We start from the raw sequence: 72,089 nt of genomic DNA on the forward strand, positions 1-72,089 counted from the left end.
TAGGGAATGGCACAGCTCTCCCACCAGTTGCTCACAATAGGAAGGAAGAAGCACAAGTACCATGTCCTATGTGATGATGTTGGTATCACTGTTGCACCACTCAGGGAAATTACAACTCCATCTGCTTACTTTCGCATTGGCTAGGGGGCCATTTTCTTTCTCCATGCCTCTATCCTCATCACATCATCCAGCATCCCTCTCTCTTCTCAGTCAGTTCACACTGACTGGGACTAACCATGCCCAGTAATGTTGAAGGGCAAGCTGTTCATCAGGTGAAATATCCCTCCTCAAGGAGAATTTGTTCTATATTCCTGTCATTATTCCCCTCTTGGGTCCCAAAGAAAATTGTTCTTTCTGTCTTTCAGAAAAGGAGTTCTTATCTAGTTCCTCCCATGTATCTGTCTGCTATCTAAATCACTGCTTTCTCTTTTCACTTTTCTTCCCCCATGTCTGAGAATTATCTAATCTCAGAGACTCTGTATGCATGCATGCAAAAACTTGAGACTCTACCTCAACCACAGGATTAGAAAAATTCTCCAAATCTGTATTTCGCTTTGTTTTTGGACTGGGAGAAAGAGATGGTCCTGAGGACAAGTGAGAACAGAAGGTGAGGGAAACACCCAAGAAAAAATGAGGTCAATGCTAGCAAGATAGATCCATGACATCCTTGTGATAATTAATATGAGAGTGGTAAACTCAGAGAGCTAGGAACCATGGCCCCTCCCAAGAAATTGTGCTTGGCAATGTGACCATCAGTTTGTAACCATGTATGCTTTATCCAACAGCAAAACATTATCTCCAACTGATGGGGATGGATAAATGGAAGATCATCAACAAAAGCTTCAAGTTAGGTTTTTATTTTCCCTTTCAGGGCCACAAAATCTTCCAGTATAAAAATCAAAACTTTATTAGGGAATCTCTTAGGTCTGGTAGAGCATTAATATTCTATTATTCAGTGTGACCTGGATGCCTTTCCCACCAATATCTCTGCTGTACCTCTCTCTCTTAAGAAGCTGGTTAATCCAGGTGTGGAGGCTGCAGGATTAGTTGGAAAGAAAAAGACAGACTCTCCAAGGAAGAAATTCAGTAACACATGGATAATATCAAGATTTAGGGACCTCTCATATCTTGCATAATTTTTTAATAACATTCTTCAAAATGTAGACTCATTTCCTTGGGTGATGAGTTCCTTTAATTGAACTTTGGAAACAAATGAGTAGGGATCATGGTGATAAATAAAAATTTCCAATTTTTAATCCGCTGTAAAGGTCCACTTAAACTTTCATCCTCGGAGAAGGCAATGGCAACCCACTCCAGTACTCTTGCCTGGAAAATCCCATGGGTAGAGGAGCCTGGTGGGCTGCAGTCCATGGGGTCGCTAGGAGTCAGACATGACTGAGCGTCTTCACTTTGACTTTTCACTTTCATGCATTGGAGAAGGAAATGGCAACCCACTCCAGTATTCTTGCCTGGAGAATCCCAGGGACGGATGAGCCTGGTGGGCTGCCGTCTATGGGGTCGCACAGAGTTGGACATGACTGAAGTGACTTAGCAGCAGCAGCAGCAAACTTTCATCCTCTGGGTAGGAATTCTCAAAGGGAGAATCTACCCACTTTCAAAGGGTTCCCCCGAGAGTCTAAGGCACTATTAAGTAAGCAAGGCTACCTTTTGTGACTTTATAGCATGGACTTCAAGTCAGACTTAAGTGGATATCCTAGCACCTCCACTTAATAGCTGCTGTGACATTGGGTAAAAGAACTGAGCCTCAGTTTGCCTGTGAAATTAAGAAACTAAATACACCTTCCAGAGTATTATCAGAGCAGTACGTACCTCTTGGTAGGTGCTTCTTCTTTTGTCCATACATTCTAACATCCAACCTATGTGTGCTGTGTTAACTTGTTTCAGTCATGTCTGATTCTTTGCGACCGGATGGACTATAGCCCGCCAGGCTGTTCTGTCCATGGGATTCTCTAGGCAAGAATACTGGAGTGGTTTGCCATCCCCATCTCCTTCTTCCCGACCCAGGGATCAAACCCGTGTGTCTTACATCTCCTGCATTGGCAGGTGGGTTCTTTACCATCAGCATCAGTCCATAGTAGGCATTTATTAAATGTTAACTTCATTCACCTCCTCACTTCTTATATTCCTTTTTTAAAAGGGGCTTTAATAGGCTCTTGTATCAGGCCACAGAGATATCTTCTTCCTACCATAATTAAGCAACTTGAGAAATCCTGTGAGGTCGATAAATTTGGAAAATGCTTACATAAAACAGAATTTAAAATGGCAAGTCCTGCCATCAGAAGCCAGTAAAAGTCAATTGCTTTATGCGACACCTCTACAAATGGCATTATGTCATTGCATAATATTAGTAAGAAATTGTAAGATTTTGTTCAGGCCTATAAAATGTAATGAGTCTCACATCATCTACCAATATAAAAATAAATTGAAAAAATACTAATATTTAAAAATAAAATAAAAAAACAAGCTTCTAACATCTTGGCTTTTTCTGTATTTGAGGAAATTTAGCCTATAAAGAAATGGATTTAAATGTTTCTCAGTGTAGTTGGTTGGCTTTCTCTCTCTCTCTCTCTTTTTTCCCCCTTTCTTTTTATTATTTTTTCATCTTTGCCTTTTCTACTTAACTGGGAACATACAAAAACTGTTTCAGAAATCAGATGGCCTTGGCTGAAAAATTATCCTAATGCATAAAAAAGAAATTTAAATGTTCAAAAAAAAAAAAAAAGGAAAGTCTACATGGTGCCAATAAAAGACGGATTTCTTCATCTGGGCTAAGGTACAGGACATTAACTTTCACAGATGCCGTTCTTCACCAGCAGTTCACACTAAACCAACCTGAAAAGTCTTTGTAAACCCAAAGAAATGAGGCTGTGTTGACCTGGCCCTAGAGCAGTATTGCTTTTGGTAAAAAATAATGATAGGTGAATCCAAAAGTATCCAGTAAGTACATCTGTTAGGCAAGGCTGAATGCCTATTGGTTCTGGAGTGGAAGGAAGTGATCATTCTGACACTCTGCCACACTACCAAAAATCTGGTTTACATCTGTATTAAATATGATCTGGAAAAATGGAAGAAATCATCTCATAGCTCCCCCACAGTGCAGTTGCAGGGATGTGAGCAAACATGTCTATTAGGAATAATATATAACAAGAGCTGAGCCATTTGGTTCTCTAAATAAACTGTCTGCATATTTGGGGAAGGGAAAAACAAATGTGGTGTGTTTGGCTCAGAGAATGAGCTCTGTTTTTCTTTCTTGTCAGAATTAACATTCAGTGATGCAGATGAACTGGACACCCTTGGGGATGGGGTAGATTCGCTGGCTCAAAATGGAAACAGCATGGAGTGGTTTCAGCCCAGAAGGAAGGCTTGGGTCCACATAGACCAAGTCAAGTCAACAGTAGTCTGGGAGAAATCCAGAGTTAAATAGAAGCCTATAGGTCCTCTCTTCAACCTTTGACCCAGTGCTGGAATCGCCTTGTCAGATGGTTGGGAAATGGCCATCCAGCCGTCAGTTGAAACTTCTCCAAGCACAGGGAACACATATTCATGTGTAGCTCTATGTATAATCCTCCATGTATATTATCACTATCATTACCATGTGGATCAGGACTATTTTTAGCAAATTTACAGGAATTGTTGTAACTCCCAAGGAGAGACAAATCTGGAATGGGTATGAAGGCTCATTTCCTTACTCTTGTCTGTTGTTTTGCTGAAAGACAAATCTGGGGTGGTTATGAAGGCTCATTTCCTTATGCTTGTCAGTAGTTTTACAGAAAGATAACTCACCATTGCTGACCTCTATGGAAGCAGACTGATAACAGAGGCTGCATCTAGAAGCTCTTACTCTTATAAGCAGAAGTCAGTCAGCTCCTCCATTTGCATAGGAAGAGGGTTATGGGGTAGATCCTGTATATCGGAAGACCTTTTTTGGATGCATCCAGTAGTACTATCTGCCTGAGCCAACTCTGTGTAGAATGAGAACCCAGAGCATTGTGTGTATATACTCAGGGCTAAGCATATTAGGTTTATTATAACCTTTGCATGCGTGCTAAGACACTTTAGTCATGTCTGACTCTGTATGACCCCATGGACTGCAGCTTGTCAGGCTCCCCTGTCCATGGGATTCTCCAGGCAAGAATACTGAAATGGGTTGCTGTGCCCTCCTCCAGAGGATCTTCCTAATCCAGGGATCAAGCTGGCATTTCTTACATATAATCTGCACTGGCAGGCAGATTCTTTACCACTATCCCGACCTGGTCCTCTGAGGATAGACACTATACTTATGTCTCTTTTGAACAGGAGGAACCAAAACCTAAGAAGGGATGACTAGTCATGGTAAAAACTGGGCCTTCTAGACAAAAGCCACATCCACAACTCTGTATGTAGATGGCCATCACTGGTGGAGTAGACAAAGGAAAATCTTAAAATCAACCAGGACTGGGTTCAAACCCTGACTCTTTCCCTTATGGGGAGCAACAGCAGGTACTTTCTTAGCCTCTTGGAATCTCAAGTACTTGTTAATAAAATGGTAATAGTATTTTTTCATAGTTTTTAATGATCACTGTGGACAGTGACTGCAGCCAGGAAATTAAAAGACGCTTGCTTCTTGGAAGGAAAGCTATGACAAACTTAGACAGCATATTAAAAAGCAGAGTCATCACTTTGCTAATAAAGTTCTGTGTATTGAAAGTTATGGTTTTTCTATTAGACATGTACAGATCTGAGAGTTGGACCATAAAGAAGGCTGAGCACCGAAAAATTGATGCTTTTGAATTGTGGTGCTGGAGAAGACTCTTGAGAGTCCCTTGGATTGCAAGTAGATCAAACCAGCCAATCCTAAAGGAAATCAACCCTAAATATTGGAAGGATTCATGCAGAAGCTGAAACTTCAATACTTGGGCCACCTGAGCCAAAGAGCCGATCCATTGGAAAAGAATGGTGCTGGGACAAATTGAAGGAAAAAGGAGAAGGAGGCAGCAGAGGATGAGATGGTTAGATAGCATCATCTACTCAATGAACATGAATCTGAGCAAACTCCAGGAGATAGTGAAGGACAGGAAGCCTGGCATGCTGCAGTCCATGGAGTCGCAAAGAGTCAGACATGACTTAGCAACTGAACAAAATGTTATCAGGTATATATCAAAGAAGACAAGCAGGAATTTTTCTATTCTCTTAGAGTTGGAAGGGGAAGTAGGACTCCAAACAGAGCGGGGAAAAGTATCCAATATTATAGGGCAACAGCCAAAAAGCTGCCAACACCTGGGCCTTTCTCAGTGCTCAGTGAAAAGTAGGCTAATACCTCTGATATCACATACAATCATCCCGTTCTCTCTTTCCTCAAATTTAATAAGGTAAATGATGGGGTGAAGCGGGGGAAGTGAGCATCATGAGAGTTCTGAGTAGCTGATTTAGTAGGGGGAATACTGCTGCTTTTTCTTTTTCATCCCAAAGCTGATGAGAGAGGTGCCAAGAGAATCAGTGCCAAGGAACAGGATTGCCTTCAAGGAGGAGAGACTTGCACCCCTTCCCTGCTTAGACAACTGCTTATGTGATGGAGTTTTGATCCACCCAGGGCCTCTTTGAGAAAGGAGTAAGAGGGTTGTAGGAAGATGGTAGGGTGCAGAATGGAGACTTCAAACAGGTTTACACCCACTACTTGATGTGATAAAAGTGGCTAACTTTCCTGAAGGTCCATAGACTCCAGAGAAGGTGATTTGGAGTCACCATGCCAGTGCCACCCCAGGGAGCAACTCCACGCCAGCATAAGAAACATGGGCAACCTGGCTGTAAGAGGGTGAAGTCTATTTCCAATTGTGTTGATGTAGTTGTATTGCATGGCACAAAAACAGAGTAGGTATAGAATATACAAACTATAAAACTGTGCAAGAACATACATAGAAGTCCTACAAGAAAGCCTTTATTTAGACACCTGCCACACAGAGCAATCTGCTGAGGAGGAATAACTACATGTGACAGAAGACACAACTGCAGACCTAGTTAAATATGAGTACTTTCCCCCACTTCCTCTAAACCCTTCCTCCTGTGGAGGCAGAACAAGATGGAGAGGAGGGAGAAGGGTGAAGAATGACAATGTGCCACATGGATCCGCATGGATCACACCCCCAACACATATACATATACCACCTAGCTGTAGTTCTCTAGAGCCATAGGTCAAACTTGAACCAGAAGGTGAGGAGGGGATGGTTAATCAGTTTGAAATGTAATGTTATACTGGACCAAATTTTTAATAATTTAAAGTGATTGGAAAATCATAGCACTCATCACAAGAGTTAATAGAGGATAATAAAAGTGGCACATCTGGGAGCAGTGACTGGGAAAAAAAATCTTTCATGTCTATACCCAACTAAATTTAGACTATTACTGCTTTATCTAGTAGTTCAGTTCAGTTCAGTTCAGTCGCTCACTCGTGTCCGACTCTTTGCGGCCCCATGAATCATAGCACGCCAGGCCTCCCTGTCCATCACCATCTCCTGGAGTTCACTCAAACTCATGTCCATCGAGTCGGTGATGCCATCCAGCCATCTCATCCTCTGTCATCCCCTTTTGCTCCTGCCCCCAATCCCTCTGATCATCATAGTCTTCTCCAATGAGTCAACTCTTCGCATGAGGTGGCCAAAGTACTGGAGTTTCAGCTTTACCATCATTCCTTCCAAAGAACACCCAGAGCTGATCTCCTTTAGAATGGACTGGTTGGATCTCCTTGCAGTCCAAGGGACTCTCAAGAGTCTTCTCCAACACCACAGTTCAAAAGCATCAATTCTTCGGTGCTCAGCTTTCTTCACAGTCCAACTCTCACATCCATACATGACCACAGGGAAAACCATAGCCTTGACTAGATGGACCTTAGTAGGCAAAGTAATGTCTCTGCTTTTTAATATACTCTCTAGGTTGGTCATAACTTTCCTTCCAAGGAGTAAGCATCTTTTAATTTCATGGCTGCAATCACCATCTGCAGTGATTTTGGAGCCCAAAAAAATAAAGTCTGACACTGTTTCCACCGTTTCCCCATCTATTTCCCATGAAGTGACGGGACCAGATGCCATGATCTTCGTTTTCTGAATGTTGAGCTTTAAGCCAACTTTTTCACTCTCCTCTTTCACTTTCATCAAGAGGCTTTCAAGTTCCTCTTCACTTTCTGCCATAAGGGTGGTGTCATCTGCATATCTGAGGTTATTGATATTTCTCCTGGCAATCTTGATTCCAGCTGTGCTTCTTCCAGCCCAGTGTTTCTCATGATGTACTCTGCATATAAGTGAAATAAGCAGCGTGACAATATACAGCCTTGACATACTCCTTTTTCTATTTGGAACCAGTCTGTTGTTCCATGTCCAGTTCTAACTGTTGCTTCCTGACCTGCATATAGGTTTCTCAAGAGGCAGGTCAGGTGGTCTGGTATTCCCATCTCTTTCAGAATTTTCCACAGTTTATTGTGAGCTTTATCCAGTAACATATGTCAAATACTGGGCAAATAATATCTCCTCAAAAAATGTTAGTTCTCTCTTCTCTTTACATTATTAATACAATATGTATTTTTTTTATTCCCTGGTTATAATATGAATTACAATTCTTCAAAGAAAAATACTGGAAAATGCAGAAAAATCTTGAGAGCACAATGGACATTAAGCAGAGCCCTCCTCCTACCTTTGGAAGCACTGTTGAGCAGCTCATTTAGGAAACTGTTCTTTATCAACCCACATCTGTTCCCTGACATTTCCATGCACTGGTCCTAAATGTACTTTCTGAAGACACATGATCTTAGTCCCCATCTCCCTCTATGTGACTCTCTTAAATATGTAAAAAGAGAGAGCTTTATTTTTTGCCCCTGCCCCTTTGTAACAAAAGAAATATTGTTTCGTTTTTTCCACCATTCGAAATGTCTCCTGGTTTACAGTCCTTTCCTATTGCAGTCAATCAACCTCTGAAGATGTCTTGATACGCCAATGTCACTTTTTAAAGATGATGCAGAAAGAAGCCAAACCCCAAACTTGAGGCAGGCAGATTATTACCTCCTTCATCTGAACACTGTTCTTAAATTTCTGTCAATGAGTACAGCCAAAGAACACAAAGAGACCAGTTTGTCAAGATGAATATATTGCCTTCATTAATGCTGACCTATTTTCTTCCTCAAAACTTCTCAAAGCAAAAGGAAGCATCTGACTGCTTAATTTTGAGATTTTCCCATTTCAACAGAGAAATTTTTGTCAGCCTCTTTAAAGTAATAGAGATTCTTGACATCTAGGGGTAGAAATAAATTGTTTTGGAAAATATATGCCAAGACAGTTGAAAGTTTTTTTTTTTCTTCATTCATTCATTCATTCATAAGTTGTGAATAAGAAGTGTAAATTCTAGAGGTCAGAGTTTGGTAAGAAGCATAGTTAATATTCTTTCAAATCTTCATCCACTACAGTGCCCAATTGATAGTCAAACTATGCACTAACTCAATTTTTATTTTTTAATTTACTGTCCTATTTTTTTATCCTAAGGTAGAAAAGCAAAGAGACACAGCAGTGGGGAAAACCTCAACCTCCTACACAGGTCATGTGAACTGAACACAAAATTTATATGTGTTCCCCAAAATTTATATGTTGAAGATCTAAGCACTAGTGTCCATTTAAAGAGGTATGTGTGTGCAAAGTCACTTCAGTTGTGTCTGACTCTTTGTGACCCAATGGACTGTAACCCACCAGGCTTCTCTGTCCATGGGATTCTCTAGGTAGGAATCCTGGAGTGAGCTCTCAGACCCTCTTTCAGGGGATCTTCAAGAGCCAGGAATCAAAAAAAAAAAAAAAAAACATTTCTTAGTCTTCTGCATGGGCAGGTAGGTTCTTTACCACTAGCACCACCAGGGAAGCCTATTTAAAGAGGTAATTAAATTGAAATGATGTCACTGGAGTGGCCTCTAATCCAATATGACTGGTGTTCTTATAAGAAGAGATCAGGGCACAGACACACACATAGAGGAAAGACCACATGAAGACACAGGGAGAAGACAGTCAGCTGCTAGCTGAGGAGCGAGACCTCAGAAGAAACCAAGCCGCCCAACACTTCGCTCATGGACTTCTAGTCTCTAGAACTGTGAGAAATAAGTTTCTGATTTTTAAGCCAGCCAGTCTGCAGTACTTACAGCAGCCCTAGCAGATTGATACAGTGAGGAAATGAATGCCACTGAGGATATGAAGAGAAAAGGCCACTTACACATCCTCTGCCCTTTTACCTTCCCCCTAGAGATCATGACACATCCCTGGGTTCGATCTAGATCCCATTTCTTTAAGAAGTGTGCATTTCCTTCTGTAGTCAATCTTTTTAACTTCCCTTATAGGATTGTAAGAGCAAGCTCAAGCCACGGGACTCTGCCCCTGCTGTGACTCCTAAGAAAGAAGGTCTCCATCAAGAAAGACAGTAGGCATAGACACCATTATATATAAAGTAGACAACTAATAAGGACCTACTATATTGAACAGGGAACCCTTCTCTTTACTCTGTAATGACCTCTATGAGAAAAGAATCTAAAAAGAGTGGATATATGTATATGTATAACTGGTTCACTTTGCTGTATACCTGAGGTTGTTGCTATATACTGCTCACCACTGAATTTTTAAGAAAGCATAATACATAATTATTAGTTATTAGATATAAATATTAGTTATTATTATTCATTATTAGTAGTAGTTGTGATGTTAATTAAATATTTTTAAAATTCTGCTTTTTAAAACTTAAATGCTTGTTTTATTTATGTGCATTACCTTGCTCTAAATGATGTAAAAGTAGTCCAGCAGGTTTGAACTATATGTAAACACAGTGTTGGGAAAAAAGTTCTATATCATTCATTTTGGATGATGTAGTCTTTTTCTTGTTTTTTTTCTTTTGGAGTATCACTCTGTTAAAATGCCTGGGCTGTATGGAAATTCTGTGAGGTGAGGGAACTAAATTTACTTGGATTCATCTAAGAATCCAAACACTTAAATCCTATCCAAATGCACTTACTGGTTTCACATTTAATTTATTCCTCAGATAATTATCAAGAACCTACCACAGTAGAAACAAAAACAAGATAAAAGTGTTCCCTACCTTGATGCAACTTAGGTTCCAGACTAGGTGGGAAAACAAGTATGGGGGAACAGGGCCCCCAGATGAGCCTTCCTTGAAGAGAAAGAACTTGGAATTTCTAGACTACCATACACTTGATATGTAACTTAATTCTCATAAAACTGCTGACACAGATACTTAGCATCTCATCTAAGACAGAAATAGTAAAAGTCAAAAAGATTAAGTAGTGTGTTCAAAGAGCTTCCTTAGTAGTTCAGCTGGTAAAGAATGTGCCGGCAATGCAGAAGACCCCAGTTCAGTTCCTGGGTCAGAAAGATCTCCTGGAGAAGGGATAGGCTACCCACTCCAGTACTCTTGGGCTTCAGATGGTAACGAATTATCCTGCAAGGAGGGAGACCTGAGTTTGATCCCTGGGTTGGGAAGATCCCATGGAGGAAGACATGGCAACCCACTCCAGTATTTCTGCCTGGAGAATCCCCATGGATAGAGGATCGTGGTGGGCTAGAGTCCATGGGGTTGCAAAGAGTCAGATACAACTGAGCAACTAAGAATATAGCACAGTTGGTTCAACATCACACATCTGGTAAGAGGCAGGGTGGTTTAGTGCTCACTGGCAATGTTCTTTGCAATTCACCTGCTTCTCTTCTTTGAGGGTAAAATCTTTGTCTTATATATTTTGAATTTCCTATTAGACCAAAGAAAATGGCCTACCAAAAGATAGGTTGAATTATTTAGGGTTGAATAATAATTCAACCTAGGGATCAGTTCTTTTTCTCTAAGATTTTTCTTCTTTACCTGAATTTAATTCTTAGATTATGTCATCCAATTCCATCACTTTAAATACATAATGTTAACTATAAATTTTTATTTCTAGCCCCAACTGAATTCAGGACTTAAATACGTAACTGCTTACTTAACATTTCCCTGGGCTGGTTAATAGATATCTTCAATCTAACATGTTGAAAGAGAGCTCTTGATTTTCCACTTCAAACCAGATTCACACCGTTCCTACCCTATTCCCCACCTTCATGTACAAAATTCAAGCCCAAATCTTGTCATCAGTAGCTTCTTGTCATCAGTAGCTTCTCTTTTTCCATCCCATTCATTATCCAGTATATTAGCAAATCCTTCAGGGTCTACATTCAATGTGTTTCCTGAATCCTGCGGCTTCTTGCCATCCACTTCTACCTCTACTCCCTAAGACAGCACTGGTCTCTCCTGGGTTGTAGTGATGTGATAGCTTCTTCACCTGTCCATGAGCTTCTGTTCTCACCTTCCCCAAGGTTAATTTTCCACACCCCACTAGAGTGCTCCTTTTAGCACAAAAGTCAAGTCATGCCCCTTTCCTGATCAGAATCTTCCCATGGATTTTCCATTATATGGATGAAAACAGTCTAAGAGGTAAGCACAAAGGTTCTCTAACCCCTGATTTCTGGTTGGACCTCATCTCCTACCACCATTCCCTTCATTCTCTCATCTCTGGACACACTAGACTGCTGGCTATCCTTGGAACACACAGAGATGCTCTCACCTCAGAGCCTTGACATCTGGCCCTGCCTGGTAACTACTCTCCAAATTTTCACATGGCTCATTCCATGTAAGTTTCTGTTACATACATGTTCTCAGAGACTATACACTATATTTCCTTGTGTGTACATGCATACAGTAGAGATGAAGCATGATAAATGAACAGATAAATGCATTCAAATCAGATAATGTATGTAGTGATCAAGAGTGGGTAAAATTGGAGTTCCTTTCTTTGCTTCAAGAGCTCTTCTCCCTTTGTACACTCTTGTGTGAACATTCACAACCATTCATCTGTAAGTTCCCTTGCCACTAACCAGGCTCAAGGCTGCCAAGGAAACAACATATAACCTTACACCATCCACTGTCTATGGCCAAAAAAGTGACAGGACACATCACCCAGGATCCAGTTGCCTTTCACATTTGCCTTTGGTTACGGTCAGCAGCCATGGGAGCATGGAGAAACTTGTTATTTCTCTGGAACAAAACCGATTCTGGATGTGAGGTCTGAAGGAGGATGTGTTATTTGGAAAGAAAAAAGTTTCTTGCACAAAATGCCAAAGTCAGACAGAGGCTGGGCCATGTGCTGCATGGCATGGCCCTCCCCTACTCCCTTAGAAGCCAAACCACTAAGAATCAAAGTCACCTTCAAGCCTTTGGACAAGTTCCCAGCCTAGCCAGCTGCATAAGAAAGGCTGCTTTGCTGTCAGTCCTCCAGAAATGAAGCGGAGAAAGATTGGGCTCAGTGTGGACACATTTCTCCTCCCCTGTCGTCTCCAAGTTGTTGTGAGAGCTATCCATGCCTGGGCTGGAACCATGCTCTGGTCACAATTAATCTACCCTATTTCACAAGTTTGCAGTTCACAGTTTACAAGGCAATATAATTTATTTTTGGTTCACAGCTTTCTTTTCTTTAAAAACAGAGGTGGGATTAATTAAGAAATGTACCCAAGGGCAATTTTTTAAATGTAAGGATAATTTGGCTTCACTTTTAATGTAGACTTTGGAGCCAGAGAGTCCTGGGTTTGAGTGCCTGCCTCAGCACTTAAGAGCTAGGGGACTTTGGGCTTGTCACTTCACTTCCCCAACCTCAGCTGACTCATTAGCAACACAAGGATATTGCGAATATTGAACGATGAAGTATATGCAGGATGCCAGACAAACTATTTGCACATATCAAGTCTTAAATAAGTATTATTTATCATTTAACATAATTTTAACCTGTCACCTACTATAAGCCATTATTGGGAGCTAAGACATGGTAGTAAAATAAGACAAGGCCTTTTCTACAGTGTACTTTAAATTATACAAATGGAGACAGGCAGTAAGGAAGCAAAACTAATACAGATTATGTACATTATTAACCCTTACCTTAGTCATACACTAAGATGAAGGCACCCCATGTTTACATATGTACATATAAACGTACACACAGAGAACTTTCTCTCCAACATGTAGAAATAAGCAATAAGAATTGATCCCTTGTATGTGAAATTAGATGTTAGAGCTACCTTATAGGTTATGACAGTAGTGTTCATTCTTTTATTCCTCCAGTCAAATCATCATTTTTGAGGACATATTAAGTGCTAGGTACAAACTGAGTATTAGGAAAAAAATACAAAATGTAAGAAATGTTTGTTCCATCAATTTGCTCATGATTTTGTTGTAGGAATAGACCAGTAAACACATAATTACAATATTACTAATTACTTATTCTGTAGAATATTCAAATACTCTGGCCATCTGCAAAGTCTGGAAAGAAAGCAAAGAGCACCACTTACTGTGGCCTAAAGGAGCCTTCCCTAAGAAGGTTAAATAGTGTGGAGTAACTCAGCTTCAAGCAGATGAGTAAATAGGAAAGAACTTTCCATGTACAGACAATATTTTGTACAATAACAAAGAAAATAGCTTGATATGACTGAATACTAGGGAGCTTGCATTCAATTTAACATATACTCGAAGAAATGTGCTGCCAATGAGAAACAAGACTAGTGCCAAAAGTCAATATATGCACAGAAATGTTTGACATAGGGAGTAAGTACCATAACATAAGTAGCACAGAGAAGTGGGTTTCTACAAGAATCTTAGATGAGAATGAGAATTTATATGAAAGAGTGGGTGTGGGGGTTGGAGAAAGCTTTCAAAACAGAAGGACCAACGCAGACATGTGTACTGGGAACTTCCAGTAGTAATTTCTTATGGCTAGGAATGGGGCTTCCCTGGTAGCTCAGATGGTAAAGAATTTGGCTGCAATGCAGGAGACCCAGGTTTGATCCCTGGGTTAGGAAGATCCCCTGGAGAAGGAAATGGCAACCCACTCCAGTATTCTTGCCTGGAGAATTCTATGGGCAGAGGAGCCTGGCAGGCTACAGTCCATGGGGGCTAGAAAGAACTTATCCCTCTGAACTCAACCACTTTCTTAAGAAGCCTTTCCCTGGACCCCAAGGCAAGATCAGCCTTTCTCCCCGAAGCCTCAAAGTAAACTCCATAGGGATTCTGCTACTCTTCTTCAGTAATGTTCTCCATCGCCACTCACTGTGCCTGGCATACAATAAGCCTTCAGTAAATACTGATTGAGCAGAGTTCCCTGTGCCAAATGGGAAAATAATTTGAAAAATAATAGATAAACACACACACACACACATATATATAACTGAATCACTTTGCTTTGCACTGAAACTCTTACAACACTGTCAATCAACTATAATATAAAATAAATTTTAAAAATAAATTTTATTAAAAGAACAATTTCAAAGAAAAGAGGATTGGAAATAAATGAGGCCAAAGTGTCAAACTGATAGCAGAAAAGCTATTTCACATGAAGAATTTGAAACACAAGAGTGGAGGTTCCCAAACTTTTGGGTGATCAGTTACCCTTATGAGTCAATGCTTTGGGCTTTCATTCCTAATATATGCATATTCAATATATAAACTTAACATGAATTGCTCTGATAGATTACATATGTTATAAAATATATAAAAAAGGGTTTCCCTGGTGGCTCACTGGTGGGGAGTTTGCTGCCAATGCAGGAGACACTGGTTCATTCCCTGATCCAGGAGGATCCCACATGTTACAGAGTAACTTTAACTGAGCCTGTGTATCACAACTCTTGTGCCTATGCTCTAGAGCCCATGTGCCATGACAACTGAAGCCAGTGTACCCTAGAGCTCATGCTCCACAGCAAGAGAAGCCCACACAGCACAACTAGAAAGTAGCCCCTGCTCATTAGGAGAAACAGTCTGTGCAGCAACAAAGACTGCTGCTACTGCTGCTGCTGCTAAGTCGCTTCTGTCGCGTCCGACTCTGTGCAACCCCATAGACGGCAGCCCACCAGGCTCCCCTGTCCCTGGGATTCTCCAGGCAAGAACACTGGAGTGGGTTGCCACTTCCTTCTCCAATGCATGAAAGTGAAAAATGAAAGTGAAGTTGCTCAGCCATGCCTGACTCTTAGTGACCCCATGGACTGCAGACTACCAGGCTCCTCCGTCCATGGGATTTTCCAGGCAAGAGTACTGGAGTGGGGTGCCATTGTCTTCTCCAGCAACAAAGACTAAGTACAGCCAAAAACAAATAAATAAATAAATAAAAATTGAAAGAAAGAAAATCTTTTAAATAAATAAAAAATGCAAAAGGAAACTAGGAAGCTTATAAAAATAAACAGAAATAGATATTCTAATAGCATTCTTATCTCTCGGTACAATATCATACAGCCCCAGGGCATTCAAATCCATTTGTAAAACACTCTGGCGTGGAAATCTGTAGAATCACTTTAAGTAGATTAATATATCTAAATTTTCATTTTAGACTGCTGTTGTAATTAACCAGATAATTCAGCTATTGTGGTGCTCAAAACACTTCCCCTCTTTGATAGCCAGCCCTAAAATCCATGTATAACCTGATGCCTAGGTGCTCAAAACAAAGAAACAAATAGAAGCTACTAGAGAAAGCTTAATACATCACTTCTCCTCCTCGTCAAGGTTTTAGTCTTTCATGAACAGATACAAATAATAAAATAAGGATTGGAGTATACTTAGTTTTATTACTAATAAAGTTAAATGGAAGAATTATGATAAGGTCTCCTATCTCCATTCTAAAGACACAAGTCAGGACCCACAGGAAGCTGACTACAACGTATTTTAGCTGGCAGTGGTAAAATAGAGCCCAGTCTCTTTTCAATCCTTTGATATTATGGCGAGCAGAAGCATGGCAGCTCACTAGGTATATAACCAGATAGTTGAAAAGAATGAGAAAGAGGTGTGCCAAAACTGCTGAAATGCCACTTCAAAGACTCAGCTCCTACTCAGCAGAGTTGTCAGGTTTTTGCCATTTCTCCAATTAGATAAATCATTCTTGTGTACTGGGAAAAGCAAGTGAGAGGATGGAAAAAGAAACTGGGATTGTTATCTATGAGCCTATCTCCTCCTGATAGTGAAAAAGAGTAATTCCTAAATGGTAATAGGGAAAAAAAAAGGAAGTAGGGTGGCCTTTAGCAGGGAAGAAAACACAAACAACTAGAAATTAATATGAAAATCAAGAAAGTTCTAAGGTTTTATCTTTAGCACCTTCACTAACGAGATGTTCATCAATGGGCAGATCATTCCCTTCTCTGAGCTGCAGTTACTCCATCTGTAAATTAAGAGGCAATAGCAGATGATCTCTAAGGGCCCTTGTAACTCTGACATTTTATGGTTTCTATAAGATATTCAGAAATTATTCTTGAATTGCCTTTGTCAAAAAGCAATAAAACTTAATATAATATTTTAAAATCCACTATTCAAATACTAATGGACTTAAATGACAAGGGTGTTAAGAAGAACTAAATGAAAACTTGGGCTTTCTGACCTAATCAATCAACATAAATGGGTGGCAGGAAGGAATGCAGAGGATGGAATCCTGAACATTATCAGGAAAATTGACTTTTGAGTTAAGGAGTCAATCAGCAAGAATTTACCAATTGTGAAAGGTCCAGTGTTAGGAATCGTTTGACACCAGCTTGAGGCGAGGCAGGACAAAAATTTCATGGGCAGATAGTGATGAAAAACAAGGATGAGCAAATTAGGTAATAGAGGGCAATGAGCTGGGGATGCTGTACAGTGTGAAGGGAAGAGCATATAAAGAGCAACCATGGTCCAAAAGGGAGATCACTGTGCTGCTGCTCAGACAAGGGGGGTGGGGGGAGGCTCTCAGAATATGGGGAATGCTTCCAAAGATGGTCAGATTTGTCCTGGTGAAATATTTTTTCATCTGTTGGCTGTGTTTAATGAGCTGCCCCACACATGGTACAGATTTTCAATGCCTATTTCACCCAAGACTATATATATATATATATAAAACATGTAACCAAGAATAATATATATATTCTAGCATATATACTATATTATTTATATTTATAAGTGTAAATTATGAACTGTCACATATTTGTTCTAACACTAATATCATAATTCACAATATTTTAATTATTGTAGCTTTGAAGCATTTTACACTTAGAGATTGCATTCTTCTTTATGTCACAGGCTAACAGAAAACTTTCTACAGTAGCTTAATGAAATGAGAAATTTATTGTGCTCAAGAACAAAGCCAAAAGTTTGAGAGTTCAAGACTGATACAGCCCTTGTTCATATCAAGAACAGAGCCTTCCCACGTTTTGCATGACCATCCTGAGTGTAGTTTTCATCCTTATGTTTCATTACTTCATGGTTGCAAGATTGTTGCTTCACTCTCAAAATCACATTTGTATTCCAGACAAAGAAAAGAAAAGAAGGCATATATGGATCCTTCTTTTAAGGAGCACTCCCCAAATCCCTGTCTAATGAGATTAATATATATAGTAATTGATACCTGGCCACTCCTAACTGCAAGAGAGGTTAGTAAATGTGTTTTATTATATGAACCCATTGCCTTGAGTAAGGCAGAGGCTAATCTTAGTAAAATTAAGAAAATATTCAGTGTTAATTAGGCAACTAATCCAATTTGCCTAAGTGTGTATGTATATGTGTTGTTTCAGTCTGGTAGAAAATTTTAATTATATGCATTCTTTTCAAAAAATTTTTATGCTATTTTGTACAATAATTCTCCAAGGTAAACTTTTAACTCAGATATTAATTTAGTTATAATTGATAGCTTTACAAAATTGAGTAAGTACCTCTCCATTTATTCAGTTCTGCTTGAAAAGCCCCTATGAAAATTTTATAATTTTTTGCATATGAGTCTCATATTTTTTGTTAGGTTAATTCCTAAGTATTCAAGGTAATATTTAACTTTTCAATTTTTAATGTAATGTATCTTTTTACTAAACTTTAAAAAATGCATTACTGATAGGAAATTTGTGACTTCTGTTTATCAATCACGTGTCAAACTAACTTACTGTACTCTTTTATTACTTCTAATAAATTTTTACTGGAATCCCTTAAATTTGTATATAAAAATAACTATATTGCTGCAAGTAATACCTACTCAAACATCTTTTTACTTTTTCTTGTCTTATTAATTTGTCTCAGGCATGAAGGAGGAAGCTTACTAAAGTAATTTATCAGGACGAAGGAGGAAGCTTACTAAAGTAATTTATCAGGACTGTGTTAAATTTTACTGAATACTTCCCAGTTGTCCTTTAAGATGATGATTTGGTTATTTCTTTTTAAATTGTTTAAAGGAATAAATTACATTTTAAAATATTTTTAGGCTGGGAACAGTACTTACATTATGATGATAAACCCTACTTGTTGGTGTTATTGTTACTGTCATTAAACTGCTTGATTTGATATTCTTTTAGATGGCTTAGAATGTTCATAAAAAGTGATCTAATTTTTTTCCTTTTATCAAGTTTTATTCATTTTTGATATCAGAATTTTACTAGGTTTATAAAATAAGTTGGTAAGTTTTATAACTTTTTATCTGATCTTAAAATTTAATGTAATACAGGAAATATTTAATCATTGAATTTTTTAGGAGATGTAATAAAATTTTTTATGTTTAGTGTCTGTTTTAGAAGTAAGTTTATTTCAAGATTTCTTGTCTTTCAGGTTGGTAATTTAAAATTTTAATTTTAAATCAGTTTCATTGAGATATTAGTTCAGTTCAGTTCAGTTGTGTGCGACTCTTTGCAATCCCATGGTTTGCAGCATGCCAGGCCTCCCTGTTCATTACCAACTCCTGGAGTTTACTCAAACTCATATCCATTCAGTCGGTGATGCCATCTAACCATATCATCCTCTGTCGTCCCCTTCTCCTCCTGCCTTCAATCTTTCTTAGCATCAGGGTCTTTTCCAATGAGTCAGTTCTTCACATCAGGTGGCCAAAGTATTGGAGTTTCAGCTTCAACATCAGTCCTTCCAATGAGTATTCAGGACTGATTTCCTTTAGGATGAACTGGTTGGATCTCTTACAGTCCAGGGGACTCTCAAGAGTCTTCTCCAACACCACACTTCAAAAGCAGAAATTCTTCAGCACTTAGCTTTCTTTATAGTCCAATTCTCAAATCCATACATGACTACTGAAAAACCATAGCCTTGACTAGATGGACCTTTGTTGGCAAAGTAATATCTCTGCTTTTTAATATGCTATCTAGGTTGGTCATAACTTTCCTTCCAAGGAGCAAGCATCTTTTAATTTCATGGCTGCAGTCACCATCTGCAGTGATTTTGGAGCCCAAAAAGATAAAGTCTGACACTGTTTTCACTGTTTCCCCATCTATTTGCCATGAAGAGATGGGACTGGATGCCATGATCTTTGTTTTCTGAAAGTTGAGCTTTAAGCCAACTTTTTCACTCTTCTCTTTCACTTTTATCAAGAGGCTTTTTAGCTCCTCTTCACATTCTGCCATAAGGATGGTGTCATTTGTATATCTGAAGTTATTGATATTTCTTCAGGGAATCTTGATTTCAGCTTGTGCTTCTTCCTGCTCAGTGTTTCTTATGATATACTCTGCATATAAGTTAAATAAGCAGGGTGACTATATGCAGCCTTGACGTACTCCTTTCCTGATTTGGAACCAGTCTGTTGTTCCATGTCCAGTTCTAACTGTTGCTATTCTTTACCAGCTAGGCCACAAGTGAAGCCCTTATTGATATTTAATTCTAAAATAATAAATTATAACATTTTAAGTGTACAGGTTGATGAGATAGACAAATGAAAAATCTCATGTAACTACTTGTTCTCCAAGATCCAAAACATTAATATTTTCCCAAGAAGTGTTTTCAAGATAGTTTGTACTCAATTCCCCTACATGAATATAATCACATATCTGTTTTCTGTCACTATAAATTAGCTTTGCTCATTTTAGAACTTCATATAGATGAAATCACACTGTACCTACCCTGGATTATTTGGTTCAGCATAAATTTGGTGGAAATCATTCATGCTTCTGCATGAATTAGTAGTCTGTTCCTTTTAATTGCTGAGTAATATTCTAATGTATAAATAGAAAACATTTTTCTCCCAATTATCTGATGAAGATATTTAGAATGCTTTAAGTTTGGAGCTATTATGAGCAAAACTACTATGAACATTTGTCTACAGGTGTTTTGTGAGCAAAATGTTTTTATTTATCTTTAGAAACTAGTTTTAGAATTCCTGGGACAAGTGGTAATATATTTTTAATTACATATAGCGGTGAGTGGTGGCTGCATGGAGCTGGAGTGGTAAGCAGCAGAGAGGAGATTACCCACGTCCAAGGTGAGGAGCAGTGGCTGTGCTTTGCTAGAGCAGTGTAAAGAGATACTCCACTTCCAAGGTAACAGAAACCCCAGTAAGATGGTAGGTGCTGAGAGTGGGCATCAATGGGCAGACAGACCTTGAAACCACAATCACAGAAAACTAACTAATCGGATCACATGGACCACAACCTTGTCTAACTCAATGAAACTAAGCCATGCTGTGAAGGGCCACAAAGATGGACAGTTCATGGTGGAGAGTTCTGACAAAATATGATCCACTGGAGAAGGGAATGGCAAACCACTTCAGTATTCTTGCCTTAAAAACCCCATAAACACTACGAAAAGGCAAAAAGATATGACAATGAACGATGAACTCCCCGAGTCGGTAGGTGCTAAATATGCTACTGGAGATCAGTGGAGAAATGAATCCAGAAAGAATGAAGAGATGGAGCCAAAGCAAAAACAACAGCCAGCTGTGGATGTGACTGGGATAAAATCAAGATCCGATGCTGTAAAGAGCAATATTGCATAAAAACTTGGAATGTTAGGTCTATGAATCAAGGCAAATTGGAAGTGGTCAGGAGATGGCAAGAGTGAACATCTACATTTTAGGAATCAGAGAACTAAAATGGACTGGAATGGGTAAATTTAACTCAGGTAACCATTATATCTACTACTGTGGGCAAGAATCCCTTAGAAGAAATGGAGTAGCCATCATAGTTAACAAAAGAGTCCAAAATGCGATACTTGGGAGCAATCTCAAAAATGATAGAATGATCTCTGTTCATTTCCAAGGCAAACCATTCAATATCACGGTAATCCAGGTCTATGCCCCAACCAGTAATGCTGAAGAAACTGAAGTTGAACAGTTCTATGAAGACCTACAAGTCCTTCTAGAACTAACACCCAAAAAAGATGCCTTTTTCATCATAGGGGACTGAAATGCAAAAGTAGGAAGTCAAGAAACACCTGGAGTAACAGGCAAATTTGGCCTTGGAACACAGAATGAAGCAGGGCAAAGGCTAATAGAATTTTGCCAAGAGAACACACTGGTCATAGCAAACACCCTCTTCCAACAACACAAGAGAAGACTCTACACATGGACATCACCAGATGGTCAACACCAAAATCAGATTGATTATATTCTTTGCAGCCAAAGATGGAGAAGCTCTATACAGTCAGCAAAAACAAGACTGGGAGCTGACTATGACTCAGATCATGAACTCCTTATTGCCAAATTCAGACTTAAATTGAAGAAAGTAGGGAAAATCACTAGACCATTCAGATATGACCTAAATCAAATCCCTTACAATTATATAGTAGAAGTGACAAACAGATTCAATGGATTAGATCCAATAGACAGAGTGCCTGAAGAACTATGGACAGAGGTTCATGACATTGTATAGGAGGCAGTGATCAAGACCATCCCCAAGAAAAAGAAATACAAAAAGGCAAAATGGTTGTCTGAGGAGGCCTTACAAATAGCTGAGAAATGAAGAGAAACTAAAGGCAAAGAAGATAAGGTTAGATATACCCACTTGAATGCAGAGTTCCGAAGAATAGCAAGGAGAGATAAGAAAGCCTTCCTCAGTAATCAATACAAAGAAATAGAGGAAAACAATAGAATGGGAAAGACTAGAGATCTCATCAAGAAAATTAGAGATACCAAGGGAACATATCATGCAAAGATGGGCAAGATTATCGGATCTAATAAAGAAATGGTATGGACATAATAGAAGCAGAAGATATTAACAAGAGGTGGCAAGAATACATAGAAGAACTCTACAAAAAAGATCTTCATGACCCAGATAATCACGATGGTGTGATCACTCACTAAGAGCCAGACATCCTGGAATGTGAAGTCAAGTGGGCCTTAGGAAGCATCATTATGAACAAAGCTCACGGAGGTGATGGAATTCCAGTCGAGCTATTTCAAATCCTGAAAGATGATGCTGTGAAAGCACTACACTCAATATGCCCACAAATTTGGAAAACTCAACAGTGGCCGCAGGACTGGAAAAAGGTCAGTTTTCATTCCAATCCCAAAGACAGGCAATGCCAAAGAATGCTCAAATACTGCACAATTGCACTTATCTCACACTCTAGTAAAGTAATGTTCAAAATTCTCCAAGCCAGGCTTTAGCAATATGTGAACCGTGAACTTCCAGATGTTCAAGCTGGTTTTAGAAAAGGCAGAGGGTCCAGAGATCAAATTGCCAACATCCCCTGTATGATTGAAAAAGCAAGAGAGTTCCAGAAAAACATCTACTTCTGTTTTATTGACTATGCCAAAGCCATCGACTCCATAGATCACAACAAACTGTGGAAAATTCTGAAAGAGATGGATATTCCAGACTACCTGACCTGCCTCTTGAGAAATCGGTATGCAAGTCAGGAAGAATCAATTAGAACTGGACATGGAACAACAGACTGGTTCCAAATCGGGACAGGAGTATGTCAAGGCTGTATATTGTCACCCTGCTTATTTAACTTATATGCAGAGTACATCATGAGAAACACTGGGCTGGAAGAAGCACAAGCTGGAATCAAGATTGCCAGGAGAAATATCAATAATCTCAGACATACAGATGACACCACCCTTATGGCAGAAACTGAAGAAGAACTAAAGAGCCTCTTGATGAAAGTGAAAGAGGAGAGTGAAAAAGTTGGCTTAAAGCTCAACATTCAGAAAACAGATCATGGCATCTGGTCCCATCTCTTCATGGGAAATAGATGGGGAAACTGGAAACAGTGGCTGACTTTATTTTTGGGGCTCCAACATCACTGCAGATGGTGGTTGCAGCCATGAAATTAAAAGATGCTTACTCCTTGGAAGGAAAGTTATGACCAACCTAGATAGCATATTCAAAAGCAGAGACATTACTTTGCCAACAAAGGTCCGTCTAGTCAAGGCTATGGTTTTTCCACTAGCCATGTATGGATTTGAGAATTGGACTATAAAGAAAGCTGAGTGCTGAAGAATCTCTGCTTTTGAACTGTGGTGCTGGAGAAGACTCCTGAGAGTCCCTTGGACTGCAAGGAGATCCAACCAGTCCATCCTAAAGTAGATCAGTCCTGAGTGTTCATTGGAAGGACTGATGTTGAAGCTGAAACTCCAATATTTGGCCACCTGATGAGAAGAGCCTGGAAAATCCCATGGATGGAGGAGCCTGGTAGGCTGCAGTCCATGGGGTCACTAAGAGTCGGGCACGACTGAGCAACTTCACTTTCACTTTTCACTTTCATGCATTGGAGAAAGAAATGGCAACCCACTCCAGTATTCTTGCCTAGAGAGTCCCACGGATGGGGGAGCCTAGTGAGCTGCCGTCTATGGGGTTGCACAGAGTCGGACACGACTGAAGCGACTTAGCAGCAGCAGCAGCAGATGTGAAGAGATGACTTGTTTGAAAAGACCTTGATGTTGGGAAAGATTGAGGGCAGGAGGAGAAGGGGATGACAGAGGATGATATGGTTGGATGGCATCACAGACTCAATGGACAAGAGTCTGGGTAGACTCCAGGAGTTGGTGATGGACAGAGAGGCCTGGCGTGCTGTGGTTCATGGGATCACAGAATCAGGCATGACTGAGCAACTGAACTGAACTAATGAACACATTGTATTTTTGTTTGTGTGCTTTCTCTACCTAATCCAACTTGACCTCCAGACCCATGTTAGTTCAAGCTTCATGAGACAGCTGGAGAACTGAGATCCCCTTCATCAGGTCCCCACCAGACACAGTGGAATAAAGGAAGGGAGATGGCAGCGATCTCAGGATTTCTCACAAGGCTTTGTGGACACATGGCCAGGGCTCACATTAATGAACACTGCAAGGCAGGAAAACAAGAAGATAAAGCAGAAATAGTGCTGATGCATTTTAAACTATCATCAGGTACTTCTACAACAGTGGTTTTAGCCCATCTCAATAAATGGTAGCTCCCGATATTATTACTGTTACCATTAATCTTAACACTACAATCAGTACGTGCACAGACTACAGTCTGTTCTCTCCAAAAGGGCTTGATTATTCCCAATTTGCTAATGAAAGAAACTGTTAGAATAAAATCCATTATGAGTTTAACTGGTGACAAAAATGTACAAATCTGGTGACAATGATGACTGCCTGTCTCCTGTGTGCTGTGCCCCAGTCATAGAAGTGAAAATGCAAGGAGTACAGAAGCTGTGAAGTCTCTGGACCAGGGAGAATGCAGGGAGTACAGAAGTTGTGAAGCCTGTGCTCTGTGGGCTGGGATGACCCCTCCTCTCTCCATCCCCAGCTGTGAAATGACAAAGCTGTCATTAGTTAGGGGAGCTCAGAATCCCAAGTGTAAGGACCTTGTGCTGTGCTGGAGAGATGGGAAATCACTCCTGTCAGCTGGGGGAGGGTGGGCATGGAAAGCCCAGTGAGTGGGAAGGGGGAGGGTTTTGTGTCCTGCAGGATCCCTCAGTCATCTTCCCTGGAAGAAACTGCAGGAAGCCTGCTTTGAGAACCATTGCCCAGGCCCCCTTCACAATGAGAAAGAAATCGTCTTGAGATGAGGGCATTCTTGGGTATGAATGCTCTTCAATTCCCTGCCAGGCAGTCACAGTTTATTGAAGGTGGGTTTGTGAAAGTAGCGCTCTGCCAGGAACGAGATGGGCACGAGAGAAATGGAGACAGCTAATTCTCAGGGGGTCGTCTTTGGCAAAAACCACTATTGAGGCCTCATGCTACTTGTGCTCATAGCTGCCGAGAACCAAGAGTGCCATCTGCAAACTGTGATTCATAAACACTCTGTCAGTCTGCCATCTACCCTGACATCATAAAATAACAAGAAGCAGCATTGTAATAAAGAGGGGAGGTTTGCAGCCTACCAATTAAACACATCTAATTTATTTCTCTTACAGCTGAGGCTTTATTTATTAGTAAACAGCTGCATTTGTTACACTTTTTACTCAAAACGTGCCAACTGGCACTTTGGATGATCCATTAATCCTCAATAATCATCTGTGTGCTTCGTAGATCCTGGATATAAAGGTCTATATGTTTAAGAAGGTTATTAAAAAGCTAAAGCCTAACCTTGCCAGTCAGCTGGAGGGTGTTGCCCTAGGCGTCAGGCTGGGTGAGTTAATGTGACATGAAGTATGTGGCTATGAATGAGTTCTGGCTGAGTTTTTGGAAAGATTGTGCATGTGGCTTTATTTCTCCCTTTCCCCCAAGTACATGTAGGGAAATGTGTATGTTAATTTTCTGCAATTGAGCGTTGTCTGCATTCTTGTCAAAGTCTAATTAGCTTGAGACTACCAGGAGCAGATTATAGGGTTACCTGCTTTTAATTGGGGCTGGGAGGAGGCAGGATAAGAGGGAAAAGGTGTAGTCCCTCACCATCTGAACTTTCTCTGACCCTGCTAACGGGTGTGTGTGCTTCTGAGGTTAGAGTTCTATAATTTTGGCAAAAGCGAAGCCAGTACACACACACACACACACACACACACACACACACACACACACACCCCTCATATATTTAAAAATGGTTGTGGTATATGTGGGAAAGATCCATACTAACCTAGTTTTTGTTTGCTTCCTTGATACTTGCAGAAAGCAGGTTATTGAGAATCATGGCAAGGGAGAAAAATTGCATCATGTAAAAGCCAACCATTTTGCTGAGCCACCTGTAAAAGGAATTGATTTTATCAACTTAGATGTATTCTTATCCTCTGATTATATAAATGACATTTAGTTCCATAAATTTTTCATTCCAGTGGATTCACATTGAAATACATCATTGGGGGGGGTATTTTCATCTTTAGAAGGGACTGCTCATCCTTCTGAGTATTATGTTTTGTTTTTATTTTCTGGGAACTAATTGTAAGTATATGCTATGCAGAGAAGTATAAATGACCGACTTTGGCCTACTTTAAACTCAATTAAATTAGAAGCCCTCTATAAAGTGACACTGCATTCATGGTTGCTTAAATTATGCAGCTGTGCGAGGGTCACCAGCATAACATCTACAGAACAATATTCTTATGATGGTGCTTTGGAATAAATAAACATGGATGAAAATGATCAAACTTTAATTTTCTTTTTTGTTTCTATTTCCATTTCTACATGGTGACATCTATTGACTTGGACTGGGCATACTTTGTAACTTGCATAGTAATAGAGACTGCAAATTCAATAAAAAAAGTGAAGAGGGAATACAGAAAGAGGAGATAGTTGAAAGGATCAACATAAAATTTAGAAAGTTTTAAATATTTACATCTCTCTTCTTTTCCTTTGCCAAAATCATAATATTTATATATGGCCTTTTTTGTGGACCTGGATTAATGAGATCATTATAAGTTACATGTTGAAACTATGTTTAGTAATGGCTGGATAATCATCAACTAGGTACTCACATGTTTATTGGTTAAAAAATAGATATTAGTTGGATGTGCTCTGTTGTTTCAAAGTTAAGCATGGAGTTTCAAGCCAGACTATCTGGATCCCAATTTCTAACCCATCTCTTACTTGCTGTGGGGTATTGGGTAAGTTACTCAACCATTCTAAACCCCAATTTCAAAATGTGGCTAATCCCAGTTCCCATTTCAGAGGATTATTACATGTTTGGATGAGCTAATTCACATAAAGTGTGTAGTATAGTCTAGTAAGTATATGCTATCAATAAATTTAAAAAGAAACAAATCTCAGGTTTCCCTGGTAGCTCAGTGGTAAAGAATCCACCTGCCAATGCAAACGACACAGGTTCAGTCCCTGGTCTGGGAAGATCCTGCATGCAGAGATGCAGCTAAGCCTGTGCACCACAATTATGGAACTGTTGCTCTAGAGTCCAGGATCCTCAACTACTGAGTCCACACGTACTGCAAAGTAGAGCCCCCACTCACCACAACTAGAGAAAACCCTGTGCAGCAATGAAGATCCAGCACAGTCATAAACAAATACATTTTTTTTTTTTTAAAAAAGAAGCAAATCTCTGTATAAGAATGCTATGGTCTTTCTGAGGTCCCACACATCTAACAGCTTTAAACAGTCCAATGACTGCTAATGCCAGCAGAGTAATAGGTTACTTTACACAAAGCTCTCAGGTGACAGTCCCTTCAACACCGTCATGTGGTTGGGTGGGGATAGTTTGTGCCCATCTCATCCCAGCTCCATGTGCAACAAAGTATATGTTCACACCACAGTGACAGCTACAGTAAGATTATTTATACCACAGAAATCAACAAATTCTACAAATTAGGGCTCCCTCAGTCCCAACTAAATATTTGTCAGCTTGCCCCCTCTTTAGAGAAATAAGTCCTTTAAATAAAGCTAATATATAGTCAATTAGCAAAATTCATGCAAGTCTTTTGCTAAGGGTAAATCTTGATGTCCTCATTCATAGAAGGACATTACTCTCAGTTTGCACATACAGCTAACAATTCACATTATTTAATGTCTCATTTGACAGCACCCTGGAAGAAGCAAATTAAAAGACAGAAGGAAGATGGCAAAAAGGAAGCAGACAAACATCTGACTGACACAAACATTTGAAGACACACACATGCCAAGGCTGGTTGCTATAGGAAAGGAGCCCAGTGTAGCCTAAACTCCTCTCCTCACAACATTTCAGGACTTTTGAATTACCAAGGAAATAATAAGATATGCATCTTTATTATAGTATGTTTGCTTCCTCTGATAGGTTAGTTGAAATCTAGTTGGTCATTGTCCAGAATAGTAGTCTCCAAACTTTTTGGTACCAGGGACCAGTTTCATGGAAGACAATTTTTCCATGAACTGGCGAAGGGAGGGATGGTTTGGAGATGATTCAAGTGCATTATATTTATTGTGTACTTTATTTCTATTATTATTACATTGGCTCCACCTCAGATCACTAGGCATTAGATACCTGAGGTTGGGGACCCCTGAACTAGAAATCAGACTGTTAATGCTGAACGAGATCCTGTTGTTGTTGTTCAGTCACTAAGTCAGACATGGACTGTCTGACTGTCACTCCATGGACTGTGCACGCCAGGCTTCCCTGTCCTTCACTATCTCCCAGAGTTTGCTCGAATTCATGTCCAGTGAGTCAGTGATGCTATTTAACCATCTTGTCCTCTGTCATCCCTTCTCCTTTTGCCTGCAATTTTGGGTACCACCAAATCTTTTAGCCACAGAATAGCATTTCAGAGGGTCTACTATACAGAAGCCAAACAACTGAGAGAAGGCAGCTACAGTCGTGAACAGCATGGATGTTTTGTAGTCTTGCGCTTTCCCCATGAAGTATGACCAACAGCATGTCCCTTCTGTGGGGGCTGGGACACTTCAGAGTACAGGCTGAGAACCACTAAAGAGAGCACCACCCCCCCTCATTTTCTAGGCTTATGGATGAAAAGATATGCTTACCTTAATCAATCACAATGTATCAGAGAATGAAGTTTGACAACTCTTGCTCTGGGGAAGGAACTAGATGATGTGAGATTCCTGAGGTGAAGTTGTGAGTTTAAAATATTTATATTCAAGAAATAATGTCATTGAGTTTTTAAAAACAGGTTAAGGTAAAGATTGCTAATATTAAGACCTACCATTTATTTGTCACTTGCTGTATGTCAGACAATATGTCAAGCATTTAATCCTTAGGATTTCTGTCTTTTTTTTTTAATTTATTTTTTACTGAAGGATAATTGCTTTACAGAATTTTGCTGTTTTCTGTCAAACCTCAACATGAATCAGCCATAGGTATACATATATCCCCTCCCTTTTGAAACTCCCCCCTATCTTCCACCCTATCCCACCCCTCTAGGTTGACACAGAGCCCCTGTTTGAGTTTCCTGAAACATAGAGCAAATTCCCATCAGCTATCTATTCTACATATGGTAATGTAAGTTTCCCTGTTACTCTTTCCATACATCTCACCCTCTCCTCCCCTCTCCCCATGTCCATATGTCTATTCTCTATGTCTGTTTCTCTGTTGTTACCCTGTAAATAAATTCTTCCATATTATTTTTCTAGATTCCATGTATATGTGTTAGAATACAGTATTTATCCTTCTCTTTCTGACTCACTTTGTATAATAGGTTCTAGGTTCATCCACTTCATTAGAATTGACTCAGATGTGTTCCTTTTATGGCTGAGTAATAGTCCATTGTGTAGATATACCACAACTTCTTTATCCATTCATCTGTTGATGGACATCTAGGTTGCTTCCATGTTGTAGCTACTGTAAATAGTGCTGCCATGAACAATGGGATATATTGGTCTCTTTCAATTTTGCACCTAGGTATGGGATTGCTGGGTCATAATGTGGTTTTATTCCTAGTTTTTTAAGGAATCTCCATACTGCTCTCCATAGTGGCTATATCAATTTACATTCCCACCAACAGTGCAAGAGTGTTCCCTTTTCTCCACACTCTGTCCAGCATTTATTGTTTGTGGATTTTTGACGAGGGCCATTCTGACCAGTGTGAGGTGATATCTCATTGTAGTTTTGATTCATTTCTCTAATAATGAGTGATGTTGAGCATCTTTTCACGTGTTTGTTAACCATCTGTATGTCTTCTTTAGAGAAATGTCTGTTTATGTCTTTTTCCCACTTTTTGATTGGGTTGTTTGTTTTTCTGGTATTGATTTGTATGAGCTGCTTATATATTTTGGAAATTAATCCTTTGTCAGTTGTTTCATTTACTATTATTTTCTCCCATTCTGATGGTTGTCTTTTCACATTGCTTATAGTTTCCTTTGTTATACAAAAGCTTTTAAGTTTAATGAGGTCCCACTTTTTTACTTTTGTTTTTATTTCCATTACTCTAGGAGGTGGGTCATAGAGGATCTTGCTTTGATTTATGTCACTGAGTGTTCTACCTATGTTTTCCTCTAAGACTTTTATAGTTTCTGGTCTTAGATTTAGGTCTTTAATCCATTTTGAGTTTATCTTTGTGTATGGTGTTAGGAAGTGTTCTAACATGCTTTTACATGTAGCTGTCCAGTTTTCCCAGCAGCATTTATTGAAGAGACTACCTTTGCCCCATTGTATATTCTTGCCTCCTTTGTCAAAAATGTTACCCATAGGTGCATGAGTTTATTTCTGGACTTTCTGTCTTGCTCAATTGGTCTATATTTCTGTTTTTGTGTCAGTACCATACTGTCTTGATGATTGTAGCTTTGTAGTGTAATCTGAAGTCAGGAAGGTTGATTCCCCCAGCTCCGATCTTCTTTCTCAAGACTGTGTTGGCTATTCAGAGTCTTTTGTGTTTCCACATGAATTGTGAAATTTTTTGTTCTAGTTCTGTGAAAAATACCATTGGTGATTTGATAAGGATTGCATTAAATCTGTTGATTGCATTGGGTGGTATAATCATTTTCACAATATTGATTCTTCCTACCCAGGAACATGGAATAGCTCTCCATCTGTTTATGTCATCTTTGATTTCTTTCATTAGTGTCTTATAATTTTCTGTGTATAGGTCTCTTGTCTCCTTAGGTAGGTTTATTCATAGATGTTTAATTCTTTTTGGTGCAATGGCGAATGGGATTGATTTTTTAATTTCCCTTTCTGATTTTTCATTGTTAGTATATAGAAATGCAAGTGATTTCTGTGTATTGATTTTGTATCCTACAACTTTGCTAAATTCAATGATTAGCTCTAATAACTTTCTGATACTATCTTTAGGGTTTTCTATGTACAGTATCATGTCATCTGCAAACAGTGAGAGCTTAACTTCTTTTCCAATCTGGATTCTTTTTATTTCCTTTTCTTCTCTGATTGCTATAGCTAGGACTTTCAGAAATATGTTGAATAATAGTGGCAAAAGTGGACACCCTTGTCTTATTCCTGATCTTAGGGGGAATGCTTTCAGTTTTTCACCACTGAGAATAATGTTTTCTGTAGGCTCATCATATATGGCCTTTACTATATTGAGGTAGTTTCTTTCTATGCCCATTTTTAAAGAATTTTAATCATAAATGGGTGCTAAATTTTTTCAAAGGCTTTTCTTACATCTATTGAGATTATCCTATGGTTTTTTATCTTTCAATTTGTTAACATGATGTACCACATTGATTGATTTGCATATATTGAAGAATCCTTGCATCCCTGGAATAAATCCAACTTGATCATGGTATGTGAGCTTTTTGATGTGTTGCTGAATTCTGTTAGCTAAAATTTTGTTGAGAATTTTTTTATCTATGTTTATCAGTGATATTGGCCTGTAGTTTTCTCTTTTTGTGTTGTCTTTGTCTGGTTTTGGTATCAGGGAGATGAGGATTTCTGTCTTGATTACCATTTTAAATCCCATTTTATAGACAGCAATCCAAGGCTTGGAAATGTTAAGAAACATTTCTGAGGTCATTCAGCTGGTAAGTTGTCAGCTGCTCAGAGTAACTTTGAAGTCTATGCCACAAAACACAGTACTCATTTCTTCCCCCAACATGCCCCATTAACAAAAGATAAAGGCCTAGAAAGTGAAATGCTAAGATCAATAGGTCTGGAGGCACCAGAGACAACTGTCAGAGTACAGAACTAGGGCCCAGAGTTGACAAGACAAGAGTGAGCTAGGACTTTGGGGTCAAATGAGAAAACTAAAAATGTGACTTGCTTTTATGCACAGAAGGAGCAAGATACACATGCAAATCAGCTGCATTGAAGAATCTGGATTTGGATGGGCAGTATGGGACTTCCCCATTGGCTCAGATGGTAAAGAATCCACCTGCAATGTGGGAGACCAGGGTTCGATCACTGGGTTGGGAAGATCCCCTGGAGGAGGGCATGGCAACCCACTCCAGTATTTCTGCCTGGAGAATCCCCATGGACAGAGGAGCCTGGCAGGCTACAATCCATGGGGTCCCAAAGAGTTGGACACGACTGAGTGACTAAGCAAAGCACAGCACATAGGGCAGCAGTTCCAAAACAAAGTGACTTTAGTAGGATTACATGTCCCTTTAGCAGTCCAGATCCATTTGCTTTTATGTTGTACCATAATTTAGAAAACAGTCCACTTGAAATTAATGAAATAATGTTAAAGTACTTTAGGCTTCCCAGACAGTACAGTGGTAAAGCACTCACCTGCCAGTGCAGGAGATGCAAGAGATATGAGTTTGATCCCAGGGTTGGAAGGCTCCCCTGGAGTAGGAAATGGCAACCCACTCCAGTATTCTTTCCTGAAAAACTCCATAGACAGAGGGGACTGATATGACTTATAGGGTCATATAGAGTTGGACATGACTGAGCACACACACAAATTCTTTATGTTCTTGAAGAACTTTGGTACTGAAAAGACTTTACTTATAACAAAAATTAATTTTTGTGAATCTTATGAGGGCAAATAATTGAAATAATGCTTTGCTATCTTTGGAATACAGGTCCAAGTGTATATCACTAAATAATTTGGAAATCCCGACCATAGAAATTGGTGTTTATGATTGAATTCTCATCTGTATTTAACATTACCTGTTGTAAGACTAGGAGAAGAGGCTCAGGAAGAGATAACAAGAGAGGCATTCTCCTGCTGGGCTGAATTAGAAGAGAGAGTAGAGGCAGAGCTGCTTTTAGTCACTATCAAACAGTTGTCGCATTTCTACCTTTAAAACATTAAACAATTGACTCAGGGAACACACTGAACTGGACATGCCCTCCACACATCCAACAACCAGAACTGCAGTTGGCCATAAAGATTTTATTTCTTTCCAAGGGCCCCATTTTAATCTTCTGTATGGTGTTTGGTCACCCAGCTAAAAAGTACAGGTATTTACTCTTTTGTCTACTCTCTCCCTGACCCTCCCTTTTGCTGAAAAACCATTTAATTTCCATCTTCTGCCCTTTAGGTTTGATGGAGGCAGATGTGAATACGTTTCATAAAATCGAGCAGATTATCTCCCTGCTCTCATCTCACCATTCAATGATTATCATTAAGTCCCTGAAAGCCCACAGTGCCAGCAATATTGGTCCAATAAGTAAAGCCACACTTCCTAAACAGATGGGAATGCTGTTTCTTTGCCACTGGGTGAAATTGCTTTAAAAAGCATCAGCAACAAACATAGGGAGGGAGAGCTGAACCATTGCTGCTGAAGGTCCAGCTCCATGTAATACTCACTGCTTAAAAATCCAATATTGCATTTGCTTCATTACAGTACTTTGTCCATCAGCTCATTTGAATCTATTAACTTAATTGTTCTTTATTAACAAATGGGTCATTCTCCCTGACAGCAGAGCAAAGCTCAAATGCCAGTTAAATACTCTGATAAATGTAACGCCCCTTCTACTCTTCCCTCCCTGAACACACTGTGAATATGCACACGTGCTCACACACATGCACTCACAGACACTTAATCAAATGTACAGGAGGTGCATATCAGAAATTGGTTTTTAGAGTTACCAAGCAGAGAGAAAAGTGCTTATCTTTACAAGGAAATCCTACTGTGATTACTTGTCATATTTCTCTTACAAATTTGTGTCACGCCTCTGTTTAAAATGTTCTTACTCTTTAAAATGAGCTCATGTTTTAGCTAGAGAGAGCAATGACAATACTCTTTTGGCAAACCTTTTGCAAAGAAGTTCTCCTTTAAAATCCTATGTATTTTCCTTCAACTCTCTGATCCAGTAATTCTCCCTATTATTAATATTTATTTTTCATAAGATTTCGTATTGTCTTTGTGTATCTTGGTCTTGCTTTCTCTTCCTTCCCAGCTCCCAACCTCCATACCCCTTCTTCTTAGGTGACATTATCCTACTCACCAAACCTGTAACTTTAACAGAGGGTGACAGGGTGACCTTGACGACAGATGTTCTTATGGCAACAGATGGCACTGGCAAACCCGAGAAGCTGCTGTATGCCGTCTCCGTGCCACCTGTGCCTGGTCAGATTGAGTCCATCAATTATCCAGGCTGCCCCATTCCCTGCACAGCCAGTCAGATGGATTGGCCCAGAAGGTTTGCTGTGTGCATGACAATAGGCAAGGGGCCAGTGAGGAAGCAGTCAGGTGGGAGGTTTCCCTTCCTCCACTCTTCCATCCTCCTCACCGCCACCCCCACCCTTACTCACTCACTCATATAGTTAGACTTCAGTTCAGTTCAGTCGCTCAGTCGTGTCCGACTCTGCGACCCCATGAATCGCAGCCCGCCAGGCCTCCCTGTCCATCATTAACTCCCGGAGTTCACTCAGACTCACGTCCATCGAGTCCGTGATGCCATCCAGCCATCTCATCCTGGGTTGTCCCCATAGTTAGACTTAGGTGAGTGAAAGGGATTAAACTGGTTTTATCAGTAAGAGTTCACCAAATGCCCTGAAGGATAGCCAAAGATGAGGTGGTTTACATGAAGATAAACTGATATGGCTATTGCTTTATCTACAGAGGTATGTTTCTCTTCTCCAGGGATTCTGCCACATTAGAAAGCCATTCTAGGAAGAGATACATAGTGTATAAGATGATTGTTCCTTCTCATCCTTTCAATTTGGCTTCTCCTTCTGCATACTGACAGCATCCTTGTTCCTAACCTTTTTTGCTTCTCTGTGCCTCTGTATCCCTGTGTTAAGTTGGACTCTTTGCGACTCTATGGACTATAGCCCGCCAGACTCCTCTGTCCATTGAATTCTCCCAGCGAGAATACTGGAGTGGGTTGCCATTCCCTTCTCTGTGCCCACATGAAAGGAAATACAGATGAATCGATAGAGGCAAAGATAATAATAATAATAATAATTTCTCTATTGGTTACTATGTGAAAGAGGTACTTTGCTAGAGACTCCACAGTCACAGAATTACCACCACCACCGATAAAATTATTCCTGTGCTATAGTTGAGAAAATTGAGGTTCAGAGAGATTCAGTAACATGTTCAAGATTCCACAATTAACAAATAAGTCAGGATTTGAAGACAATTTTTTTTTGGCGGGGGGGGGTGTTTTTCACTGTACAACTGTGCTTCTACCAACCAGGAAATCCCATGATCTGCCTTGCTAGAAATGAGTAATTTTGAGAGATGAGTTTGAGCCCAACTCACTTTCTCAACACAAGCATCTATCTGGCTTTTCTTCTGCATTCCAGCTACTATAATAATAATATAATTTATCAATAAATCAGTATTTGATCTCCAGTAAGTAGGGCAAACATAAGTACCTCTTTCACATAACCTTTTATTGTTTTTCATTAGTACAACAAGGTAGTTAAAGTTGGAACAATTTGGCCTTTCTCTACCTGAAGAAAGCTGGAGTATCATTTGAAATCACCAGTGGACCTTAACCCAGATGGTGGTGTCATTTCTAAGAATGAGCATATGTTAGCTATTATGATACTTAAACATAATGGTTTTATATCTCTCCAGTGGGCGAAGAAACCATACAACAGGTTTTAGTTTAGGAATGTTTTAATGATACTTTAACCCTCTAAAAGAGAGTATTTCCACAAAGAGAGTCAACTGATAGAGTTTGGTTTAATAATAAAGGAATGTAAGTTTCTGCCCTGTTTCATGAAATAATAGGACAGCATCTGGATTTACTACTCCCCAAGAGTCTGCTATTTTACATAATGTTGCTGAATTGGGAACTATTACATGCTTTTTTGATTCTAGAAAAATTGCCTTAAAGGTTATTTACACTCATTTTATAACAAAGAGGGCAATATAACTAATTTTATTCTTAGCATGATTAGCCATGAGTCATTTCCTAAGAAATGAGTTTAATTAACCAGAGAAAGAAAGTTGTAATAAATCATGAAATTGGACTGTTTCTAAGTGGGGTTAAAAACATCTTATTTAAAATGGTCATCAAATAAATTACAAACCCTAAGTTATGTTAGGGAAGAAATTTTCTTTTTCTTCCCTAAGTTAAGGGAAGAATTTTTTTTTTTTCAAATTTGAAAACTTCTGACAAAAGGAAGGAAAGAAGAAAAGAATGTGTGGCAAGAGAAGTAGGTTACATTAGTTGGGATACTTTAAGAAAATAGTTGCAACAAGGAGACCATTATGTTAATTCAAGGCCTATCAATTGTATAATTTTGGAAATTCACTTAATTTCTCTTTTTTTTTTCTTATAAACTAAAGAGACTGAACTTAATCAATCATTCTTAATCAGAGATTTGGCCATCCATTAACATTGTTCACAAATATTTCCAGGTCTCTCCCATTCCAGGCACATGGAAGAATACAATCTTCCACTACTTTGAAGTTAAATGTAGGTGTTTGACTTGCATCAGCCATGGAACGTGAGAAGTGTTATTTTCATGCAGAACCTTTAAGAGCATGATTTGCCCCTTCCCTTTTCACTTCTGTTATGGTCCATAATAGGACTTATCTAGATGAACTTTCAGTTAGTGTGGATCCCTGCATGACTAGGGTGATTAATATCCCTGCTGACCTATATTTTCCATGTGGCATGAGCAAGCCATACACTTTCATAATAATGTAAAGCCCCCTGGAGAAGGAAATGGCAACCCACCCCAGTATTCTTGCCTGGAAAATCCCATGGATGGAGGAGCCTGGTGGGCTACAGTCCACGGGGTTGCAGAGAGTCGGACACGACTGAGTGACTTCACTGAGATTTTGGTGGGAATTTCTGTTACTGCAGCATAACCCAGCCCATCCTTTTAGATAGATTACTGTAGGTAAGATTCACCTAGGTAAATTTTCCAGTAAGTAAAAGCTAGTGCTCATTTCAGAACTATTGAATCAGAATCTTCTGCTGTTAACTTCAGATTTGTGTCTTTTAAAAATGCTTTCCTTGCCCCTTGGAAGAAAAGCTATGACCAACCTAGACAGCATATTAAAAAGCCAACACATTACTTTGCTGACAAAAAAAAAAAAAAAAGTCCATCTAGTCAAAGCTATGGTTTTTCTAGTAGTCATGAATGGATGTAAGAGCTGGACTGTAAAGAAAGCTGAGCACTGAAGAATTGAGGCTTTTGAACTGTGGTGTTGGGGAAGACTCTTGAGAGTCCCTTGGACTGCAAGGAGATCCAACCAGTCAATCCAAAAGGAAATCAGTCCTGAATATTCATTAAAAGGACTGATGCTGAGGTTGAAACTCCAATACTTCGGTCACCTGATACAAAGACCTGACTCATTGGAAAAGACCCTGATGTTGGGAAAGATTGAAGGCAGGAGGAGAAGGGGATGACAAAGGATAAGATGATTGGATGGTATCACCGACTTGATGATGTCATAGAGAATGCTTGAGCATTCTCTGGGAGTTGGTGATTCACAGGGAAGCCTGGAATGCTGCAGTCCATGGGGTCACAAAGAGTGGGACATGACTGAGTGACTGAACTGAACTGAAAATGCTTTCTGGGGGGATTTACCTGGTGGTCCAGTGGCTAAGACCCCATGCTTCCAATATAGGGGACCCCAGATTCAATCCCTGGTCAAGGAACTAGATCTCAAGTGCTGTAACTAGGAGTTATCATACTACAACTAAGAGTCCGCATGCCACAACCAAAGCTCCTATATGCCACAACTAAAGATCTCCCATGCCATAATAAAGACCAAAGATCCCATGTGCCACAACTAAGACCTGGCACATCCAAATGAACAACTAAATAAATATTTTAAAATATAAAATGCTTCCTTTGTGATTCTGATGTACGCTCTTGCTTAGGAAATAAAGGAATTCCATGTCCAAATGGGCATGTGGGTGACAAGATAGCTTTAATATAGACTTTTAACTGCATATTACCCTAATGGATAACATAATAAGTCTTATGATTACATGTTGCATTTCAGTTCACTCAAGGAGTTCTTCCTGTTAACCTTACTTGGTTCTTAAAACATTAGTAGATAATGTGTGGACAAAACACCTATCAAGGTACTGAAGAAAAACCATAAATGTGACTTGCTGATTAGGTGCCACTTTCTTCTTTACCACCCTCTACATTCACTAGAAAATTGTCTCTTTAGTTGATGATGATGATCTTCATGATAATGGGTAATCCTTGTCCTTAAACGGTCTTAGAAGAGCTACATTTTCCTGCCTGTGAATTCACCTTTCTCTCCGTGGAAACTGAAGTTTCCTGCCTAGGACTACACTGTTCAAAATATGTTGAGTCTTCTTGAAAAATATGCGGTTACTATTTCTGGATTTTTCTATACTTATATTGGGGACCTTAATATTTCTTTTACTCCCAAGTGGTATGTGAGAAAGTGTCATATTGAAAACTGAACTACTGAGCAAGTATTATTAATCTGTTATATCTTAAAGATCACACTGAGGGCTCAAGAATATAACCCTGGCTGGCAAGCAGAATACTAAGTTTAGTCTAATAAATAAACCATTCTACCTGGATCTTTACTTTTGAGAAATTCTTATATGGTTATTACTATTTATATGTGAGGATTACACATACTTATTCACACATATGCTTTAAGAAATGTCTGCATGCTAAGTTGCTTCCATTGTGTCTGACTCTTTGCAACCCTATGGACTGTAGCCCACCAGGCTCCTCTGTGCATGGGATTCTCCAGGCAAGAATACTGGAGTGGGTTGCCATTTCCTCCTCCAGGGGATCTTCCCCACCCAGGGATCAAACCCGCGCCTCTTAAATCTCTTGCATTGGAAGGCAGGCAGGTTCTTTACCACTAGCGCCACCTGGGAAGATATACATAAACAAATTCTGCTTTTAATATTATCATTAAGGATAGAGCTTGAAGACTTTACATTGACATCTTGACTCCTTTACTTGCTAGCTGATTTGCCATTGAAGAACATTCAATTTCCTTAATTTTCATTTTCTTCAGTTAAATAAAGGTCATAATAATAGGACTTACCCTATAAAATCATTGTCAAAATTAAATGAGATAATCTAATAAACCATTGGGAGAAAGAAAAAAAGGAAAGAAAAAAGAAAGGAAGAAAGGGAAAAATATAAGGCAGAGAGAGAGAGAAAGAAGAAATAGAGAGGAAGGGAGGGAAGAAGACAAGAAGGAAAGCAGTAAGGAAGAAAAAAATATCTGAAAGTTAATTTAGTGGGCTAAGTGACTTTGGAAAAAATGGGGTTAGGTAGATTAACAAATATCCTTAGTAAGCAACTTCCCAGAGCCCTTTATATGTAGTATTCATTGTGAGTCCATAAAACCTTTTGACCACAGTAGGGGATGGGAACACTAAGGCCCATGGAAGACTTTCTGGAGGAGGTGATGCCTGTGTTGCATCTTTAAGGAAAAAAAAGCAAGAGAGAGATTATAGATGCAGGACAGTGTTTGGGGCTGAGTGGACATTTCACACAAGGGAAAGGGCAAGAACAGAGGCACAGAAGTGTGCAACATTTCAGGGTGTTCAGGGAGCCGAGGTATATAACTACAGGGTCATGAGAGTGCAGAAGTTGTCAAGGACTAGATTCTAAAGTGACTTGTTGGTCATGTTATTAACTTGAAATTTTTATTTTGTTGGCAATGGGTGATTGTATCTGTTGGGACCCCAGAAGGAATTAGATGGCATCTGTTAAGATGAAATTGAGGAAAGTGAGGGGACTATTTGTAGGGTTAAAGAGGAACTAATGAGGTTGGGGAAAGCATCCTGGGGTTAGCAATAGAGGAAACAACAGCACTCCAGGCTTTAAAGGACAGAGATGGAAGGCCTTCCCAGGTCCTGAAGAGGGCTCCAGCTGAAGCCATAGGCAAAGGAGAACACTCAACAGGATCTGTGGCCTTTGGGAGAGAAATAATCAATCTCTGCGTCAACCTCAAGCAATATGGAGAAGGGCAGAGAACAGATCTGGTGGGGCAAACAGAATGTCCAGCATAGCAAGGAGAAACGTAACAAGGTCTGATTTGAATTTTAGATGTCACCATAGCAATTATGTGGAAAAATGATTTGGAGGAGAAAGGAAGACCTATGCTCGTATGCAGGTAAGAAATGAGGAGAGTCCAATATGGAGATGCAATAGAAGTGACCAAGTGGAAAGCAAAAATGTAAAGAACATTAGGATGTTCACAATTGGTGAGACTTGGTGACTCTCAACAGCTGGTGAACAAAAATGATGACTTTAGCATTACTCTTAGGTTTCTAGCTTGGACGATAAAGAGTAAAATGATGTGAATAACAAACATAGTGAATGTAGGGGAAAAAAAGTGAATTTGAGGGGAAATTGAGGAATTCAAGTTTAAATCTATGGAGTTTGAGAGAACTGAGAAATGTTCATGTAGTGATTTGCCACAGATATTTTAATATAGGATTCTGACTCCAAGTGAAAAAACCAAGACTAGACATACAGATTGGCGAGTCATCAGAGTATGTGGTTGCCCAAAGCAAGAAAGTGGAAGACATCCCTAGGAAGCCAAGGGATAAGGGGAGCAAGCCAAGCCGAACAGTAATATTTAATCTCTGAATTCCACTTCTCTGCTCTCAGGGACTTGGGTGTACTCACAGTTCTTGGCTCTTCATCACAAATCACCTAAATTTCCTGCAAGAGACTCTTCTTAAAGTAATTGTGCTGGTCTGTTCCAGGAACAGAAAGAGAGTTCATTTTCTAGGCCTCTGTGTCTGTCAAGAACTATAGAAAGACAGAATATATCTTTATTTTAGATTCCCTGCCTTTTAAAAACTGAACTAATGCATTTGTACAGGCCCCAGTTGCCTAAATGAGACAAATATTTGTTAAAACATGTCCTCTTTATGTGATGGTTACTAAGTCATCTACATCTTCAACAAACACTTCTCCAAAGTTCTGATCACACAGAGTAGCTGTATCAGTTCAGTTCAGTCGCTCAGTCATGCCCAACTCTTTGCGACCCCATGGACTGCAGCACACTAGGTTTCCCATCCGTCACCAACTCCCGGAGCTTACTCAAACTGATGTTCATCGAGTTGGTGATGCCATCCAACCACCTCATCATCTGCCTTCCCCTTCTCCTCCCGCCTTCAATCTTTTACAGCATCAGGGTCTTTTCCAATGAGTCAGTTCTTTACATCAGGTGGCCAAAGTATTGTATGGAGTAGTTGTATGGAGCCCCACTGAAAAGAGGACATTAGGCTCCACTTCCCCTCCCCTCATAAAAACCTCCCCCATGCTTACATAACAGCTTCCCAATCTCCTGCCTGGATAGTTTCCCCATAGAACACATGAAAGCAATTATGGTAAGGGTAGCTATAGGTTGGATAACCCAGGCATGCATGGCTTACTCAGAACCTTGCTTCAGAAAATGTAACACAAGCAGTCTAGCATGGACATAACTATAGATGGTAGATAGAGTAGATAGATTGATGGAGTAGATAGGTTGATAGAGTAGACATAGACAGACACATGATACACAGATGGCAGGGTTGAGTCTGATGTACATGTACACATATATCTCATAGGCATGTACACATATACACACACAAGATTACATGTATGCATGTATATGCACTTACACGTTAGTATATGGTTGTATAGATGTACATATGTATATGTTTGGATGTATGTGTGTATGTATGCCAGTGTGTGGTGTATACAAAAGTGTGGGTGCATTTATGCATGTGGCTGTGAATGAGAGAAGGAAAATGTGCCTGTCTTCCCATGATAATGAGAAGACATTAAAGGGTTAAGGCAATCACTTTGGAAACCATTTTCCAAAAAAGCTGCACCCTAAATTAATTTTGGCTGGTAATCTATATCGGGTTAAATAACTCCTCATTATTCTGTAACACAGCTGAGGCATCTCCAAATGTTTATCTTGTTTTGTAACCGGTACCTTCTGGTATATTCTAGTGCCAGCTCTCCCGGCTCCTGCTATATTTCATTCTCACTATTTTTGGACTGGAGCTGCTGGTTCCAGGTGATTTAATAAATTGCTTTTTTTTTTTTTTGTGGTGTTCCTTTTAACTTACCCATCTGCTCAACACATGCGTAACTTGCAATCTGTCGGCAGTTTGCAGAAAGACAAACTGTCAGAGCTGCATGCATTTGACAACTTTGTTCCCAATTAGATTAGTGGTAATTTTAACAGATTTCAGGGCAATGGAGAAAGGGATGGCATGTTATTAAAGCATCAATTCTGACAGACCCAAGCACATATGATTTCAATGTAAATTATTTTAAATGCTTTAATTAAAACTAGGGGAAGATTTACCCTCTACAATGGTAAGTGATAGCAAGACAAATTTAAAAGGAAAGAGAGTAACTGAGTTTTCTAAATGGTTTATGTTGTGCAAGGCAGTCCAGCAGTCAAGATGACTGTAATCTATGGCGGTGATGTGGAGGCCGAGTTAATTATTCATTGCTTCCTCTCTGTAGCAGATGTGATTCAATACACGAGGTACACGATTCAGAGCCTGGAACACTCTCTGTGAAAATCTCAGCTCAGGCTTCTTTTGGAATCATCAGGAAATTGCCAGAATCTGCTTAACACGTTAAATATATTCATAAGAAAAAAATCTTTTTTTTTGGCTCTTTGTTTTTTATATGTTTCGATGCAGCTGCTTCTCTCCTCCTCTAAACCCAGCACCCCAGCCTCCATATCCCCACTGCATCTCTAGTCTTATACCCTGAGGCACATGCACAGATATACACAAGTGACTAGATTAGGCAAACCCAGGGATTCTGTACCTCGGGTCACTTTCCAGGCTCACAGCTCACCAGAAAATGTCCCATCTATAATTTAAATGTATTGCAATAGCCACAATTCATGAAATGCAGAGCATTACTGACAGAATTTTCTGGCGTTCTGGGAGGGAGTACTATAGAGCCAAGGACACATATAGCTGGAGAGATTTCCCTGATGAATTTGACAACATGCTTGATTTATTCAGCCATAAATCTAACCATTGGTTTAATGCTTCCCACTTGTTCTTAGAAAACATTGGGCATTTTATTATTGAAATCACCAATACGTTAATTAAGGTTTAATATTCCCTGAACATAATTGCATAAAGTTCTTTTACATGCACATTTCTTCACCACTTGGGAAGGGCTTACTATTTTATATATGGGCCTTTTGAATTGCGGGATATCTGCTCTTTAAGAATTATTGAAATGACTTAAGGAAGGAAGTTATTACTATCTGACATGTAAGGTTTCCATAATTTTTCAAGTTGTTTTCCAGGAAGTTTTGCCTTGTGCCTGTAAGGGCATCATTTAGGCACTTAGATTGGATTGCAACTAGGCTGAATTGAATCAGGATTAAATGGCTGGGGCAAGCTGAATTTCTGCTTATTCCTTTGTTAACATTACATGTAAGAAGTACATGCATTCATATTTTTCAGTGTAAGAAATTAGAAATAGACACAGATGTATAGAACAGTCTTTTGGACTCTGGGAGAGGGCGATGGTGGGATGATTTGGGAGAATGGCATTGAAACATGTATGATATCATATGTGAAACGAATTGCCAGTCCAGGTTTGATGCATGATACAGGATGCTTAGGGCTGGTGCACTGGGATGACCCAGAGGGATGGTATGGGGAGGGATGTGGGAGGGTGTATACTTGTTCATGATGGGGAACAAGTATACACCCGTGGCGGATTCATGTTGATGTATGGCAAAACCAATACAATATTGTAAAGTAATTAGCCTCCAATTAAAATAAATAAATTTATATTAAAAAAAGAAATTAGAAATAGACTATTTGAAGGATCTGCACACAATAGAGGTGGAGGATAGGTTGACATGTATAAGGTGAATCAGTCAGAGATGGCATCTTGGGGACAGTGTAAGAGGGTAGAAATGTTGAGTCAAACTTCAGCTTCCCTCCCTAAAAGCATCCTACTAAGTCCTTCACACAGGTCTTTCTCTGACTTTCAGTCTCTACCACCAAAAAGATTTTTCTTCTCTTTATTTTCATTTTGTCTTTCTTTTTGTAACAGAAAAAAGAACTTAGTTTTTGAACTCCGCCAGCCTCTGATAGGAATGCATCACTTCCACCTCCAGGGTGAATGACCTCTGTCGAAGTCTAATATCTTCCTGAGCCTCAGGTTTTTAATGGGTACAAAAACAAATATCTACATTTCGGATACCTTTTGAGAATTAAATAAGATAAGGCACTTCAGGTGTCTGCTTATAGTTATTGCACCATAAATACACATTTCCTCTGTCCTTCTTTCATTTTACTGATGCTTTTACATAATTCTGTGCTTTTGTGTTTGCTTTCCCTTGTGAATAAAGAAGTATAGAAAGAAATGGAAAACTTGGAATGAAAAAGGGAATTCATCCTTCAGTTCTTCCAGATGGGAATCACTACCTGTGAGATATATCCTCTCAGGTCTACAGTCCCAACAGTAAGTTGAGCCAACCTGAAGCAAAAAGGCAATATGAGTTTGCATAGACTGCAACTGACCTGATTTGCTTCCTCCTATAACTCTGGTATACTAAGGAACTTGGGGTATAAAGCAATAGTATACTTTTAATTTCTATACAATCATTTAATCTCCTCTGAGCCTACATCCCACCTCAGTCTCAGGTTGGGGCTGTCTCCCTCACCCAAGGTGGTCCCCTGAAAGCTTAACACCATCTGGAACATTCAGGACAAACATCCTGGTCTTCAGTCCATACTAGTCACCTTGAATGCTCAGTGTCAAAGACTACATCATTTTGTCTACAATTACAGTTCTCTATTACTGTCTGCCCAAAGTTGGTCATAGGGAATTCTTAGCTAAATTTGAGTACCAAGAAATCCATTGCCTTCTAGATTTCTGCATATCTATAGGTTGCCATGAGAAAGGAATGCAAATCCTGGATCCTTTTTCCCAAAACTAAATGCTTTCACCCAGCAGCTTTGGATTTTGGAATTCCAAAGCTGTTCCTCATTGCACCTAAGTTTTTAAACTCAGGATCCTAGTCCTTAATTAAAAATAACAGTAACAATGCTGTGTCTTAATTCTGCTCTGAGGACTGGTAACCAAAACTATGACTGGTAATCAAAACCAAAATCAGAGAGGACTGGCTCTCCAGGAATCAAAACCATGCTGACCAATACTTGGAGGAATGGTGATGAGACAGTGCTTAGTCTTTCTGATTCTTCCACAGAAAGAAGAAGGAACCAAAAAAGTAAAGTTCAATAATTATCTAGTTCCATGTGAACAGCAATAAGGATTTGGGAGAAGCTATATATCTTGTAAAGATGAACTTTTAAATGTCACTAAATGGAATAAGATACAAATCCTGATGAATTTTTTTTTAAATCAAGAATACGGATGCTCAGTAATAAAATTCCTCAGCAGTTGAATAAAGTAATTTTAGATTTCTTGGGCAATATATCCTATTGGCTAAAAATAGAGATTCTTCTCCAAGTTCAAGTTCAGCCACTTTTAAATTGTGTAACATTTGGAAGTTTCCTTATTTGGAAAATGGATGTGATAAATAGTATTTCCATGAATAAACTGGTTGTGAGAATTAAATGAGTTAATATACGCAATGTGCTTGGCACATGTTAAGACTCAACCATCTAGCTAGCTAGCATTGATGATGACTCGAAAGACCCAAGTTGTATTTCCTGCCCTGCCACTTCCAGCAGAACCTGCTTTGTGGGCATATGAACAACACAATCATACAGTGCCCACACTCAAGAGGGCTCTGTTCTTGGGGGTTATTTGTTTTTGGCAGTGCCACGTACCATGTGGGATCTTAGTTTCCTAAGGATCAACCCCTCAACCCCTGTAGTGGAAGCATGGAGTCCTAATTACTAGACAGCCAGGGAAGTTCTTGGGCTTAGGGATTAATGCTCTGTGTTTACCTTCTTGAAATCCTTATAATTTATCTTTGAATTTGTGTTGAATTGAAGTCTGATGGTATAAGGGGGCATATGCCCTGGACTTAGAACATCAAATCACATGCAGCTCCATCTCCAACTACCTCCCTAAGATGGGTTCTTGACCACATGTTACCAACCCTCTGGCACACTGGATCTGGCCTGTCTTCTCCCTTCCTGCCCTTACCCCCAAGTCACTTCCTGCCCCCACTGCGATCTGGATACGGATGAGGAGAGGCCTGGTTGTGCTCCCTGTGGCATCATTGGAAGGGCATAGTGGTGGCTACCTCCTCCCTGGGCTGACAATGCCATGACATGTTTGCATGTTTGACTCTTCAGTGTCAAGCCTCTCACCCAACATGGACACAGGTACCATACAGAACACAGTCTAGCATGGAACTTGCAGCTCCTTGGGGGCTGCATGAAAGAAAAAATGAAATAAATGTAAAAATATTTCTAATTCATAAAATGCACAAATATATGAACTATCTTTACAGATATTACCATTATAATGCAGTATGTACACTCAACTAAGTTGTGTGTAACTCTTTGCAACCCCATGGACAGTAGCCCACCAGGCTCCTCTGTCTATGGGATTTCCCAGGCAAAAATACTGCAGTGGGTTGCCATTTCCTTCTCCAGGCGATCTTGCTGACCCAGGGATCAAACCCACATCTCCTTCATTGGCAGGTGGATTCTTTACCATGGAACCATCTGGGAAGCCTTATAATGAAGTATATAAGCATTTATATCATTTGATAGTATTACACCACCACTGAGATTAGAAAGTGATGCCAATATATTTAGAATTTTTAGAATTTTGAAGACTATCATCATACCATTTGCAACAACAGGCTATAAAATTTGGGTAAAGAGGAATGGTTCTAATTAATTCCTTTTTGAATATGGAAAATGGAAATTAGAGGAAAAATGTTTTCATAAATGAGAGTGGTCTGAGATTCTCTTTAAGAGGTATATTGTCTCCACAGATGTCTCTGAAATGGTTATTCTATGTTTCCATTCTCTACAACCTTTTCATTATTGCCATAATACCACATGTCATGGAAATTTTAGACAAAATGGACTCAAATGTATATTTTAGGAAGTAGAAATAGCTTTTAAAACACAAGTCATTCCCCCAAAACAATGTGATCTGGGGGGCAAACAGGATGATTGTAAAAGGATGGGATTAATCATTATAAATGGTCACCTATTATATAAAAAAATATTTTTGTTTAAATTAAAAGAATAATAGATGCCTTAAGCAAAACAAAAAGCTCAAGAAAAATAATCACTCCCAATCCAACAGTCAGGTATAAACACTGTGTAGCGATGATTTAATTCATCACTCTTTTGGAAATAGTTACTCTTATTTTTTAACCAAAATAGAATTGTATTTTATATAATATTTTCAGCTATTTTTCACATATATATCAATATATGATATTAAATACTTTTACAACATGATTTTTAAAGATTGCATAGTGGTCAGTTGTATAGATATACACTTAACCAGTCCCCTTTTATAGGCATTTTAGTCGATTTCATTTTATTTTATGGTTAGTATTTTTGTGATTATAAAAAGCACTGTAATAAACATTCTGGTATACGTACCTGTGTGCACATCTCTAATTTTTCTTTAGAAAAATCAGAAGTGGGATTTCTAAAGATTTTTAGAAATTTTTCTAAATTGTTAAAGATTTTTCTAAATTTTACCTGCAGAAAAATTGTACTAATGTATACTCAATTCAGCAGTATATGCAATTAAATTATGGTGCATTCTGATATCATTTTAAATAACATTATGTCATTTGTATTTCTTTCTTGTGTGTCATTCTAAAAAAAAATTTGGAAGGCAAGCCATAGAATGTGAGCTTCCAGTCAGTTTACAGTTCTTTCCCCTATCAGTAACAAGTGATTTCCATAATCTGGAGGCTGCTGCTGCTGCTGCTGCTAAGTCGCTTCAGTCGTGTCTGACTTTGTGCAACCCCATAGACGGCAGCCCACCAGGCTCCCCCGTCCCTGGGATTCTACAGGCAAGAACACTGGAGTGGGTTGCCATTTCCTTCTCCAATGCATGAAAGTGAAAAGTGAAAGTGAAGTTGCTCAGTCGTGTCCAACTCTTAGCGACCCCATGGACTGCAGCCTACCAGGCTCCTCCATCCATGGGACTTTCCAGGCAAGAGTACTGGAGTGGGTTGCCATTGCCTTCTCCAAATCTGGAGGCTAGTCCTCAACTAATTTTTTTCTAGATTGCCAGGGACCCTCTTCATGACATTAGCTTCATCTAATATGTTTAAATATTTCCATGAAAAAGCATTTCTGACACAGTAGGAAAAAAGTGTTTTTCAGTACAAACATTTAGCAAACTGATAAGGGTTGAATTGTTGAATTCTAAAATTCATATGCCAGAGTCCTAACCTCAGTATCTCAGAATGTGACCTTATTTGGAGATAGAATCTTTATAGAGATAATCAAGCTTCAACGAGGTCATCTAGAGTTGGTCCTAATCCAATGAGAATGATATCCTTATGAAAAGAGGAAGTCTCTAGACAGACATGCATAGAGGGAATATGATGTGAAGAGACATTAGAGAGCAGACAGCCATCTTTACAAGCCAAGGAGAAAGGCCTGGACCACATCTTTCCCTCAAAGCCTACAGAACTATAAGGCATTAATTTCTATTGTTTAAGCCACCCAGCACACGTTATTTGTTACAGAAACCCTCACAGACTAATACACAAATCAAATTTAATGTTATTGAAAAGAAGGGAGAAATGTCTCAGGTATTAAAACTAATGTCATTTGCATCATTTTTTGAAAATAAATATTATTATCATTCCTCTATGAATATTTTCAGTGCATGGTTTTCCTTGACTCTAAGACTCTCTTTTTTAGGCTGTGTGTCCTGAAAAGAAGAAAATACTTGAGCAAAGACAAGAAGCCAGATGAGACATTTAGGAAAACCTTAAGTGGCTTGGACGGTGATGAAGAGAAGGGAAGCAAAGGTAGGCAGAAACCAGAAAAATGGAGAACTTGCATATCATAAGAAAAGTAGCAGAGTCTATAGATTTTATAAGGGAGTACATCAGGTGGAGAAGGCTCCAGTGTTCTTGCCTGGAGAATCCCAGGGATGGCGGAGCCTGGTGGGCTGCCGTCTATGGGGTCACACAGAGTCAGACACGACTGAAGTGACTTAGCAGCAGCAGCAGCAGCACATTACTTAGGAGGCTTTCAGATTGTATATAATGGAATACCCAATAAAAAGTAGCTTAAACAGTATAGATTTACTAGCTTGTCTAACAAGAAGTCAAGGGGCAGGCAGTCTGGGGTTTATGAATTCAACAAGCCAATAGTGGTAAGGTTCTAGATCAGTTTCTCCATGATTCGCTTGGATTTCACTAAAAAACACCAAGGATCTGCTCAGATCTGAACATCACATGCCCATGTGCTATGAAAAGACAAGATTAGGGACTCTTCTTTAGTGCAACTCTGTTTACTTTAGAGGAGAACTTCGTCAAAAGTCTCCTAGCCAATTCACATCTGTATACTGTTGACAGAACTGGATCACATACCATCTGTAAACAATTATCTCAGAAGTGTTATTATTAATAACATATTGGTTCTGGGGCTGTACCTATTTCTTGATTAAACTACTGCCTGGTATAGGGACAAAAGTAGGGTTTAGATACCATGTGTAGAGTTGGTAAACTGGTGTCTTTTGGAATTCAGGAACACACTGATAAGATTTGATTCCTCATCATTGAACTTTGGTTTAATTTAGAATTTAAAAGATCATCCATTCAGCCATTCTCTCAAAAGATACTTTTCAAGCAGTCAGATTGCCAGGCATTGTGGTAGGAGGAGTGGAAGACAGAGATGAATCAGAAAAAGATAAAAGCACTTAAATAGAAGAGCCAGAGATACATTTATAATGGAACAGTCAAGATAAGGCATGCATGAGGCTACAGGGCTGGGACTTCTTTGGAAGGAATGATGCTAAACTCCAGTACTTTGGCCACCCCATGCGAAGAGTTGACTCATTGGAAAAGACTTTGATGCTGGGAGGGATTGGGGGCAGGAGAAGAAGGGGACGACCGAGGATGAGATGGCGGGATGGCATCACTGACTCGACATCACTGACTCGATGGACACGAGTCTGAGTGAACTCCGAGAGTTGGTGATGGACAGGGAGGCCTGGCGTGCTGCGATTCATGGGGCTGCAAAGAGTCGGACAGGACTGAGCGACTGAACTGAACTGAACTGAACTGCGGCTACAGGGCAATGATGAGCATAGCAAACACCTGCAAAGATACAGTGTATCTGTAGTTGATTCAGGAGAACTGATTCTGAGCCACTCTACACAGCTCTACATTTATGGCCATCTTGTTGGTAGTCTGAAATTGTCCATGGTAGAGCAATTTATACCACGGAAATTGGCCAACACTAAAAATTTAAATTTAAAGTTTAAAAGGGCTTTTAAAATTTTTTGTTTGCTTTCCCTCAGAGAGCCAGTCATTACACATTTATTTACCAGCATACCACCAGAGATAAGCAGTGATAAGAGCAGATTTTTCAGGAGGAAGAGATCAATGATCTTAAACTCTAATCTCATCAGATTAAACTAATCATCAAATAGAAAAATAAATAGAGTCAAATCTGAATTCAGTTGCTGACATTAGGCATTCATAGAATGTTCTTTAAGCTTTTCTACTCTGCTCTGTAATCTCTGTACCTTTGTGTACACTAAGTTGTGCTAAATTGGAAGATGGGAAGAAGTGAAAATCTTCAGGAAAATCTTTATAAGAAAGTATGCTCTATCCAGGTTTCCTAACCATTTTGGCAAAACAGGTGTCTTCGGTTTCAGAAAGCATATTGCTAAAGTGATGTCTTCCAGCCCTTCAACTGGCTTCATATTTACACTGTCTTCTACATGCCGTCTCAAATTGTGAATTTCTTCCATATGGCACAATCTCCCCTAATGCTTCTCACAAATAGCTCTGAATACTCTGCACTGTGAGAAGGCATGGCCTCCTAGGGCCTGTGGAACCTTAAAGGTCATCTCATCTTCCTTAGTCTTTAGACAGGTCCACTTCTAAGTCAGTTTCCTAAAGAAAACAGAGAAGGTCATTTTGTTTTTGAAGACATGGTAAAGTCCATACCTTGCCTTCACTAACCTGCACTTATGATTAACAACAAGATGTGAAATTCTTCCCTAGATCAATTTAGATTTCACATTTTAGAATTCGATCTCTTATTTGCTATCCTGTGGGGATTAGAAAACAGATGGTGACCATCCTTAGTGTAAGAGGCATTTAAACAGATGGACCTCCTTTTTCTGAAACATTTTGGGCAAATTAAATTTTATAAAATGAATTGATTTCTATTTGGGATATCCCCAGTGTGAAAGAGAATCTGTTTGGGAGGTGAAGAGTCCTCTTGTGGAGTGATTGATTATCCTCTCATTTGGGTTTTGTAAACATCAGTGTTCAGATACTGGGTTTTCTTGAAACAAGACCTGTCTCTATGCTTAAAGATTCATTATAAATCATCTTTATAGGCTGAACAATCTGTTCTTTTAAGCCTGCTTCATAGATATAATTTTCTTACGATTTTACTATCTGTCTTTCTAGAGACAAACCCATATATACGTATATACACTTGTCAATATTAACAATTTTGACTGACTTGATTTATTGTCAGTGAAAGAAAAGCAATACAGGAAATTATTTTATGAAGAACTGGACTATTTCCTCAGACTGACCTGCTTGGTCAAATCAATTATAGCAATGGATGAACCTAGAATCTGTTACACAGAGTGAAGTAAGTCAGAAAAAGAAAGACAAATATCATATATTAATGCATATATATGGACTCTAGAAAATGGTAATAAACCTATTTGCAGGGCAAGAATAGAGGAGCAGGTATAGAGAACAGACTTGTGGGCACGGCAGGAGAAGGCGAGGGTGGGACAGATTCAGAGAGTAGCATTGAAACCATTACCATACGTAAAATAGAGAGCTAGTTGGAAGTTGCTATTTAACACAGGGAGCTCAGCCCGGTGTGGTGTGATAACCTAGAGGGGTGGGATGGAGTGGGGGTAGCGGGGGTGGGATGGGGTGGAGGGTGGAAGGGAAGCTCAAAATGGAGAGGACATATATATACTTATGACTGATTCACACTGTTGTAAGGCAGAAACCAACACAACATTGTAAAGCAATTATCCTCCAATTAAAAAGAAAAATAAAAAAATCAATGAGAAAACATATCAATTATAGCAGTCCAATCAGCCTATAAGAGAAATAATATTGCCTAACAGTTCACAGTCTTTCATTTTTCATATATACCCTCCCACTAGACTCTTACAATAAACCTATAAGATGAAGAAGAAAAATATCATAAATTGTATTTTCTGACTGGGGAAGTCAATATAAGCACAGAAAGACTCACTCAGAGCAAGCTTAAGACGTAGGCAACATTAGGAAAGTAATTATTGTGTTTTGTATATCAATTATATATCAGATATTATTCCTAGGAACATATTAATTTTTATGACAAACTTATGAATTATTACAATATTCATTTTGCAGAGGAACAAACTGAGATTCCAAGATATAAAATGTATTTCCCTGTTTACATGTCTAAGATATAAGAGAAAAAGAATTTAAACTCGGGTCTATTTAACTCCAAGATGTACTACCAGTAGGCTCATTTGACCAAAGGGCCAACTGTTCTGGTAGCAGCTTCCTGATATCCAAATTGCAGTGAAGGAGATATTATTTTGGAGTCAATAATGGGCTATGAACAATGTTCTAGGTGCTGGGTGGGGATAAAGCAGTAAAAAATGCAAATTCAGTCATTGTTCTCATGGATTCAGTTCAGTTCAGTCGCTTAGTCGTGTCCGACTCTTTGTGACCCCATGAATCGCAGCACACCAGGCCTCTCTGTCCATCACCACCTCCCAGAGTTCACTCAGACTCATGTCCATTGAATCAGTGATGCCATCCAGCCATCTCATCCTCGGTCGTCCCCTTCTCCTCCTGCCCCCAGTCCCTCCCAGCATCAGGGTCTTTTCCAATGAGTCAACTCTTTGAATGAGGTGGCCAAAGTACTGGAGTTTCAGCTTCAGCATCATTCCCTCCAAAGAAATCCCAGGGCTGATCTCCTTCAGAATGGACTAGTTGGATCTCCTTGCACTCCAAGGGACTCTCAAGAGTCTTCTCCAACACCACAGTTCAAACGCATCAATTCTTTGGTGCTCAGCTGTCTTCACAGTCCAACTCTCACACCCATACATGACCACTGGAAAAGCCATAGTCTTGACTAGATGGACCTTTGTTGGCAAAGTAATGTCTCTGCTTTTGATGGGTTAACAGTCTATTAATTAATGTACATTTTAGTCATAATAATTTCATTTATCACTAAGTTCTTTAGTTTATTTTAAACTAATTAGATTTACTAATTACTAATAATTTAGTAATTACTAATTAAATTTAGTTAATCTTTAGATTACTTTAGTCACGTGCTAATCACCCACTCCAAGGCCTGAATGTGCCATCTTGAACCATACTTCATTTATCTTCACCTGTATGTTCAGTATATTGAGAGCAAGATGAGCTCTTCTCTTTTATCATGTGGTCCAAGTTATATTCCTATGCAGATGAGAAATTATCTTTAAACCAACAAGCAGATTCAAAATCCAGTTAAAATAATGAACTGAATAGACAGCAGTGCACTAACCAACTTCAACTACCTTCCAAATTCCCAATGTAAAAAGCAGAAAGGATAGGTAAACTGTAAATAATAAATTTAAAATATATGGATGAGCTGGGGGATGTCAAAGTAGAAGCTGGAATTTTAATTTCTTTATGAGTTTAAGGGACCTCAAACAGTACAAAGTTGGAACTCAAGCTCCCTGCTTACCTATTCCAGGTGTCCTGGAAACATCATCTGCTTTGATTAGTGAGCAAAAAAAGAATTACCTATTAAATTTCAGAACCCCAAGCTTATGCACTATGTGGGTGAGAAAGCCTGACTTTTGCACAGCTCATACTAGGCGAAATCCCATCTGAGAAATGATGGGGACAGAGGAGTGTAAAACCTGGAAAACCTATGAGACTAAGTAAACAAGTGAAAATCTATCACACAGCTTTACTTCTATAATCCAAGCACAGGTGAAAATCCAAGCAATATAATTTTCACTGAAGAATAATTTAAATGCTTTAAAAGTGAATGAACATAAGAAGGAAATATGCCACCAAAAGGGAGAATCAGCAAATACAATAAGTGGAAAGAATTCTAAACTAATTAACTGAAAATAATAAACTATTAAGAGACAGCTGAAAGTAAATATTTTAATTACATTCAACTATATAAAGAAAGAATGATGTTAACAGTAGAGGAAACTGGGTGAGAGGTAGAGAGCTACTCTTTGCACTACTTTGCAAATTATCTGTAAATCTAAAACCATTCAATTAAAAATAGTATTAAAAATGAATGTGTGAATGAATGGCTTTATCTCTTCACAGTTATGGAAGCTGAAAGTCCAAGCTCAAGATGCCATGGGATTTGGTTGCTCCCGAGGCCTCTCTCTTTAGTTTGCCACCTTCTTGTGTGTCTTCATTCGGCCTCGCCTCTGCACATGTGCATTCTTGTCTTTTCCTTTTCTTCTAAGGAAACTAGGCATACTGGATTAGAGTCCTACCCTTATGATCTTATTTAACCTTAATTACCTTTGTAATCTGCCTGGGTTCAATCCCTGCATTGGAAAGATCCCCTGGAGAAGGGAAAGGATACCCACTCCAGTATTCTGGCCTGGAGAATTCCATAGACTCTATAGTCTGTGGGGTCGCAAAGAGTCAGACACGACTGAATGACTTTCACTTCACCTCACTTCACCTTTTAAAGCTCTGCCACCAAATAGCAACATTAGAGATTAGGTCTTCGAGATATAAAATTTGATATTATCAACAGAGGAGGGAGATAAACTTCAGAGTTTTAAACATACCTACTTACAAGGGAACCACTGATATAGTAGAAATAGCATGCAAAACTTCTATACCAGTGGAATTGATATAAAAATGTTGGGGGGTTGCTTAGAGTATTAAAATATAGTTAAACAAAAATAAAGAAAAGGAAAAAAAATGGCACTAGTATTTATAAAAAACGTTTAGGTCAAATATGCATGTAAAAGTTCTAATAAAATTATTTTATGAAATATAAACATGGAAAAAGCAATATATTTAAGTTGTGCATTATTTTATATACTATATAATTCAAAATGCATGTGTAATTAAGTTCATAAATTAAATGTGTTATGCTGCCAGTAAAAACATACTAAGGAAAGTCAGCACCCCCCATTTGTTTTTTTTTTTCTTTTTTTAATTAATTAATTTTTATTGAAAGATAATTGCTTTATAGATGCCCCATTTGTTTTTATAGACCAAGTACCTCCTCATTTCTCTTCTAAACTATTAATTTTCCATTACCATCCATGACCTGATTTTGACTTATCTTTGACCCTCTTGGTTAATCTGCTATCTTTTGTATTTACTCTTCACCCTCTGAAGAATCAGGTTAGCAGTCAGGTCTATGGATATTCTAGCCCTGACTAGTTGGTAGAAATCTACTATTTCAATTTGATTCTAGAATTCAAGCTCTCTGTCAACAATATTCAAAGTTACAGGATTTGGAAATAAGTATTCAGTTTATTTTGGGTCATAATTCTGCTGAAAGGAATAGGCTTTACAATTACAATAAGTTTGAATCCAAAGGTGGACATAAGGCAAAAGTAAAGAAGTAATAATAAAGGGTGTCTAATGTGGAGAGATGAAGTCAAGTGGAATGTGAAGTCAAGTGGTCCTTAGAAAGCATCACTGAGCTATTTCAAATCCTCAAAGATGATGCTGTGAAAGTGCTGCACTCAATATGCCAGCAGATTTGGAAAACTCAGCAGTGGCCACAGGACTGGAAAAGGTCAGTTTTCATTCCAGTTCCAAAGAAAGGCAATGCCAAAGAATGGTCAAACTACCGCACAATTACACTCATCTCACACACTGGTAAAATAATAGTAATGCTCAAAATTCTCCACACCAGGCTTCAGCAATACGTGAACCGTGGATTTTCAGATGTTCAAGCTGGTTTTAGAAAAGGCAGAGGAACCAGAGATCAAATTGCCAACGTCCGCTGGATCATGGAAAAAGAAAGAGAGTTCCAAAAAAACTTCTATTTCTTGGCTTTTTAAGGCTTTATTGACTATGCCAAAGCCTTTGACTGTGTGGATCACAATAAACTGTGGAAAATTCTGAAAGAGATGGGAATACCAGACCACCTGACCTGCCTCTTGAGAAACCTGTATGCTGGTCAGGAAGCGACAGTTAGAACTAGACATGGAACAATAGACTGGTTCCAAATAGGAAAATGAGTACGTCAAGGCTATATATTGTCACCCTGCTTCTTTAACTTATATGCAGAGTACATCATGAGAAACGCTGGGCTGGAAGAAGCACAAGCTGGAATCAAGATTGCCGGAAGAAATATCAATAACCTCAGATATGCAGATGACATCACCCTTATGGCAGAAAGTGAAGAGGAGCTAAAAAGCCTCTTGATGAAAGTGAAAGAGGAAGGTGAAAAAGTTGGCTTAAAGCTCAACATTCAGAAAACGAAGATCATGGCATCTGGTCCCATCACTTCATGGGAAATAGATGGGGAAACAGTGGAAACAGGGTCAGACTTTATTTGGGGGGGCTCCAAAATCACTGCAGATGGTGACTGCAGCCATGAAATTAAAAGACATTTACTTCTCGCAAGAAAAGTTATGACCAACCTAGATAGCATATTGAAAAGCAGAGATATTACTTTGCCAACAAAGGTCCATCTAGTCAAGGCTATGGTTTTCCCAGTGGTCATGTATGGATGCAAAAGTTGGACTGTGAAGAAAGCTGAGCACCAAAGAATTGATGCTTTTGAATTGTGTTGTTGGAGAAGACTCTTGAGAGTCCCTTGGACTGCAAGGAGGTCCAACCCGTCCATTCTAAAGGAGATCAGCCCTGGGTGTTCTTTGGAAGGAATGATGCTAAAGCTGAAACTCCAGTACTTTAGCCACCTCATGCGAAGAGTCGACTCATTGGAAAAGACCCTGATGCTGGGAGGGATTGGGGGCAGGAGGAAAAGGGGACAACAGAGGATGAGATGGCTGGATGGCATCACCGACTCGATGGATATGAGTTTGAGTGAACTCCAGGAAATGGTGATGGACAGGGAGGCCTGGCGTGGTGCGATTCAAGAGTCGGACATGACTGAGCCACTGAACTGAACTGAACTGACTGGATGTGAGGAGAAAATCAGTAATTTCCAAAGAAGACATAAAAAGGGTTAAAATACATAATAAAATAGGCTCAATCTCTTGAGAGATTTTTTGAAACCACAAATGAAAATAAGACAGATCATCTTTTAGCCTCTCATATTGACCAAGGCTTTAAAGATCACTTCTATAATGTTTTGACAAGGTGTGACATACTCCAGCAGATAGCAACTAGCTAGTCGGTGCAGGTGATTCTTTCCTTTGATGTAGACAGGTACATTACATTTCTTTTTTGCACATAGGTGCCATTTGACAAAGTATTGAATAATGATATATAGCAAAAGTAATACATGACACTTCTAGGCCAGGCTCACAACAGCCCCTATCCTTTTCACTCCTACTCCCAACACATGTACTTACACTCTCTTCTTTCTCTAACTGCGGACCAGATTTAGAAGGCTATGGAGATTTTGGTAGCCATATATGAAAATTGACAGATGCCATCAACCTGGGTCTCAGTAACTACATGATCTCTCACTATGAAATCCACCATGAAATAAACTTTATATAAACAAGAAACACATTTTCCTTTTTGTTAAGCCACTAAGATTTGTGTTTATCAGTTTAAACAGCTAACATTGCCCTTAACAAATGGATATGTTATAGATGGGAATACAAATTAATAATAAATAAAAAGGGAGATATGGAAATATCCACACTATTCCTGACCCAAGAATTTCACATTTAGATATTGATCATAAGGAAATAATCAAATAAATGTAAATGATGTATGTATAAGGATATTCATTTAGGCATTATTTATAATATAATAGCAAAGATAAAAGCAAGTTAATTTAGTTTCATAGAGAATTAGCTAAAATGTCACTTCATTCACATGGATATTTCTTCATTTATTTAGCAGATGTTAAGTATATGCCATGTAACACCCATAGTTATGGATACTAGGCAATAGTATTCTAGTATACCTTATCTTTGTACAGGATACTGAAACTTATAGTTTAGAAAATAAGACAGACATTTACAATTTAATTTTAAAATTTGAGTTATAGTTATCTGTCATAAAAGGAAAAGTATGGTATGCTATGAAAGCTCATAATAGTAAACATATAACCTATGCTGTTGGTCAAGGAAAACTTCCTATATTACCAAATATGCCATAAAAAAAGTGATGATGAATAAAAATGATCTGAATTTTCTGGTAATATTTCCTACCCTCCATTAACCATGCTTTTAACTTATTTGAATAAGTAAAATTTTAATAGAAAAATAGAGAATGGAGATGAAATAATGAAATTTTCTTTTAATATTTCATGTATTAATTTATTTAATTATATACATTATAGTGCATTATGCAAAGTAATAAACTACATTAGAAGTACTGCTTTGTTCCACTTGATATTCATGGAATACCAAGTCAGCCTACCTGGGACTGAGTCTTGGCCCTGTCATCTTGTCATAATTTTTAATGTGAATATTTCATCACCTAATTGGTAAAATAGTGATAATAATAATTACTATTTCCAAAGTTACATGGAGATTTAATTTTGAAAATAAATATTTAGGAAAATTACATGGCATATGATAAGTGCCAAATAAATAAATAAATGTTCACTGTTACTATTAGATTCTATATATGCATTCTACACACTAATAGCTTGGCTATCAATAATGACTAATATTTTGGTTATAATGTGAAATCATCTAACAGGAATTTCATTTTTGCCTAAGTTATGTGAGACTGTTTTATAACCATAATATGCTGTCACTATAATTTTCACTCCAGGTAATAAATACCTATTTGCATAACATTCAGCTAGTTTTAGTTCATTTACCCTGCAAGGTTACTTTCATTATCTGTGCAATGAAGCAACTTAACTACAGTGTTCTTTCTCCTCTACCTTTCTCCTTTCCCTACTTCCTTTTCATTTGATGCAATATTTCTTTTTATCAAAGAAAGAACTATTTATTGTATGCGTGTGTTTTAGTCACTCAGTCATGTCTGACTCTTTGCGACCACATGGCCTGTAGCCCACCAGGCTCCTCTGTCCATGGGATTCTCCAGGCAAGAATACTGGAGTGGGTTGCCATTCCCTTCTCCAGGGAATCTTCCCAACCCAAGGATCAAACATGGGTCTCCCGCATTGCAGGCAGATTCTTTATCATCTGCACCACCAAGGAAGTCCATAGCTAAAGGTAAATATTACTAACAAATTTTTTAAAGTAGAAATCCCTTGCTTCCTTCCTCTCTGCTCTTCCACATTCCCTCTCATGCCACATGCATCATCATCTACCTCCTAGATTAACTCTCCACCTAACTTTGAATTTATTTAGCAATCTCATTTCCCACTTAAGCAATTAGACTCTAACTTCTAATAACATGACTCTATTGCTTTTTTGTTTTTTTTTTCAACTTTAGACATTATTTATTGACTTTCTACTACTGAAAATTACATTTTAATGTTTTACAATCTGCCCTACTAAGCCTATTTTTTCTTTATTTTCACTCTTCTAAGATGCATAGCTACCAACAGTTTTGTTTAAGTTGTCTGTGTTTACACGAGCATACAATCATAGTTATTAACTGAGCCACTCAAAATATTAAAATTACTTATCTTATATTGTATAAATTAATATTTTGGAGTTGATAGTTAATTGAATTTTAGTTCCTTGATTTTTCTAAAATAAGTCTTTAAATCAGAGCTAAACCTTATCATAGCTCAGTCTGTAAAGAAACTACCTGCAATGCAGGAGACATGGGTTCTATTCCTGGGTTGGGAAGATCCCCTGGAGAAGGAAATGGCAATCCACTCCAGTATTCTTGCCTGGAAAATCCCATGGACAGAGGAGCCTCCTGGGCTATAGTCCATGGGGTCTCAAGAGTCAGACACGACTTAGTGACTAAACCACCAAACCTCATCAAACAAAACCTTGTGTGCACCAGGAACCAGGAGAAAGGAGCAGTGACTCACAAGAGACTGACCCAGACTTGCCCGTGAGTGTCCAGAGTCTCTGGAGGAGGCATGGGTTGGCGGTGGCCTGCTACTGGGTTGGGGGCACTGAGTGTGCATGGGACCTTCTGAAGGAGGTTGCCATTATCATCATTACCTCCACCATAGTTTGGCCTCAGGTCAAATAACAGGCAGGGAACACAGCCCCACCCATCAATATAAAATTGGATTAAAGATTTATTGAGCATGGCCCTGCCCATCAGAAAAAGACCCAGTTTCCCCCTCAGCCAGTCTCTCCCATCAGGAAGCTTCCATAAGCCTTTTATCCTTTTCCATCAGAGGGCAGACAGAATGAAAACCACAATCACAGAAAACTAACCAATTGGATCACATGGACCACAGCCTTGTCTAACTCAGTGAAACTATGACCCATCCTGTGTAGGGCCACACAAGATAGATGGGTCATGGTAGAGAGTTCTGACAAAACGTGGTCCACTGGGGAAGAAAATGTCAAACTACTTCAGTGTCTTGCCTTGAGAACCCCATAAACACTATGAAAAGGCAAAAAGATATGACACTGAAAGATGAACTCCCCAGGTCGGTAGGTGCCCAATAAGCTACTGGAGATCAGTGGAGAAATAACTCCAGAAAGAATGAAGGGGTGGAGCCAAAGCAACAATAACACCAGTTGTGGATGTGACTGGTGTTTGAAGTAAAGTCCGATGCCATAAAGAGCAATATCGCATAGGAACCTGGAATGTTAGGTCCATAAATCAAGAAAATTGGAAGTGGTCAAATAGGAGATGGCAAGAGTGAAAATTGACATTTTAGGAATCAGTGAACTAAAATGGACTGGAATGGGTGAGTTTAACTCAGATGACCATTACACCTACTACTGTGGATCTTAGAAGAAATGGAGTAGCCATCAGAGTCAACGAAAGAGTCCAAAATGCAGTACTTGGGTGCAGTCTCAAAAATGACAGAATGATCTCTGTTCATTTCCAAGGCAAACCACTCAATATCACAGTAATCCAAGTCTAAGCCTTGACCAGTAATGCTGAAGAAGCTGAATGGTTCTATGAAGACCTACAAGACTTTCTTTCCTCTATTCTTTGCATTGATCACTGAGCAAGGCTTTCTTATCTCTCCTTGCTATTCTTTGGAACTCTGCATTCAGATGGGTATATCTTTCCTTTTCTCCTTTGCCTTTTGCTTCTCTTTTCACAGTTATTTGTAAGGCCTCCTCAGACAACCATTTTGCCTTTTTGCATTTCTTTTTCTTGCGGATGGTCTTGATCACTGCCTTCTGTACAATCTCACGAACCTCCATCCATAGTTCTTCAGGCACTCTGTCTATCAGATCTAATCCCTTAAGTATATTTCTCACTTCCACTGTATAATTGTAAGGGATTTGATGTAGGTCGTACCTGAATGGTCTAGTGGTTTTCCCTACTTTCTTCAATTTAAGTCAAAATTTGGCAATAAGAAGTTCATGATCTAAGCCACAGTAACCTCCAAGTCTTGTTTTTGCCAACTGTATAGAACTTTTCCATCTTTGGCTGCAAATAATATAATCAATCTGATTTCAGTATTGACCATCTGGTGATGTCCATATGTAGAGTCTTCTCTTGTGTTGTTGGAAGAGGATAACTATGACCAGTGCATTTTCTTGGCAAAACCCTATTAGCCTTTGCCCTGCTTCATTCTGTACTCCAAGGCCAAATTTGCCTGTTACTCCAGGTATTTCTTGATTTCCTACACTTGCATTCCAGTCCCCTATAATGAAAAGGACATTTTGGGGGGGGGGTGTTCTTTCTAGAAGGTCTTATAAGTCGTCATAGAACCATTCAACTTCAGCTTCTTCAGCATTACTGGTCAGGGCATAGACTTGGATTACTGTGATATTGAATGGTTTGCCTTGGAAATGAACAGAGATCATTGTCATTTTTGAGATTGCATCTAAGGCATGTATGGATGTGAGAGTTGGACTGTGAAGAAGCTGAGTGCTGAAGAATTGATGCATTTGAACTATGGTGTTGGAGAAGACTCTTGAGAGTCCCTTGGACTGCAAGGAGATCCAACCAGTCCATTCTGAAGGAGATCAACCCTGGGATTTCTTTGGAAGGAATGATGCTAAAGCTGAAGCTCCAGTACTTTGGACACCTCATGCGAAGAGTTGACTCATTGGAAAAGACTCTTATGCTGGGAGGGATTGGGAGCAGGAGGAGAAGGGGACAACCGAGGATGAGATGGCTGGATGGCATCACTGACTCGATGGACGTGAGTCTGAGTGAACTCTGGGAGTTGGTGATGGACAGGGAGGCCTGGCGTGCTGCGATTCATGGGGTCGCACAGAGTCAGACACGACTGAGCGACTGAAATGAACTGAACTGAACTGAACTGAACTGCATTTCAGACTCTTTTGTTGACTATGAGGGCTACTCCATTTCTTCTAAGGGATTCTGGCCCACAGTCATCTGAGTTATATTCACCCATTCCAGTCCATTTTAGTTCGCTGATTCCTAAAATGTCAACAAAACTATGATTTTTTCAGTAGTCATGTATGGATATGAGAGTTGGACTGTAAAGAAAGCTGAGTGATGAAGAATTGATGCTTTTGAACTGTGGTGTTGGAAAAGACTCTTGAGAGCCCCTTGGACTGCAAGGAGATCCAACCAATCCATCCTAAAGGAAATCAGTCCTGAATATTCATTGGAAGTTCTAATGCTGAAGCTGGAAAGTCCAATACTTTGGCCACCTGATGCGAAGAACTGATTAATTAGAAAAAAACCTGATGCTGGGAAAGATTGAAGGTGGGAGGAGAAGGGAATGACAGAGCATGAGATGGTTGGATGGCATCACTGACTCAATGGACATGTTGAGTAGGCTTCAGCAGTTGGTGATGGACAGGGAAGCCTGGCATGTCCATGGAGTCACAAAGAGTCGGACAAGAGTGAGCAACTGAACTGAACTGAAACCTCATCAAAAGTATGACATTTATTTAAATATAAGTGGATCAGGTAACTACTCTGTTTATCAAGCAAATGTTCCAATATTAATTGGCTCAATCTGCCATTAGTGATTGCTCTAAGACAAACAAATTTGCACCTTTTGTGTACTACTGGAGGAAGTTTTGCCTGCCCTAAAGTCACAAAGATTTTCCCTTATATCTTCTTTCAGAAGGTTTAAAGTTTTAACTCTTAAATTTAGGTATATGATTTATTTTGATTTAATTTATGAATATAGTGTGAGGAAAGGATCAGATGGTTTCATCAGAGAAATCTACAAAAACTTTAAAGAAGAACAACTTCAAGTCTACACAACCTCTTTCATAAAATACAAAAGAAGACACTCCCCATTTTATTCCATAAAACTCATATTTCCTTGATATTGAAACCAGGCAAAGACAACATGAAGAAATATACAAAATAATATCCTACATGAATAGAGTTATAAAAATGCTTAATAAAACACTATCAAATAGAAATGAACAACTTAAAAAAGAATTATATACCTAACCAAGTGAGATGTATTCCAGGGAATCAAAGCTGGTTCAATATTTTAAAAATCAACTATATTAAACTATCTAAATTTCTTCTGGTATTCATTTGTCTTCTAGACTGTTAACTCAGAAAAATTTTATAATGGTTTTGAAAGGGCATGTATCTAGGATTTGTAACATAATTGCTCACTTAACCAAGAGCTGACTTTAGTTTTTCCAGAAAATTGAAAAATCAACAAGTTGATATAAAAACTAAAGACAAATAAACAAACAAAAAGTGTGTATAGATGAGGTCACATGTCAAAAAGTTATGTTGCATTATTTAAGATCATTTTTGAGAAATTATTACATTGAAAAGTTGAATTACAGAGGACAGCTAGGAGCATAATATGAGAACTCTATCTCACAAAGTGGGGCTTTCCAGGTGGCACAGTGGTAAAGAATCCGCCTGCCAATGCAGGTGACACAAGAGACACCAGTTTGATTCCTGGGTAGGGAAGGTCCCCTGAAGTAGGAAATGGAAACAGTATACTGGAATACTGCTCCAGTATTCTGGCCTGGAAAATCCTATGGACTGAGGAGCCTGGCGGGCTACAGTCCACGGGGTTGCAGAGAGCTTTAACGACCGAGCACACACACACACATCTCTTGAAGTACATCCAAGAAAACTGACATCTTTAGCTGGGAAAAGAGAGGATCAAGGAAGACTTGAGAAATGTCTTCAGACAGCTCAAAGGTATTTGCATTGGAGCAGGCAGGGGTGTTTTGTGGTCCAGAGCCAAACTAAAACAAATGAATGGAAGTGCAAAAAAAAAAAAAAAAGAGAGAGAGAGAGATGTCATATAAAATACAGAAAAAATTTTCTAACAATTCGTACTGGCAAAAATGTCTTATAAGTTAGTGAATTCTGTATCTGTAAAATTATACCAAAAAAAAAGGTCATAAAGCACAGAAATGGATATTATAGTGGGGTGTGTTTGTGAGTGACTGAGCTATCTGACCCTTTCATACCCCTTTCAAAACAAAGATTCTATAATCTTCAGGAAGCAAGGAGCCAGATGTGTTATTTTGAACTTCATTGATAAATCTTACACCCTAGAGGCCTCCTAGGTGGCACAAATGGAAAAGACCTGCCTGCCAATGCAGGAGACGTGGGTCCAATCCCTGGATTGGGAAGATCCCCTGGAGGAGAAAATGGCAACCCATTCTTGCATTCTTGCCTGAGAAGTCCCATGGACAGATGAGCCTGGTGGGCTACAGTCCATGAGGTCACAAAAAGTCCAACACAACTGAGCACGTGTGCATGCACACACACACACACACACACAACTCTAGCCTTAACTGTCCTGTTGTTTAAATGGTTTCAATTAGCTAACGGAGCTGAGGTTTGAGTGATAAATGTTCATATTAACAAGATTTGAGATCTGATCTCTACAGTCCTTCTATATGGGGCTGCTAAAAAGCACTTCCAGCAGCCTTACAAATAACTCTCATTACTTTCTCCCATTTTTAATAATGTTTATTTTAATTTTCCAGAATTCTGGGATCTGTAATTACCTAAGGTTTATAAGGTAGTGAATGACCAAGTACTCTTTTTATGTTCGTGCAAAGGATTCAGATTCTGTAATATATTCATCATTGACCTCTGGTGCCAGGCCATGTCAAGGGGTTCTCATTTAAATTATAGCTCCACTTTTAATGGTACTGATTTTTGTAGTATTCCTTCAGCTGCCTTGTCCAAACTGCCAGGTTTAATGTGTCAGTGAAATCAGTGTCACAAGCACCAGAGAGAGGGATGTGGATATGGATTCAAGAGTCAGCTTTGTAGAAAGATTAGTTATGACCAGCTCTCAAGTTACAAGCAGGCTTCCCTGGTGGATCAGATGGTAAAGCATCTGCCTGCAATGCCTGCCTGCCAATGCAGGAGACACAGGTCTGATCCCTGGGTCTGGGTCAGGAAGATTGCCTGGAGAAGGAAATGGCAACCCATTGCAGTACTCTTGCCTGGAAAATTCCATGGACTGAGGACCCTGGTAGGCTACAGTCCATGGGGTCGCAAAGAGTTGAACACGACTGAGCAACTTCACTTTCAATTTCTTTCACTTTTCAAGGTACAAATTACAAGTCCCAGGACAAACATAGTCAAGCCTTAATCCCATACTTTCTGATGTGTAAGATCAACTTAAATACAGCTCAACATTATGCAGTGGTAATGCACGTATACTTAGTTGTGTCTGTCTTTTTGTCACCCCATGGATTGCAGCCTGCCAGGATCCTCTATCCATGGGATTTCCCAGACAATAATATTGGAGTAGGTTGCCATTTCTTCCTCCAAGGGCTCTTCCTGACCAAGGGATCAAACCTGCATCTCCTGTGGTTCATGCATTGGCAGGTGTATTCTTTACCACTGAGCCACCTTGGATTTAATTTACTTCTTAGGAAAAAGGGTATTAATTGTTATTTCAACTTTACAGATATGAACACTGAAATTTATTTTCTTATTTTTATTGAGTATAGTTGATTTACAATGTTGTGTTAGCTTCTAATGCACAGCAAAGTGAATCATCCATACATAACTCTGAAATTTAAAGTGTTATGTAACCTCTCAACACATTGTTCAGTTCAGTTCAGTTCAGTCACTCAGTCGTGTCCGACTTTTTGCGACCCCATGAATTGCAGCACACCAGGCCTCCCTGTCCATCATCAACTCCCGGAGTTCACCAGACTCACGTCCATCGAGTCAGTGATCATTGTTAGCAAGAAGCAAAGCTGTAACCCAAAGCACATTTCACCCTGGAGATCATGGTGTTCCAGAATTATGGCAAAGCCAGAATAAAAAAGAAACAAAACTTTTCAACTCAGTGATTTGCCTTTGGCAATAAAGTCAAACAACATCTGTGTGTGTAGATAAGCACGTACATGTTTTTCTACTGGGAGCAATAATGTCATTGCTGTGATATACATGTTATTATAAGAGGTTTTCTGATTCTATTAATAATCTTATCCTAAGTACCTGTGTTTTTGCTGCTGCTGTTGTTTGGCACCTCAAGAGCAGTGTAGAATCAGAGCTCTGATTCAGAATAGTTCCTTCATTGCCTGTATAGCTGAAGACATGAACTCAGCTATCCACAAATACACATGTCTTCACTGTTTTTTTCTACTTCCTTGAAATATTTTTACAGATCAAGCAGAGAAATGGTCAATGGAAACCAGTCCAGTATCTGAGTCCCACATTTCTTAAACCTCTTTCCAGAGTTCACTGAGCAGCTATTTCACGATGACAGCTAAAGAAAGACCCCTTAAGAACAATAGTGATGTGTGGTAAAACCAATATAATATTGTAAAGTAAAATAAAATAATAATAATAAAAAGACCAATAGAGCAGAGGCAGTGTATTGGGTAATTAGGCAGTGACCTGGAAATAGGGTGAATCTCTTATGAGGCAGATGATCAAAATGTGTGAGGGCAGCAAGGGCTGGACCATCACTCTGGAGTCCAGAGAGGGTGAGTGGGACACCGCTGGTGACTGTGGCTCCTTCCTCAGCTCCTTTGTTGAAAGATACAAGGTCTGTGTGACCTAACCTGTTTGTTTCTCATCTGTCATGCAACTGCCTCCCCTGTAGCCTGCTTTTATGCTACACTAATCTTTTTTTTGCCATTCCTGGAATAAAATTTGTATGTGTGCATGTGTGCTTTGTGAAGACCCTTAACATGAGATCTACCTTCCTCTTAAACTTTTTCAGTGAAGAAAACAATATTTTCAATTATTGGTACAATGTTGTACAGCAGTTCTATAGAATTTATTCATGTTGCATAATTGAAATGACATCCCTTGAACAGCTACTTTCCACTTTTTCCTCCTCATGGCCCCTGCCAACCACTGTTCCAATCTCTGCTTCTCTGGGTTTGACTATTTTAAATATCTCATCTAAGTGGAATCATGCAGTATTTGTCCCGGGCTTATTCTACTGAACATGATGTCCTCAAGGTGCATCCATGTTATTCCATAAGGCAGGGTTTCTTCTTTTTTTAAGTTCAAATAATATTCTGTTGTGTGCACATACCTCATTTTCTTTATACACTCATCAGCCCCTCCATGGACACTTATATTGTATTTACAGCCTGGCTATTGTGAATATTTACAATGAACATGTAAATATTTTTTCAAGATTGTAATTTCAATTACTTCGGACTAATACCTAGTAGTAGAATTGTCAGGTAATATGGTAGCTCTATCCTACTTTTATGAAAACCTCAAAACTGTTTTCCATAATTGCTGGACTGTTTTTCATTCTGATCAATAGTGGACATCCTTGCCAAAAACCTATCTTTTTTAAAAAAAAATTTAGTAATAGACATACTAATAGATGTGAGATGATATTTCATTGTAGTTTTAATTTGAATTTCCCTTATAAATTGTGGTGTTGAGCATCGTTTCATATACCTGTTTGTGATTTGTCTTCCTTGGGAAAATGTTGATTCAAGTCCTTTGCCCATTTTTAAAATTAGTTTTTTGTAATAGAGTTGTAGGGATTTGATATATATTTTTAAGTATTAACTCCTTATCAGATGTATGGTCTGCAAATATGGTATAAAATAAGGGTCCATTTTCATTCTTGTCCCTTCCTTCATTTCTTTAATTCATTCATTTATTAATTCACTCCTTCACTCCTTCATTCCATGCTTTGTGTTGCTATCTATACATCAGGAAGGAACAGCTACCTCACTCGTCTTCACAGACTGAGCTCGTCCAGGAATAGATCCTCATCAATCAGTTTGGCCCAAGATTCTGGGGGCCATTCAAACCTTCCCTATATATGTGTGCTCTCTGGTCACTTGAATATAAATTACCAGTTGAAGAAATTCCCTAGTTTCTTTTCAGTCGTTCGTAATTTCTTGGTCCCTGCAGTGAATGTGGGCTTCCCTGGTGGCTTAGTGGTAAACCGTCTGCCTGCCAATGCAGGAGATCAGGGTTCGATCCCTGGGTTAGGAAGATCCCCTGGAGAAGGAAATGGCAACCCACTCCAGTATTCTTGCTTGGGAAATCCTATGGACAGAAGAGCCTGGAGGGCTACAGTCCACAGGGTCACAAAAGAGTCCGACAAAGACTTTGAAACTAAACAACAACTGATGTCTGTCTGCTATACCATGAGTCTTTTGGAACTGGAAGCATGCCTCTAGCTCCTTTTCTGTTTTCAGTTGCTCTTAGACTTCTGGAGCGTGCTGAGTCTGTCCATGCTCTGACAGTAGAGAGACTGAAGTGAGTTCCTTGGTAAGCCAACTGAAAAGTCTAAACATCGATCATATATTTCAATCTTTGATTGCCCTTCCCAGGAATAAGCCAGGGGCTGCGAGTCTTGCTAAATACATTCCTCTCCTGCCAAAGAGGAACTCTGGCAGGTGACTGGGTACTAGTCCAAACCTTCCACTTGGTTCTCAGTGCTCCTCAGTCATCTAGAGTATACCAGGTGCAGTTAGTTCTCTGAGACTGGGGAGACAGACGTCAGATATTCTGGCAGGTGCTGAAATGTTAGGACACTGGATGCACAGTCCAACTCATGCTCTTCCTGAGAAGAATCTGTGACCTGCGGTTTTTAATTCTCTTGCTCAGTGCTGAGACTGTGGGACGGACTATCATGAGTGTTCTCAGGGTATCCAAACTGTTGTATGGTTCTCAGCTGCTGCCAGTCATCTAGAATATACCAGGTTCTATCAGCATGCTGAGACAGAGCCACGCCCTTGGACAGTCCCTGGGAAATTGGAACATGAGACACATGGTCCAACTCTCTTCCTCCCTAGAGAGAAGATGGAATCTGGACTTTCGTACCCTCTTGCTGTGTGCTGATCTAGGGGGAGGGGCCATGGCAAGTGCTTACATGCTACACATGCCACCAGTTATATTCTCAGAGATTCTCAATCTGGGATCCTTTCCTGTTAGTGCTCGGATTCAGACAAGACAGAAACCAGTCCCCTGGAAATCCTCCACAAAAATCAGAACATTGGAATCTGGTCCAGTCTTCCCCTTCCAGGGAGAGTCTGGGAGTTGGGCATCTTCCCTCAATCATGCAATACTGTGCTGGGGGTGGGGGGGATTATTGTGAGGGAGCATCTCAACTTTTCCTACCAGCTTTGATGTGGTTGGTTTCCTACTCACCCTGGGTGCAGTAGCCTCTCAACTGTTTCTGGATTTGCAGCAAAGTGAACTGTGCTGTGTTGATTGTTCAATCAGTGTATCTGAGGGGTGAAGGAGGGTCTAGAGCTTCCTATTCTTCCCTCTTACTGACATCACCACTCTGGAACACCAAACCTTTCTCTCATATAAGTGCCTTTGCACATATTGTTCCCTCAGTTGGGAAGAAAAGTCTCTCAGTTTTTACTGCCAATATCTAAATACCCTTCAAGATGCTTCTCTGATATTACCTACCCTCTCACCCCACAGTAAGATGTATATGTCCCTCCTCTGTCTTCTGGTTGCACCCTGTTTTACATTCAAAATGCACTCACAACATTGTATTTTAACTATTGTTAATGTGCTTAGTCGCTCAGTTGTGTCCAACTCTTGCAACCCCATAGACTGTAGCCCACCAGGCTCCTCTGTCCATGGGATTCTCCAGGCAAGAATACTGGAGTGGGTTCCCATTTCCTGGTATGCTTTTTTCCTATTTGAAATTAACCTTATTTTTGTTTCCCTAGAACCTAGCACATGAATTGGAATATAGTGAGAAAAACAAATAAGAAACAGTTGGAAAACCTGCCCTCTAGACACCTCCTTTTTCTCTGTGAGAAACAGTAGCCTGGGAGTTCAGAAAGTTGAATTACAGTCATAGCAATGCCACTAACTAACTTCGTAAACTTGCATAAAGTCAGTTTTGGTTGTCATTCTCCATCTACAAAATGAGGTTAATTGACTAAATCACGATCAGTTAACAATTTTGATTAGCAACACCACTATTTTTTTTTTTCCAACTAAACTTAACCACACTGCAAAGCCCAAATAAAACACTGGAGTATTCTGCATGATAAAATGAGACTACCTAGGGCACTGCCAATTTAACTTCTCCTTTCCTATTGCCCCATCCCTATCTGCTCCAAACTTCAAGTACAGTTTGACAAGCACAGAAGTAGGTGATCTGTAAGATTCTAGTCATCTCAAACATTCTTGAGTTATTTATGTATTAAATTGAACTGAACTCTTCCTTACTGATGTACCCTTTTCCCAGGCCCCGGGGTACATCTCCATCTTCACTGGGTTTTATTTTTGTAAGCCTAACAGAGTAAGGATGTCAAGTTATTCTGGAAATCCATTAGCTTTGTTTTGGCATTTAGAATGTTTGTTGACTGGTTTATTGAGGTCTGTATTCTATCCTACTAATGAAGAAAAAGAATGGCATGTGTATCTTGGCTTTGAAATCGGAATATCATTTTAGAATCCTGTGTGGGATCAAGCTATACAGTGGTGGCCAAAAGCCAAGGATAAAAAAAAAAAATTGAAGTGATCCTATATGTGTAGTTTTTAATTCCTTGTGGTTTCTGAAAGGTGCTATATAAAACTATTATTGACCTGAGTAGTCAATTAAATTTTGGCACAGAGGGAAACCAGTTTATTCTTTGGTGATACAGGGGAATAATTAAAATACAGTAATATGAGATCACTGTTTTTAACTTGCATCTAGTTGGTTATTTAATTTATAGGAGAGATAAAGATTATTTTACAATTGACTCAAGACAAATACAAGTAACCATAAAATTCTGCCTCTTTTTAAGACAGTTTTTATGACTGCTAATGATGTGAGAAAACCATTTATCAATCTTCCTTTAAAATCCAAGCTTTATGTATCTTATTACTTATATTTTCATGAGCTTAGTAATATTATTCTCATGTTTAAGAATACTGAGTTTTGGATATATTTAAGTACTGAAATTCACAAAACTTGCAAGTGTGGTATACCTAACAGAACTGTCAAAAGTGCATGGAATAAACTGCCTAGGCATTTTTAAAAATATGTTTGTTCTGGGAGAATGGGAAAATGGAAAAACTTACATCAAGATAAGGGATTAAAAACTGTAATGTCAACTTTGCTTCAATCTCAGTGGAGCAACTTGTAGTATAGCTAATTTCTTATAGCACACTACTGGAAAACTGGACAAACTATGTGAATAGTTGATTTCTGTCACTGATGAGCTAGCAACACAGGACAGTGATCCTTGATAAAGGGGAACAAACAAGGTAAGTCCTGCAGTTTTCCAATTTTCTGCCTGGAGGCATTTTCTGTACAGGAAGGAGTAATCCAAACAGAACACTGGTCTCTCTGAAAGGGGACAGAAATCAGAGACTGATGCACATGTAATGTCTAAAGCAAAATAATAGAGAAAAAGGAGTTTGGTAGAGAAAAAGCCCAGTAAATTTGCATGTACTTCTCTGAATTTGGCCGAACGTGAGGAACACATACATA

This window comes from Oryx dammah, unplaced genomic scaffold (genome assembly GCF_014754425.2).
Source record: "Oryx dammah isolate SB20612 unplaced genomic scaffold, SCBI_Odam_1.1 HiC_scaffold_28, whole genome shotgun sequence".
Taxonomy (NCBI): Eukaryota; Metazoa; Chordata; class Mammalia; order Artiodactyla; family Bovidae; genus Oryx; species Oryx dammah.